This window comes from Fusarium mangiferae (assembly GCF_900044065.1).
Source record: "Fusarium mangiferae strain MRC7560 genome assembly, contig: FMAN_scaffold003, whole genome shotgun sequence".
NCBI classification, from domain to species: Eukaryota; Fungi; Ascomycota; class Sordariomycetes; order Hypocreales; family Nectriaceae; genus Fusarium; species Fusarium mangiferae.
This window is the reverse complement of record NW_024573923.1, coordinates 884,406-945,353: the sequence shown is the minus strand read 5'-3', so window position 1 is coordinate 945,353 and position 60,948 is coordinate 884,406. Positions and strand designations below refer to the sequence as shown.

The following is a 60,948-nucleotide window of genomic DNA, read 5'->3' as shown; positions in this document are numbered from 1 at the left end:
GATTTGAGGTGGTAGAGTGGCAGCTCGGTCGATGACCGTGCTAAAACGATCGATATTTCTTCCTTCGCCCATCATATTCTCTCACCGCTGCTCTACCCCCACGACTTCTATGGTCAAATGTCCATGCCCCCGGAGTCCAAAGATGACATACATGACGCCAGAAGAACGACATTTCAAATATTGCCGGTTCAATGAGTGTGTTCTGCAGAGGCCTCACTTTAGTTTGGCGGCAAAGATGAGGTGCATCTTCCATGTTCCTTTCATATTCTATGAGCTGCATTGGGCTGCAATTCCACCGACATCGCTTGAATAGATGAAGCCTCCGGCATATGTCATCACATCCAGCTACGCACGGAGTCCCCTCTGTATGTAAGAACGTCTGCACAATACCCCTCGATCTGGTGGGGAATTGTCCAATCTCCATTGACGACATGCCACCTTTGCATCTCAATGGAAGGGGCCCGGTTTCAATGACGAAAGGACTGCCGTCCACCGAATGATAGAACATTTCTTGTTGGAGATCTTAACATTTCCAGGAGCAAGTAGTGGGTAAGTTGAAGATTATACACACGATTATCCCAGGTTCTGTCTACTTAGACTACTTATCTTTTGCTCTGAGCCGCCGTGCCAGCGTGGTAGTCTGTACACATATCATGACTTTGGTCCATCTTTTTTCGATCCCGTCAGAGGTTCAGTAAGGGGGGATGATTGCGTGTGGCCATGTTTCACCAGCGCCTGGAACAAACATCTAAATGGATAGTATAGCGACCCGTAACTGAAAGACAAAGAAGACAGGCGGCGAGTATGTTACATCTAGTGCGGGTCACTGTCGTCCAAGACTACGGTACGGCGACTTTCTGGTATCGAACCAAGGCATGCATACACATAGTTTGTGCAACGAGAGGTAACCATCACCTTTTTTTTTATTTTCAATCAAGGTTAGTTAATCCAAGTCGGTTGTCCGCGATTTATCCCGAGTCACAAAACCGAGCGAGTATCGGATATGGAGTTGCGGCATCGAGATGTTCAGTGTACATACCATACCGCTTACACCAAGCTTTTGACTCGAGAAGATGGATGGCACGGCCCTTCTGTGGCTCCCTTAGTTCACGGAATCCCATAATTAGTCAAAACTGTCAGACGTTTGGTGGCGGGCACCAATGGACCCTTCATGAAGAGGATAAAGCCTCCAAGTTGGAGTCCAGATTTGGGGTTGATCTTCATCTCGACAGGAAAAAAGCTTCCAAGGTTGTCGCCCGCATCATTTACATAACGCGCTAATAAGGAACAAGGGTCCCCCCTCGTCTCGTTCTGCATCTGGTGCCAGCAGCGGGACGCTTCAACCTCACCGTACGTAGCCCACAACCAAGCTGAGCCAACCAGCGAGCCCTTGGCTTTATGACGTCAAGCAGATGATGTTGACAAGCATGGATGAATGCTGATATTGGGCTGATGCATCGGCAGTTAGACGTCGGCTGTATTCTTCAGGGTCCAGAGCGAGGATTAACAGTGTCAGTACAACTCGAACTCTAACTCGCACTCCCTGATAGATCGGACCCTGATATACAGGGGATCGGCTGCTGATCTCGCGGTCTAGCAGTGTCATGAAACATCGTCTTAGCCAAAGACAAGATGCGCGACGGAAATTGGTATGGCATGATCTACGGTCAAAATCGAGTGATATTCATCGCCTGTTGAACTTTGAAAATACTCTAGACAAAGCAAATACCTTATGTAAAGGAATGACCCCGCCAGAACCCCCGCCTGCGCACGTCGGTGGATCTCGAATATGGTGCATCTGGCGCCTGTGGCCTTGTCAAGGATAGCCTCGTTTCTATCAAGCTGAGGCTGGCTGACCGCTTACAACGAGATTGGACGACATTGATTTGGAGGGGTAAGTTTCTCGTCTTGTTCCAGGTTTCTAGAGACCCATGGGGAACGTTCTAACTCCACGATATTCTCGAAACTGGGTTGTATTCGATCCGCTCAGACCCAGAGTCCCTCTTCCAAGTTGCTTGTCTATGCTGTGCATACGCGCCTAGCTTACACGCAACGGCCGATTGTAGGGCGATTCCATCTAGAAATACACTCGAAGGATGGTGAATGGTCCATGGGTTAGGTGCTGACTATCTTCTTGTTGGGGGGATTTGACAGGCAGACGTCAGTGCTGGCATCAAGTTTGAGGTGATATTTGGTACAGTTAAATTCCTTGTATTTAGAATTATTTGTATATCAACTTCAACTAGCACACCCCTTCTGGCGGTGTCTGATCGAGGTTCATTGCATGTCGGTTTCCAAGTCTCGCATATCACGAGGGAAGACAGATATTGGGATGTCACTCACTTACAAGGAGTGATTCAAGGACCTTGAAGAACGGCATGTGGATATCTTCAGATCTCATGTTCTGCACGTCGTCCCAGAGGACAGTGTCTTGTATTATCTACTTGATTTTACCCGCACCTATAACTGTGGATATGTGATAATGCAATCAGCCTCGAATATACGTGTTGTGTTCTTGTCCGCCTCGGTCTCAGCCGGTGTAGTGTCAAATTGAGCGATTTGTATATGGCAAAACCTTGTAGCAACTAGGAACGTTGCTTTCTTGCAACAGTCCCGCTTGGTTGAGCAGCTCGGATCTTGTGTGCCTGACAGATCGGTCGATTTTATCACGAGGTGCGAATATTTCTCTTTCACGAGTGCTCTGGTTGTCCAAACTTGCTCGCTTCAATCGTGCCCAATGATCTCTCAGATTGAGATGCTGAACTGTCATACAGGACTTATGATATGCTCGGCCCATAAATCATATGTTCTTCATAAATGTTGTATACAATAAAATTACAGGCTAATGAGACACGCCCAACCCTTGAATAAAACTTGATGGGTTTTGGTTGAGGCCTTCGTCATGATCCTCCAGGGTAAGCGACTCATGACTTGATATCCACGAGCTTCTCCAACGTCCTGAAGCCGTCATGAGCAAAGCCCTTGGTCACGTCCACCTTGTAGTTCTTGCCGTCAACTATGATGAAACCAAAGCCCATATCAGTCCACGCAGATTTGACACCGTTAAACATGGCTGCCAGGGTTCGACCCATCCTTCGGAAAGGCATTGTGAAGATGTGCTGCATGTCGAACTCATGTAAGGCCTTTTGCTGCTCCTTCGCCTTCGCCTCCAACTCTACGCGCCTCAGTTGAGGTACATACTCGTCTGGAAGCGAGAAGCGCGTCTTGAGAGCGATATCGCTAACTGGAGCGACAATGACCTTGGGCTTGAGAAATGGGACCATTCTCTTAACAGTGATTTCCAACTGTAATGGTGTGGTGGGAGCGATCTTGGATGCCTGGTAAGGAAGAACGCGGATCTGTCCAACAATGTTTGGAGTTTTTGCGATCATGAATGTTCCCATGGAAGCGAGTAGGAGATATGCTGTTCCAAACACAATGCCGATCCATTGCGGCACACCTTCAGGCTGCTTTACTACCAAACTCGTAGTAGATCCTGTCCAAGCAAGTAAGAATAGCCCACTCGACCAGCAGCCAAAGTAAAACCAAAAATGTGAGGGACCTTCGTAGAGGACGGTTGGGGTTGGTTTTGAAGCGAGACTCTTGATGAAGGCGTATTTACTAGGTGCCATTTGGGCGGCGGAGGCAGCAGCAGCAGCCCTTGAGGCCGTGGGAGTTCGAGCTGCTTTCACAACAGGTCCAGCAAAGCGGAGAACGGAGGTGCTGAAGAAACGGGATCGGAGGAGGACGGACTCGGCACGGGGTGCAAGGAGGGGCCGGAGGCCAGGGAGGCAGAAGCCCCTTGCGAGGCCGGCCATTGCGAGAATTGAGCTCCTTGGAGGTGGAATTGAGAGACGCGACAACTGGAAATCTCACGGATGGTAGGAATACTTTGGGTTGTTCGGTGGTGCCATCCAGTTGATATTGCTAAATGATTGCTAAATGATAGTGGGCTGAACTTTCAGAAATGAAGCTATTTGGAAATTCTTATCGGTAATAGACCGGCAATAGTTAGTTCCTGGTCGGACAACTTTTCGCCGCAACCCGAGGAGATAGTCAAATTCAACGGTTGAGATGGGCTTGATCATGGCATGGGCTTTGAGAAGAACCAACATGTGAAGAAAGTATTGGCTCGAAGTAAATAATGAGCTTCTTGAATCTGAACCATTATAATTAGTCTGTATTCGTCTCCCGCGACCGTGGTAAAGAATAAACGTTAAAGCTCATGTATAAGTCGCGCCAAAAATTTCCAAACTGTCGGACCCACTAATAAGGATATCTCAACAGCTCAATCCCTCAACACCCCGAGGTCGCTCCTACGTGCACCGAAAATCTCCCTCAACCGTCTCATCTCGACTTCTTCACCCTCAATTGAGCTGTGCAATGGCCTCTCTTACAGCAGCATGTAGGGCATCTGCCCGAGCTGTTACTGCTCGGTCCGCTATTGCTCGTGGTACGTTCTGTCCATTTCCTGATGTTGAAAAAGCCCCTCGGACCCTTTTGTCGCGCACCGACTAACACATCATCACCTGCTGTAGGCTTCACCACCTCGACGCGATGCCTCGCCGCTCAGAACTTCACCATGCCCGCCCTCTCGCCGACTATGACCGAGGGTAACATTGCTTCATGGAAGGTCAAGGAAGGAGAGGCTTTCAGTGCCGGTGATGTGCTGCTCGAGATCGAGACCGACAAGGCTAGCATGGATGTCGAGGCCCAGGATGATGGTATCATGGTCAAGATCATGGCTGGTGATGGAAGCAAGGCTGTCCAGGTCGGATCACGCATTGGTGTCATTGCTGAGGCCGGCGATGATATCAACTCCCTCGAGATCCCCGCCGACGAACAGGCCAAGGAGCAACCGAAGGAACAGTCCAGCGCCCAGGCCCCCAAGGAGAGCACCGCCCCCTCCGAGTCGAACCCCGTTGAGAAGAAGAGCGCAAAGCCTACTGGCAACGATACCTACGAACACAAGTACCCCCTGCTGCCCTCAGTTGGACATCTGATCAAGGAGAAGGGCATCAGTGAGGCCGACCTCAAGAAGATCAAGGGCACTGGTCCTCATGGCCGATTGCTCAAGGGTGATATCCTTGCCTACCTTGGAAGTATCAACCCCGAGACTCCCGCTGCCAACGAGGTCAACTTCAACAACCTGTTCCACCTCGACCTGAGCAACATCAAGGTGGCTACCAAGCCTGCTCCTCCTTCCAAGCCTGTTGAGGAGGCTAAGGCTGAGGCTCCTAAGGCCCCCGTTGTCGAGAACCTCGAAGTTTCCATCCCCATTACTTTGTCCAAGGTCGTTGAGGTCCAGAACCGGATTCACGAGACCCTCGGCGTCTTCCTGCCCATCTCGACCTTTGTCGGCCGAGCTGCTGAGGTTGCCAACGACGACCTCCCTCCTACTAAGCGTGCCCCTACCGCCAACGAGCTTTTTGACCAGGTTCTCGGCCTCGATAAGATCAAGGCTGTTAAGGGGTCTCGCGGTGTCTACCTACCCCAGATCTCTGCTGTCCCTCCCACCTCTCTACTCACTCCTCTCTCCCCCACCCGAAAGCAGACTGACATCATTGACATCCTCGCCGCGCCGAAGAAGTCAGCTCCCAAGCCCGCTACCATCCAGACCGTCCCTGGTCTGTCCAGCGGCGCCAATGTCTTTACTCTTGTGGTCCCAAAGGCAGAGGAGGAGAGAGCACAAATCTTCCTTGAGCGTTGCAAGGTGATTCTGGAGGAGGAGCCAGGACGACTGGTACTGTGAGCTTACGAAGATTCCCTGTAATATATCGATATTTTTTGCTATAGACAATGGCTAGTAATTGCGCTTGGAACGCACTCTTGGTATTATGTCTACGCCTTTAGTGGTGTTTTGCCAGATAGTCAGAACCACAAATCCAATGATGAAACATGTTTGATGCCGGAACATATCTCTAATAAACTAGTTGTTTGTGCCATTAGGTTTGGTATATCGTGTTTTGCATGCTGTGTTGAAGAAGTCCTTGAGTCTTTGCAGATGCGAAGTCCTCTGCCTAGAAGGATACTTTAGTAAGTCGGCTTCCCATTACAAGTTCCATAGATAAAGAAGGGCTCCGAAAATGAAACTCTCAAGTACCGTCTGCGTAAACCGAGAACCTCGTATGTCCTAACGTTACGGTTCTTGCTGTCTGTCGCCCGATGATGTGTATCCCAGAAAGACAGCATGACAATCATGTGTCCATGGGATTGTTCAATCATTGTGCTTACAAGTCCATCTATACTAGGTACTCCAACAGTCTGAGGTACCTTATTTCATATCGCTGCCATATAGTTGTCTTCTTATTCACTATACATTCAAGGAAATCATCGTCTTTCAGCAAAGAAGTAACTAGGTACCTTCGGGATACGAGATCAGAGGTGCGTAGTGTTGTATACAATCGGTCCCACACTCTCTATTCATCTTGGCCTCCTTTTCAGTGAACGTATCCAAAGAACATCCCTTCGATCTGGTCCACACCATCGGAGCATTGGATCGAACGGATTAGTAGTTCCCGTCTGCAAGGTCAAGCAAACCCACATAAGTTCCCAAGCATCCTCCAATCTTTAGTAATTGATCGGCATTCGGCTGAAGGCGAGACCATGAAATTAATTCAGCTTTATTGCGGAGTTGAACGGGAAATGCCGAGATGCCAAGGCCCAACTTGGGTTGACTAGATTGTGAACGCATCTCCATATGCCTGCATGTATTGGGTGTATCAGTCACGTACCAACGCCAGCTAAGCTATTGTTGTTTTGAGATGTGTCATGGCCCATAGTAGTGTCTTTAATGGAAGTGATCGTGAGGGATCGTGATCAACAATTCATGCAGGAGGATGAAACAGTCGAAAGCCTCCCTGAGAGGGCTGACCTTTCTTGTCGACTTGCATTAGTGATGCCTCAACTGAAGGAAGCGGGCAAGACTTGAACTGCAATCTATGAATTGGTTGACTAAAGTGGCTGTGGGTGTGTCTCGGGGAATAGGACAGAATCCGCGAACCCGGTCGGCGGACAAGGTAATATGATACATAGAAAACAGCTGGAGAGTGCCGTGGCCTCAGACGTATCACAGCAAAAGTTAGGTACCAGTCAAGGTCTCGATTGGCGAGGAAAAAACAAGCAAGCGGCTATCTGCACAAGCGTGTTAATACTGGCTGGAGTTGCCCATTCGACCGATGTTAGCGGCGATGAATCAAGTACCCCTGTTTGTTGAAACGCTTAAGCTAAGACATGGTGAGGTAAGAGAAGGAGAAGGCGGGATCGGAATGCTCATAGATGCCCGAAGATGATGTTGAGATCCTTGCCAGGCTGAGCTTTGAGTTCCAATACCTGAAGGTAAGGTACCTACCTAAGCAAGTGGATGGATGGATGGATGACTAAGGCGTCCCGAGCCGCATGTAAGTGAAGGAAGGCCGGTTACACAAAGCGACTTCGCCGGCAGCTGATGGTCGTCACGTGGAAGAAGCAAAGTGAATAGACTTCTCTCTTTCCTCCGACTGGACCAGCAAGTTAATCTTCTTCACGATGGACAACCTGGCCAGAGAGAGAAAAGACCACTAGTCTGATACTCGACATAATACGAGAAACAAACAACCAACAGGAATACCAAGACTTTCTGAGTTCCGATTGAAAAAACCACACCCCCAGGATCGATCCATCATCTAGAGCGACATGTCCCCCACCCAGGACTTCAAACTACCTCGCGTCGCGAGCTTAGAGGAGCCATTATGTTGGACTGTCGCACTAGGATCATAGGGACAGGGTTCTTTCCATTCCACAAGGCCCTTCCAATAGCATATACTTGCTTCTTCTGGTCTCAGATCTGCCCCTCCCCTTTACTGCAGGACCTTGCGACCCCAGCCTAAAGCCAATGATATGACTTCGCAGCCAGAAATTCCAGGATGATCACTCAGACAAGGAGGGCCTTTCAATCAATCACTCCACGTCTACTGTGTACGTCTCAGGACCCCTCTCAGCTCCTGCGGCCATGCGCCATGGAACGCCCATGGGACGCCACAATTGTCTGCTCTACCTCTCCCACCAGCGTCGCTGCTTTCATCTGGTCACATAACATCATACAGCCTGGTTCCGAGCTGTTGGTACGGCTTCTAGTTGGATGACTTGAGTCCCCAGCGTTGGCAAGATGGGTAGAAAGTGTCTGCCGTCCCGCTTTGCTCTCTCGTTAATGTTAAGTGTCATTGCTCTACTGCATGGTCGTTGCATCTCATTTGTAAAATCCAAGGCTGTTTCTCTAGAAGCCTCCTGCCAAGGTAGAGCCCTCTATATATGAAGCTCTGGCCTCCAACATCTTCGGATCCAATATTGACCAAGACGCCCACCAACCGAGCAAGACCTCCCCGGAGTGAATCTGCAGTTGCGGGAGTCCTCTTTGTCTTTTAGTTTCGTATCTTGAACAGTCTTGGCAGGGCCTGCTGCAGACCTCTCTGGCTGAATCTCACAATTCAGGTACAAGGGCCCTCATAATTGATACGATTGAGCCACCAGCTATCCAGTCGCTTTTGCAACACGCATCAGCTCACATCAATAATACGGAACTCTTCTGCGGAAACAAGCTCCTCTGTCTAAAGCGACACAAAGATTATCTCGAAGCGTACCACCCCGACTGTTGTATCTGGCATGACACGACTGAGAGTCCCAGCAGATAAGCGCAGACGAGTTGCGCAGGCCTGTAACGCATGCAGGCAGCGTAAGCAACGTGTAAGAACAAGAGTCTATTCCCCTTTTAATTCCGAGTCACTGTCTTTACCACTGTACTTTCTTTTCATTCTATCAGCGGACCTCATGGCATCATTTATTCCTAGCCACAAGCGACTCCTATGTCCTGACCATACGAAGCATGGCCTCGCTAATGTGCAGCTACTCCTGAATGGTTTCCCCTACAGACTCTTACCCCGAAACATCAAGTGTTAGATAGGCGACCTGGTCCGCAAATAGCTGGATTGGAAAGCGTTTACTAACTCCTGCTCTATCATACAGTGTGATGGCCTTCGTCCTTGTAAATATTGTCGAAAACGAAGGGTGGACTGCGAATACAGGAGTCGTACAGACTCAGTATCATCGAGCGAATCTCCTCGTCCGTCATCGAGACAAAGCCCTTATAGAGAGCGTTCTAACCCGCCTGAGCTTTCCGGCACGCTGGATATAGCCCATGATGCACCTATCCAAGAGAACCTCGTAAGGTCAGCCACTCCCGAATTTGATTTCAGGTTTCGACTTGTTTCGGTTTCCGGATCCGAAGAGATCCAGATACCTGCGCACACTTGCATGCTGCTAGATTGTCAGAATCGTCTCTGTAAGTCCGTTTGCCATTCCGGAGTGATTTGATTGCTGTTACTAATAGCCCTAGCCTTTGTTGGGCGTTCTACTGCTCACTCTTTCATGCACCACATCAGGAACACGATCGAGAAACGTGATGGACCTTCGGAGTTCACAGCAGATAGCAATTGGAGCGGTCTACCGGAAAGACTCCCCGTGGCCCCTAGGATGCAGTCCTTTCTCCCCCCAAGTACAACTGCGAGTTTGATCGAGTTCTATTTCAACCACGTAAGTCGCTGGGTCGCTCGAGAGAGAAGAAAGAAACTGATTTCGCAATAGGTACGGAGCTTCATCGATATAGTCAACCCAGAAGCGGTGAGCTTGACCTTGTATCGATTCCAGAATAACCCGAATGAGGTTCAGGGACCCGATCGGTGCATTTTCTATTTGGTTCTAGCAGTTGCGCTCGCCTTGGATTCTGGTGATTCTGCACACTCGCCGAGCCCAGAATTTAAACACCAGCTGTTTGCTATAGCTGAGGGGCTGGCTCACCCAACTCGTACCTTCGAAAAGTCCCAGTACCACGATGACGTCCTCTGGCCCCTCCAAGCTCTCGCTTTGATGTCATTTTTTATGCTGTCTGTTTCCATGAGGAATACTGCGTATGAATATTGCGGCAAGTTTCATCGTATCTGTATGCGAATCAACGAAGCTAACAATGGTTCAGGTCGAGCCGTCCGAGTTGCCTACGCCCTTGGGATTCATCGAGGCCATGAGTCTGAGATCAGTCAGTTCCCCGCCAACGAAGAACTCAGAGTTCTACGAAGAAACGTTTGGAGAAGTCTGTTTATCCTAGACAGATTTCTGGCTGCAACGTTAGGAAGACCGTTCGCCATCTCTGATAACGAATACTCCGAATCCTCCCTTCAGCCACCCAACCGACCAAGCAGTCCCAACAAGGTTCCGAAAAGGGACATGCTCGACCCGCCTATTGATGCATGTAAAATGATTGGTCATATCGTAAACAACGTTTATTCATGTGACAAAGTCGCGATCGAGATTCCCAATCAAATGCTGGGTTACCTAGAAGCTCACCCAAGTTTCCAAGAAGATGGATTCTTTACGACAAGCAGCTTACTGCCGACGGTATCTCAAATTCATGTGCGTTTACTTGGCTTCTACGCCAATATCCTCCTTTGTCGCCCCTTTTTCCTTTTATCCTTCCTGGGGACGAACGCCTCAGACGGCATCCAGACACAGATCAACAGGCTGTCTGAAAGATGCGTATCTCAATCACTTCAAGCGGTTGAAATGGTGAAAGGGGGGTTTCAGGCCAACCTCTTGCGCCATTCTGACCCCCTTGCTCTGTAAGTCTGCCGCATATCGGCAGCCTTGAGTATTTGCTCACAAAAGCACAGCTATGTTTTATTTGAAGCGGCACTTGTCTTGCTTAGCAGTACTTATGCAGATATCTACGCTCAAAAGGAACACTTGTCGTTGGTAAAAGACGCAATTTTCATCTTGAAAACAAGGTACGCCTCGAGCCCTTATGCAGAGCAGTTCGCTTCCAAGTTGGACTTGTTTCGGCATGAGGTCGAACGCCAAGAACAAGTGAAAGCTATAAGACAGGCTTCGAGGAGACAGACTCACAAAGTCAAACGCGAGCCGATGACAACTTACGAGCCTAGTCAGTATCGCTCTCCATTCCAGCAAATGCCTCGTGGTAATTTGGTATCCCCGTGCGATAGCCGTCGTGGGTCAGGGACTGCAAACCATACCATGATCAAACAAGAAGCTGGTGGTTACCCGGGCTTTTTGACATCAACGCCCCTATTCTCGCCTACCGACTTCAACATGGATCAATCTCAGTCTTTTGCAGACTATTCACAAAGTTCAAATTTCAGTAATCATAGCATCGACATGGACTAGTCTGCTTTGACGTTTTTCAAGGTTCAAATTGGGCCGTCCTCGATGACCTGACAGCCCAGACATAAAATTGGCCATTCCAAACGGTTCAATTGCAGGATGACCAATAGCTCTACACAACCAAGCAAGTGAGAGGAAAGGAGAACTTGTTGGATGAGATATTCGGCAGGCAAATGAAAACAGTGCGGTAAAAGCGGATGATCCTAGCACTTGGCGTAGGAGGAAGGACTGTTAGTGTGGTAGATTGGGAGGCAGTTGTCAAATACGGCATGTCATTTTAGTCCTAGAAGAGCGTTTTGAGACGCATTTCAGGAACATATGCCATAGATGTCAATGGCAATCATGTTTGGGTAGCTGATGTGTCACTCGACACTACAGAATCTCCAAGTTAACAAGCAGTGACTGACTGTTGGCCTGCATTGACTGAATCCCGCTCTTGACCCATACAATGACGACATACGGTGTAGAAGTGATCTACCCCAAGTTTGAGACTTCTGTTGTCATGGTTTTGGTATTAGCAGATACTATTTTGCTTCTTTATTGTACTGTAGTAGCATCAACTGCCTTGTGCTTGATATATGATTATGTTGAAAGTCAGTCTACTGCATAATTAGGACTACAAATCAAATGTCTGAGAAAAGATAAGAGACAACAACAACAGGGGCATATGATCTTCAGCACCACTCACCAATACCGATCAGAAAGGTGAAACCCGGTGAGTTGAAAAATGACTGGTCGCTGCTCAACTCTAAATGTACCGTAGGTATGCAATGCAGCTAAAACAGTACCAAGACGCTATTTCATTTCAGCTAACTAAGCAGCTAAGCTACCTGTAGGTAATCCTCTGCATTGCATGGCGCATGGATACATCTTGTTGCATAATGTTTGCTTGATACATCATATTCCTTCGACGATTCTAGACTGCAATTTGTTATGCCCGTCCCAGGCTAAAATGACATGCCTGCGCAGTATTGCATGCAGGTTTGCTCGCTAGTATGTACAGTATTCGCAACGAATCATGCGATGCAACAAAAGAGGCAATGTTTGGATTAGTTTCGGTCCCCGGTGCATGGATATATCCCTTCTTCAAGCCACATAACACACGCACGCACGCACGCAATGCAATACTGCGGCACTTTTTCCCGGCAGGCAATGCAATGCCATGTAATGCCGTACAGTCTTGCATATGTCTCAGTTTCTCGACTTTGCGGGCGGCGGGCTTATTGTCCATCTGCGTGACAGGCGCCACGTCGTATCTAACTGGTTGTTGAGTGAATACTTTTGAGATAACTCTAATAAGCATCATGAGTCAAAGATGTCTCTGACTGATAAATTGCATCGAATGGTTCGGTTCTGCAGATGCATCAGCCACCAACACAAATTTGCCTAGATATGCACTTCTAGATACAATAGTTCCTCTCATATGCACCTCTCACATCACCAGTTCTCAGGCCCGAATCGCTCTCCATCTGGTACATGAGCTTGTATCGCGGTCCCCTGGACGTCCATCGTCGAAGTGACAATATTGTTCCCCCACCAGCTTGGCGGATCTACACCATGCAGCGTAAAAGCAAAGAAGATGAACAAAGTCGCTAGGGCGAGACCTAGATCGAGAGCTGACGACGTTAGGAAGTTGAGTCTGGTCCACCACCTGAAGTGGCGCTTCTTGATCCAGAACTGGAAGACGAAGCCAACAATGCCCCATGAGAGATAATTCAGCGGTGTTGCAGGCGGGATTGCTCCTGCACCTCCAAATATTAGGGGTGCCATGAGATATCGCACCGGAGACCTCGGCCATCGCTTGGCTAAGACATAGATAACTATTGGTGTAATGGCACCCAAGATGAAGAAGACGAAGAGGCCAGAGTATACCTGACCAGGGGAAAACATGCGTGCAGGTCCTAGAAGGCCCCAGATGACTGAGGCTACCAAAATAGTAAGCTTTTGATGCCTAGAGACATTGTTCTTGGTATGACTTACCAGCAAAGAAGACTCGGCCACCAGGACACGTGAAATGATCGACTTGATCGGGTTCGCACACGCCCGCGATTTCTTTCAGTGACAGGTTTAGAACGACGATCTGTATGAAGCACGAGAATGTAGTGGCAACGACTTGAGACATGAACATGGTTCGAGGGGGGATCTTCATGTAATGTCCGAACTTCAAGTCCGAGACAAAACGAAGTGATTGCGCCCTGCGGTGAGTGTTAGCTAGTGTCTCCCTTTCGACTTTAGAGGAACTTAAATTGTTATGAATCCGTAAGTTTTAAAGATCATGAGCGCTAGAGGTCGACCTGGCTGAAGATATCCATAGATGAACTCTGTCAAGACATTCAAGCCAATCTGAGTGTTTGTAACAGCTTGGATAATGCCTATAGGCAGAGCAAAACCAAAAGAGATGGCTATAGCAAGCAGGAAAGCCCACCAGGAAAGATTGGTTGGGTAGACTAGTACTGTGTAGAACCCTATCAGGAGCATCTACATTGTTGTCAGTCGACTACACAAGAACAGGCGCCCAGCATTATGACTTGCAATCGCAAATAGGGACAAATACCACCACGTGGGAGCCTCTTTATACTTTCTCATGAGTTTCATGTGAATGTCAGGTTTCTCGTTTGTGCTGTTTCTCCATTGCTGCCAGATCTGCTTTCCGTTGTGCAGATAAGTGTAGACAATGAGTGACGAGATAGCAGCAAACGACAAGCCGTAAGAGATGGCAAAGGTGGTGCTTCCCATGTTAGTCTTGATCATCGTTACATGAACAGGTTATCATACCTAATAAAAAGGGGGGAGTAGTTCTTGTACTCTTCTTCATCTAATTTAAAGTCCTTCGTTAGAATCCTGGTGGTATTATAAGCCATGCCCGTATTATCGTAAGTTCCAGAGTCACTCATAGGCAAATACTCAGCATACCACGCCCCTCCGTAGTGAAGAAAGGATGATCCTATAACGAAGAATAGAACAACTCCAATGACGGTATTGGCGATGGCGTGCCTTTTCTTGATTAGCTACACCTATCAAGAGTTTCCGTGAGACATACCACGGCGGAATGAGCGGCGAGCCAACGTATCCTGCTATTTGAGTCCAGTCAAAGGTGATGGGAAGAATCGAAACACCAGTCTGCCCTCCGAATAGCTGATTCACAATAGGATTCTGGGGTGCCATCCATGTGGCCACAGCAAAGATACTCAGAAATTGCGCCAGAAAGCCTGGAATGAAGTAGTATACGAATGAGCATGCAGTTACAATGGCGAACCACTTGTACCTGTGCATTCTGCCTCCCAAAATGGTAGGATCCGGTGCATCATTTGTCTCGTACATGGCATTCATGAGAGTTACGCCAACAAGATTCTCGGGCCAGATCATGGATGCAGGATAGACTTCTAGGGTTAGTTGAAGGACCGTCATGGGATAGTGACAACTTGCCTAAGAACTTGCGTAGCATTCCCGCGATGCCGTATCCCACAGATTGCGTTGAGATAGTCAGGAGAAGCTGGAACACGAGACCAAAGTCCTGCTTGTAGAAGACAACTTGTGCAAGGATGATATCGGTAGCATACGCAACAGAGAATGACACACTGGCCATGACAACGATAATTGCGTGCTCCTTGACATTAAAGGGACCAGGATTCAGAGTCCACGTGATACCAAAAGTGTTGAACTCCCTGTTACTCACGAACTTCGACCAGCCATGGCCCATAGGCCACGCAACGATTTGAGCGATGAGAGGCCCAATACTGATGGACGGTTGGCGGAGAGATAGTAGTGTATTCGTGGAAGCCCCGAGAGTAACTAACATCAAGCCTATAGTCCAAGCTCTCACAGTATTGCATGGAAGATCTTCGTCGAAGTTTCTTACCGCAGCTCGAACTTCAGGATAAGGGGAGTTTTCTTCCTCTTCGTCGTCTGCATCATCACTGAGCAGCGCTGCTTCATCACCAGACTCTCCTGAGCTCTTTCGTCGCGTCTCATACTCCTGGGGTAGATTTGGGTCCATGAGCATCTCGTATTCCGAACCGGCGTCGTCATCATTTCGCGCACCGGATGAGGATGCCCACTCATGGAGTCGATGCTTGAGGTTCTCATTTGATGAGTCCTCAATCTCAAGAGACGTGGATAAGCGTCCACTAGGACCTCCTATACTTTGACCAACCGCTTCGGCTGGTAATACCGGCCCTAGCTTCTTGTTCTTTGGCATTGTGAGATTTGGCTCTTCTCACCCAGGGTTATCGGAAAGTGGGCTATAGTAATTTACAGCTCATCTGGTTCTCTAGTCAATTCAGAGATTCTAAATACCACGTTAGCATCTCAAAGGCATTGCACTTTGTGGTATGAACTCACTCTTAGTCTCAAGTCCTAGATCCTAGGGAGAGAACGGGTGTGGTTGAGATCGAGCTAGAACATGTATCCTTCCTTATCTACACAGAGAATGGGCGTATCTGAGCTGAGTATAAGAGTTTTTGAAGGCTCGAGACTCGAGGTGTCGTTGAAGTCGTGTCGTTATATGAAGGAACTGTCCTTTTGTTTGTACTACTTTGTGGCGTCTATTGAGGCTCGGGTCTTCTCATATGCCTGTGAGCAAACAAAAATTGACAACAATACAAGCTGTTGGTTCAGCACCAAACAATCAAACGAACGAATCCTCCAAATAATCCGAAGAAGGTAAGAGATCTAGTCAGGAGGATGTTGTTCAAGATAAGGTTCGGGAGGATTCCCATTCAACTTATGAGAGGTACCTCAGACATGCCCCTGTATCAAGATGGCACTAAGCCTGACACGGAAATTCCACTTCGGTTTGGATCAAATAATCCATCGATTTTATACAACATCAGCTCCGCCATCCGTCCCGTAATCACTTGGACCTGTATAAACACTTGATTTGTATCAGGGTTTCTATACGATTCAACTGAGCCTTTGAGACTCTCATTCAAGACCTGTTACTCGGAATGAGTTTATGATGCGTCGTGTCGTAGTGACAGGCCTTGGAGCCATCACGCCCTTGGGAGTCGGCGTAAGGCGAACATGGACTCGTCTTATTAACAACGAATGCGGAATCGTCAGCGTCGCAGATCTCGAGCCTCAGGCGCGATGGAAAGAGTTGACGAGCACAGTCTCTGGGTTAGTGCCCAGTGGTGATGGAGAAGGACGATGGAGGGCATCAGATTGGGTCAATGCAAATGAGCAACGACGAATGTCAAAATTTACACAATATGCCATCGCAGCTAGCGACATGGCTCTTAGGGACTCTGGGTGGGAACCGAAGAACGCAGAGCAGCAGGAGGCAACAGGTGTCGGCCTTGGAAGTGGTATTGGAAATCTAGACGAGATTTACGAGACCAGTTTAGTGCACCATCAAGACGTGAGAAGTCATTCGGTTATTGTCGAACCTATGCTAAATATGTGACAGGGCTACAAGAAGGTGTCCCCGTTATTTGTCCCCAAGATTCTTATTAATATGGCCGCCGGCCATGTGGCCATGAAATACGGCTTCCAGGGCCCCAACCACACGGCCACCACGGCTTGCACGACTGGCGCACACTCAATCGGAGATGCAGCACGGTTTATCACCATGGGAGACGCCGATGTAATGGTCGCCGGTGGTTCGGAATCATGTATCCATCCCTTAACTTTCGCTGGCTTCGGCAGAGCGAGATCCCTGTCCACAGCGTACAACGACAATCCTACAGCAAGCTGCCGTCCGTTTGATGCTGACCGCAATGGCTTCGTTGTTTCTGAGGGTGCTGCAGTAGTGGTTCTCGAAGAATTAGAGCACGCCAAAGCACGGGGAGCCCACATATATGCTGAAATCAAGGGCTACGGTTGCAGCGGTGATGCTCACCATATGACAGCACCACGAGAAGATGGCCATGGTGCATATCTTGCTATGAAGAAAGCACTCAAAAGTGCAGGCATCAAACCTTCACAGGTCGACTACATCAACGCACACGCAACAGCAACTCACGTTGGCGATGTAGCGGAAACGTCGGCCATCAAACAGATCATGCTGGGCGAAGAGGGACACCAGAAAGAGTCGGATGTCACAGTCAGCAGCACCAAGGGCGCAGTCGGGCATTTGCTGGGTGCCGCTGGAGCTATTGAGGCTTTGTTTTGCATCCTAGCCATTCATGAGGTATGTGACCTCCGCAGCAGTGAGGACGCATTCACTAACTATTCCTAGGGGGTTGTACCAGCAACATTAAACCTGCAGAAGCCAGATGTTGGAGCTGCCTTTAATTTTGTGCCAAATGAAGCACAAGAGAAGACAGTTCGTGTAGCTGTGTCCAACAGCTTTGGCTTTGGCGGTACAAATAGCTCATTGTTATTTTCCAAATATCAATGATGCTAACGTAAAATGTAAAATAGCTGTATACTATTGTATTTCTGCTGATCAAATTCCTCTTTATTCTGGTTGATACAGAGCACAGTGGATACAGTGCATTTCGCACCATATTACCGACAGCCGAACCAGTCACAAAATTTCAGATTCAACTTACTAGCTTAGAATCCAAGGGTCCATGACGATAACACTCCAAGTGCCTCTCATCCCGCCTTGCCCAGGCCCTTCACGCCGAATTTCCCTACTGGACATACTCTCACAATGAGCATGACCTGCGAGACATGTAGAACCCAGGCCCGGGCCGTCCTCCGGGCTGCAATGCGAGCTGGCGCATCACGAGCCGCTGCACCGACGACGAGGAGTTTCCTTCCACCCGCTGCGGTTGTTACTCGACGACATTTCAGCAACACGAGTTCGAGAAGCCTCCTCAAGGGTATTGGAAAGTCTATGGCGGAGCCGTATCGTGTGTTGGGTGCGACAGAGCAGCTTTTCAAGGCTTCAGCGAAGGCGGCGGATTATCACATCACTGAGAAGGAGAGAAAAGATGATCAGGTGCAGCTTGCGGAGGATGGTGAAGAGATTGGGCATTCTCTGAACCCTGATAGTCCCTGGCATCACAGTGCGTCTCTCAAAAATCTTAAAGAATTCGTCCCATGCTAACTTTCACAGCCTTCAAACTTCCTCCAACCTTCAGCACCTGGTCCCATGTAACCATGCTTCACCTCTACCTAATCAACACCCGAATACGTTGCTTCGACCGCGAGGGCTTCCAAAACTGGCAGCACCAGCTCACAGATCACTTCTTCTTCGAGTGCGAGAAGAAGATGCACATCGACCACCACATCACGTCGAGCGCCCTCCGCCAGCGATACCTCAAGGACATCTTCGTTCAGTGGCGTGGTCTCCTGCTAGCATATGACGAGGGCCTCATCAAGGGCGATGCGATGCTAGCAAGCGCCATCTGGCGAAACCTGTTCAAGGGCTCTGCTGATGCGGATCCTAGAGCTCTTCTTGCTATTGTGGGCTGGATGAGATCGACACTGTTGCAGTTTGAGGCTGTTTCGGACAATAACCTTCCTGCGCAATTACCGGTGATTATGGCCAAGCCAGTGGACGTGTTCTGGACGAGATTGGAGAAGCAACTTGGCGGCCAGCAGGAGGATAGTCTTCCTGTCAAGGAGGTGAAGGAGGAGCATGTATCAACAGAGGAGACAGCCAAGGTTTCAGCGAACTAGAGCGCGGAAGGAAGATTTGTACTATCAGATGGATGAATGTATGGGTTACATGACAAAAAAAATAGAACGGGAGGGCTGTATGAATAGGGCATTGGGTGACGGTCGTATATGAATAATTCACTGATGATATTCCACCTCATATATATGTTTTTTTGTTGTGATTATCTCTGTATGGTCGACTAATCACGCTTCTCCCACATTTGAAACTCATATTTTGTGCCAGCCTCTTCTTGACCACCCTCTTCAATTTCTTCACCTGTCCAGTCCTGCAATTCCTCTCTAGACTTTCTCTCCCATGATCCATCCTTCAAGTCGGTAGGGAAGAAAGTATCGCAGTCATAATCACGTTCAATACTCGTGAGGAGGATCCGTCGCGATTCTGGCAGTCTGAGAGCGGCGTCATAGATCTGTGCACCACCGATGACGAAAATTCGGCCGACGTCGCTATGAGTACGGGCGTATTGAAGAGCAAGTTCAAGAGACTGAACTCTCACGGGTTCAGAGGGTTCCACTGTCTCGGGGAGCTTTGAAGGTGCGGAGCGGGATATGACAATGTTGAGACGGTCTTTGAGAGGGCGGAATTTGGTGGGGATTGAGTCCCAGGTTTTGCGACCCATGATGACTGCGTTGATAGAGGATGAGGGAGCCTTGGTCGAGTCAGCACGTGGCTCTCGTGGTCTCTTCAATACAGCGATAACACAGCGATGTATAGTTAGCAAGGTAAGGAAGGGCAATGTATACTATACCTGTGGTGGCACGCGAGTTGTGACGCGCGCAAAGTACTTCATCTCTTTACGTAGACCTTGCCAGGGCATTGTGCCATGGAGGCCAATGCCCATGTTGCGAGTGGCCGCGACTATGAGATTCAGTTCGAGAGACTGCATTGCTCAAGATGTTGGTGATGGATCTGTGAGGTTAGAGGTGGAGGTTTGATGATGCTTAAGTTGAGTGGATTTGTTTGTGTGACTAATGACGCCTGAGACATGACATGACGATGTATCACGGATTTATTCTACATCTTTCACTCTTCTTACGTTTGGAAGTAATACGTCGCGTTTCGTTTCATCTGCAATAAATTCCGTCTTCATTGTTGGTACAAATCCAGTTCCAGGCTTATGATTTCTTTCTGTAACCACCAAGCTTATCTACCTAGGTAGGCCTACCCTCACAACTTTGACGGAGGCAAAATCTCAACATCCTTGAAAGGTACCCCCAGAAACCGGTAAATATGATTAAATCTGCCAAGTCAGTCTCTGTTTTCTTTCCTTTACGACAACGACGACTTACCTGTCACTTCCAAAGAAAGCCTCCGACTTGCCATCATCGCGGGTCACAATCAACCAAGGAGCTCCAAAAGCACCCTTCTGAACCGCTTCACCAGTAAGATCTTTGACCCTCTCCTTCATGCTCTCTCTCCCATTCATGATCTTCTCAACATCTTCATCGGAGAACAGCTTCTTGCCAGACCCTCCATCAAGCTCATCGGTAGCTTCTTTCAGAGCTGCAATGAGCTTCTCGTCCTCGGCAAGATTGACATGAGGAGGCAGCCAGATCCTGTGGAAGAGGAATCGAATTGCAGCGAGATAAGTTGCCTCTGGGTAGTTCTCCTTGATAAAGTGTAGGGCGCGGAGAGGTGACACGGTCTTTGCGATGGCAACGATATCGGGTGGCGAGCCTTGATAGGGAACTCCAAGACGCTCAGCAGCGCGGAACGAGTCTCTAGCAAGATATTTCCCCTTGGCCTTGAGAACCCATGGAGGACGGTTGCCTAAATCGATGTAAGAAGAAGTTGTATTCGGTTCAATATAGCTAGTTTACCTGATGTCTGCATAATACCGCCCAAAAAGACAGGGATGAAGCTATAAAAGTCAGCGATTTGCTCAAAGATGTGGATAGTCATGAACATACTTCACTTGTACTCCATGAGCAGCAAGTTTGCTCATGTTCTGCCTCAAGTCCACATATCCTACATAACTGTAGAATGACACTGTTACATATCAGAGCTGTCCGGGAATAGAGACGTTGGGCTTCTCACCAATGTCGAGGTAGCAGTCGATACGTCCACCCATTTTAGCACAATGCTTCTTTCTGACGTTATTCGATGAGTAGATGACGAGATTTGTATCCGTGCTTGCAGGTACATACATAAATACATACATTTCCAAGGTGGAGGGTGCTTTATTAAACGGATCTCGGCCCCCCGGTCCATGTGGGGTCTTCCCCCGTGCCGAGGCTCGGGGAAGGTGGAGGCTGGGGTGCATCGGACTTGGACGTTTCGGAACATTTGATTTGATCTGATCTATAAGCAGATCGTCAGTATTTATACAAACTCTCAAACAACAAGTCTCTGAGTAAAACAATTATCCACAATGGTATCCAAGAAACCTGTTGCCCTTGTTGTAGGCGCATCCAGAGGCATCGGCCGTCAAGTCGCCGTTGACCTCGCCCGCAATGGCTACGCTGGTATGTCAAGCTTCGCTGTATCTATTGTACCTACCAGGTATGAAGCTAACACTCTGAAGTTGTTGTTGCTGCAAAGACTATCAGTGATCCCTCTGGTCTACCTGAGCCCTTTCCTCCAAATCCCAACTCTTCCGCTTCTACCATCACAACAGTTGCTCGCGAGATTACTTCTGAGGGAGGCGACGCTACTGCTATTCAGGTCGACGTCCGCTATCCTGAGAGTATAGATGCTCTTGTATCAAATACTATCTCCGTGAGTTTCCCGGATTGCTCTCCCTTTTAACTCTCCCTACTGACAACTCCAGACTTATGGCCGTCTAGATGTTCTAATCTACAACTCAGGCGCCATCTTCTGGGCTCCTGTCTCGTCAACTCCCGTAAAGCGCTTCCAGCTCATGCAGCGCGTCAATCCAGAAGGACTCTACGCAACGGTTCAAGCTGTTCTTCCTCATATATCTTCTTCAGGCCGAATAGTTGTTGTTAGTCCACCTATCTACAGCCGTTTCTTCCGTGGCAAGACTGCATATGCTATGGGCAAAGTCGGTATGAGTGTTCTTACAAAGGGTCTTGCCATGGACTTTGAGCGCGAGGGGAAGAGGGATATGGCCATCACATCTATTTGGCCAGCCGTGGTATGTTAGATCTGATGTTTGAGTTTGCTTTATCAACTGACATATTAGGCTATCGAGTCGGCGGCTACAGAGAAATTCACAGCCAAAAACGCAGAGGAAGCTAACGATTTACGAAAGGCGACCATCTTCTCCGATGCTATCCTCGAGATTCTCCAAGCTTCTCCAAGCGTCGTGAACGGCGAGCTCCTCCTAGACGAAGACTTCCTCCGCAAACATGCAGGAATAACCGACTTTTCCAAATACAATGTGATTCCAGGTGCCTCACCACGGAGGATCATGCCTCAGAGTCTCCCAGACTTGACTGTAGCAGAGCAAGCAGACGAGGGCAAACGCTACGACAGCACAAAAGATAAACCCAAGCTATAGAATTATTGAAGATCGCTATTGTTTCAACATATGTAGGAAAAAAGAGACCGCTATACAGGTAGCTAATAGCACGGGGAAATGAACCTGCGCAGCCATGATATCCTCTAGAACACACATCTAATACCTCCTTGGCCATGGAAGCTGCGTTCACCAAACTCCTAGACATGATTACAAACGTACACCCGACTCTTTGAAACCCCTCCTTTCCATTCCTTTCCTTTCCCTGTCATTTTACAAAAACACATCTCTCCTGAGATTTTATGGTGCGCCAGCCATCAATAGGGGACTTGGCTACCTGGTCCCACTCCTTGCATGCCATCAATGTCGTCCATTACACCGTTGAACACGTGCATGATTTGGTCAACGACTCTGCTGCGGTTCCACTCATTTCTTGTGCGCCATATGGCGTCCATGAGCTCACGGTTGATTTGTTCAAGTTGCTCAATAGTACAGCCGCTTGTCGCGTCCGTTAGGTGCTGAAGGACTGTATCTATCTCGCCTCCAGCAAAAGGCTGAGAAGCGGAAGTGGATGAGCCCGAGTTTCGAACCGACTGGTATTCATCAGAAGTCTGATCATTGAGGATGTTGGCCATTCCGCCCACACTCTGAGCCTTGAAACCGGATGATCGCTGCGAAGGTGGACTGCCAGAGATGCCAGATGCTTGCATGAGGTTACCCCCTGCTGCAGCAGCCTGAGCTTGAGAGTGCAACCAAGAGTCATCTCCAGAAGTATTGTGCCCGGCTACGAGTAGCGTGTCTGGGATGTCGACTTGGCTATCGTCCTCAACACCTCGGTTCTCAGCATGGCCACCGTTTGTCATTTGACTAAAGTTTGACGATTGGTGAGTTGACGGATCCGAGGTTTTGGTCGTTGAAGCTTCGTTGATAACAGCTGATGGTGAAACTCCTGGGGGAAGAGTAGTCACTACTGACTTCTGTGAGATCTGAGTCATGCCAGTATGGGCCACGCTGGGGTCATGAGACTTTGGTGGAGGCCCCATGTCAGACATAGCCTGCGTATCGTCTTGGACACCACTCATCTGGACATCCTCTCCCAATGGGTGAGTGAGGCCATTGCTTAAGGGGTGTGACGAATCCTGACCAGAGGTGCCATGACCATTTGAAAGTGGGCTTCTAACTTGGAACCTGGCAGTTGTCCTCGAACCTGGCACGGCTTCTCCCAGAGTGACAGGGCCTTGAGAGTCGCTGTCATTCCCACCCAGATCAGATTGCACACGGTCTATGACAGACTGCATGGCTTTTCGCTTTCTCTCCTTCTCGGTAGCATCCTTGGCGCGCTGAACTTGGCGTCTATATAGCGCCTCCCAGTCAACTTGAGAGGTTTGGTTTTCGATACTAGCGACATCAACCTCGACGTTGCTGAGGAGTTCATTAGCCTTGAGAGTCCGCTCCTTATCTCCAATATTTTTGGCGTCTTTTGCAAGAGCCTTAATGTCGAAGAGGAAGTCCTTTGGGCGGGCATAGAAGCCGTTCGACAAGCGCTCCTCGATGGTGGTTGTCTCAAGGTTATAATAACACTTTCCAGATGCGGTATCTCTGAGAACATCGTTGTCATACTTGTCCTTGACGATCTCATATGGTCGAAGTTGTCCAGCTTCAAGGTCTGGACGCACATAATTGGGGTCCGACTCGGCGAAAAGATAATCGATCTGAGTTTGAGGGATGACAGGCTGCCTGAACTTCTTGTACTTTCGATTGATCTGATCCATAATTGGTTGAAGCTGGATTTTAAGAGCATTGAGAAGCTGGTGATCTTTCTTCTGTGCAGCCTTCATATCAGCCTTGGTAGGGGGCGGCGGTTCGATTGGAGGAGCCACAGGAAGCTCTTCAAGGACCCTCTTCTTCCGGTTTTCAGGGTCGGGGAACTCGCGGGGTTTCTTCTTAACATATTGCAACGTTGTGCTGAAATATTCCATTCGAGAATGCTACAAAAGTTAGCACAGGAGCCCATTCCACAAGTGTATTACTTACCAGATCAGGTTTCTCGATTTTCATCTGGTTCTTCTTCGCAAATCCAAAAAAGTCGCGGAAGAGTTCACTGGAAAGCTCTTCTCTATCGCCCTCTGCTGTCGCGAGAAGAAGAACCGGATCAGTAGGAGGAATAGATCGTAACATAGTCTTGAAAGTTGTAAGAGCCATAGTGTTGTGTAGCGCCATATACCAAGCTTCGATGTTAGGGATATAAATAACGCTAGGTTTGTGTCGCCTGACTTCCGTAAAGAGACCGACAATGACCTGCTCCATAGCCTGCCGGCGTTAGTCTGTAGTTTCCCATGTGAGTGCACAAACTTACTCTTCCATCACCCAAGATGCTGGGAAGATCAAAATTCTGAACATGAACGCCCTCGAAATGGTGAAGAATGGCGGAGGCAATGTAACTCTGTCCCATACCGCTAACACCATATATGATGAAGCGAGGGCGGAACACTCTGGATCGTTCAAACTCTTGGTGCATGGTTTCTCTACTAAAGCCATGATCATCGTCATCGAATTGCTCGTACATGGCTTCTTGAAGAGCTGTCATCTTCTTCCGCCGAGGCAACAAATCATCAAGGGCCTTCTTGGCTTCGTTGAACTGCTTGCGTAGTAGCGGCTCAATCGATTTCGGAAGAGGTTTAGCACCAGATGTCGCTGATCGTTCAGAGGAGGGAATAAGCTTCTTGATTGACAGCATAAAGTCGGTGGCATGAACGCCAATCTTCTCAGGGTCGACCACGAGCTTTTCCTTGGAGGCGTAAATTTGGGGATAAGTTCGCTGAATGGCATTAAGAGCTGCTTCAGTACAGAGAGCTCGTAAATCAGCACCACCATAGCCCTTTGTGTTCTCGGCTAGGGAATCTTTGAACTTCTCTGATAGTCCCCAGTCTGCCGTATGAATGTTGAGGATTGACTTTCGCCCTTCGATATCAGGCAACGGGAAGTAAAACTCTCGGTCGAATCGACCAGGTCGACGAAGAGCGGGGTCGATATTGTCAGGTCGATTGGTTGCTCCAATAACAATGACTTGACCACGACCGTCCATGCCATCCATCAATGCCAACAGGGTCGAGACAATGGAAGCATGGATCTGTTCCTGCTTGCTGGAACGAACCGGCGCAAGACCATCAATCTCATCGAAGAAAATGATACTGGGCTGAGTTCTGCGGGCTTCCTCGAAGAGCAATCGAAGCTGTTTCTCGGCTTCACCCACCCACTTGCTCAGGGCATCGGCGCCCTTACGCATGTAGAATGAGATTTTACGGCCACCAGAGCCAACTGAGTTGGCCAGAGCGCGAGCAAGCAGCGTTTTACCTGTTCCAGGAGGACCGTGGAACAAAACACCACGAGGTGGAGTGACGTGGAATCGTGTGAAAAGCTCGGGATAGAGCAAAGGAAGCTGCACCATTTCCTTCAACTGATCGATATGTCCCTGGAGACCACCAACTTTGCTGAAGTCGACGTTCAGATCAACACCCAGAGGGTCAGCGTCCGCAAGAGCTTTGCGGTCCTTGATCTTGCCAACGTTGGGAGCGCCAGCATCGGGGTTTAGACCAGGAACACCGGGAAGAAGCCCACCATGAGTCGCAGCTGTCGGCGTCATACCGACATTACCAGCTACACTAGAGCGATGCACCATCTCATCGTCGCTGCTGTCAGAATCAACCCCGCCAGCTGCGCCAGTACCCCAAGGCCCATTAAGAAGGGATCCAGCTCCGCCGCCGCCTCCGAAAGGTCCAAACGTGGTGTTAAGGCTGCGTTCCCAGCCTTGACTGGCACCGCCACGTCCTCGGCGCGAGCGAGATTGTGCAGCAGGAGCCTCAACTTCTTCCTCCTCAATATTAGCCGAGGTGAGAGGAGGCATGTAATAATTCACGCGTGTTCTCGCTCGCCGAGTGCTTTCCTGGTACACGATGGGCGATTCTTTCCTTGGGCGACGGCGACGAGAGCGCGAGTCCTGCCTAAGTTCTCGTGCCTCTTCATTCAACTCGTCCAAGTCAAATTCGGGTTCCTCGTCTCCAGAGTCCCCACCACGGCGAGATCTGGCGGGTTGGGAACGTCGGCCGCGGGGAACTGGGCTATCAACGTCGTCGTCATCTTGAGGTGGGGGCTTTTCTGCACCGGAGCCCTCTGCATCGTCAGATTCGTCGCCAGGTTCGAAGTCACTACTAACTTCTTGGGACTTTTTGCTCGATTTGCGGGTAAGTCGCCGTGTCTTTCTAGGTCCAGCATCCGATTCAGCTTCTTCCGGTGCTGCGGAGGCGTTGGCGCGGGATCCACGGGTTCGGCGAGTAACAGGCACATCATCCTCATCATCCTCCTCCTCTACCGTCTGCACGGGCGCATCTTCTCCAGGTGCATCCTGATCAGCAGCATCTAGCATTTCTTGATCAGCCACCTCTTTCTTTTCAATCTCTTCAGGATCTTGAGATAATTCATCGGGCTGGTCGGCTTCTCTGACTTCCTTAAAGCTGCTTTCCTGTGTAGCCTCTTGAATCGTCTCGGGGGCTTTCTTGAGACCTTTAAACCCACGGGTAGCTCTCGTACTCCGAGCGAATGTCTCGGGACTTCTACTTCGCGAATCGCGTGACGGGACGGCGTGTTTCCCAGAATTAGAAAGTTCGAGGAACTCTTCAGCTTCCTCTGTATGAGCTCGAGTAGTCCTACGAGGTGCAGGCAACTTGGAGTTGGTGAGTTTCAGCTTGACAACCCTGGATCTAGTTGACCTGGCGGGCTCCTCTACTGGCTCGCCTTCGGCGTCGTCTTCTTTGACATCTTCGTCAACTTTGACGTCCTCATCGCCAGGCCTATCAGATTCGTCACCAGTAGCTGATGCTTCTTCTCCTTCGCTGCTTTCTGCGTAGTTGCGGGGCTGCGTGGCAGCTTTTCTGGCGCGACGACCAGCGGCATTCACAGGAGCAGCATCATCCTCTTCTTCATCGTCGTCATCGAGGAAGTCGTCTTCGTTGCTGTCAGAGACTTCGTCCTCGTCATCATCGATGTCCGAACCCAGGTAACCGTTCCTGCGTCGGCGACTGGGTTTTCCGCTGCGTGAACGGGAGTGCTTCTTTGTGCTTTTTCGGGGTGGTCCAGCTTCCGAAGGGTCGAAATTCTCGTCTTCGGGATCGGACTTGTTGGGATCAAAGTCCTCGAGGACTCTTTTTCGTTTGCTAACCATGGTTGTTATGGTGTTTGCGCGTAAATATGATGGAAGGTTATCGGCGACGGGTATAATTTGAACTTTGGGGGTTCTGTACGCAAAGGGAGGTCAGCCAAGGGATGCCGACAGAGTCACAACAGTCACAGCTATAAGCGCGGACCTTGCATTGGATTCATCGAATGGTCGCGTTCCTTTTGATGGATTTTTTGGGGGTAAACTCACCTATATGCGCGTCTAGATATGATTTCACGTCAAAGCATGCATAGGCGCGGCCTGGGTCGCGGTTGAGCCTGTGGCGCTCAAGATCGGCGCAAAGGCATCAAGCGGAAAACAAACCAAACAACCAACCCGCGCAATGTCGATGATTGAACTGGCTGATGCTGATGGTATATTCGAAGCAAACGCGGTCAAAATAGGAGATGGAATTTGGGGGTTTGCCGCGTGAAGTGAAGGTTTAGTTACGGATACCAAACGACAGGTTAGCAATGTAGACCCACTTTCATTCAGGCAGTTGTGGTTCCAGTCTCTGATTGGTGGGTCACCACCAATTTCAATGTGATCGCAGTTTAATTGTAGCTTGATCTACGAAGCTCTCATGACAAGAACAAAACGACGAATTCTCAACATGGCTTGTTTCATGGCTCTGGGGACCTTTTTATTGTCGATAAGGTCAGTTTCGGCTTCAAATTCGTTTTCCTCGCATTTTTGACCTAACCCGAGCCCATCTGCTCTTTCAATTCTTGATCATATTTTCCAACATGCTCACGTATAAATTCGATCTATCCCAGCTCGTCCCCGGTAGTCAGCTTGATTTAAAGCTCGGTATCGTTGTAGGGCTGAAGACGTTGACAGCATGGTGCATGCGCATTACCCCAGAAAATGTATGCCTTAAAATTTAGGCAGCTCTACACAATAGACACAACAATAGATCACACATGATCATCAATAAGCTATTGAGAGGGATTTATGACTACGTACGTGTCACCAGGTAATAATCATTAGAAATTGGAGTTCGTGAATTCTGCGCTTGGTATATTGTACTGAGACTATTGTACCTTGTTGATTGACACATTATTTTAATTGTAAACAAGCGATGCACAGCATTTCCCTAGACGCTATTATCTGAATATGATGAACCATAACCCAAACATACATAGTATGACAGAGAATAAATAGAAATTATCCGTAGCACAGGAGGTCAGGGGATCGTAAGAAACGTCAACGCTTATCTATTGGACACCGCGTATACTCCGTAATCAGCTTGGTCTAGATCTCTGCTCGGCTGGTGAACCGACCTACCCTAGTGTTTCCAGGACTACAACGGGAATAGTCACATTTTCATCGTAATATTCCCGGACCCTGAATACCTTCACAGTCGGATGCTCGGCCAAACATTACGCGGCCTAGGTCTTGGCTCATAATCGCCAAGACTAGCCACGCAATGCGAAGATCGTTCCGAATGCGAGAATCTTCACGATTCGTGAAACGGAAAACACGGCCTGATCAGACTTTTTTTTCCTTGTTGTACATCACACCAAATCTAGAAACAGGTTTGAACAGATTCTGTAAAAATTTTGTATCGAATTCATGGACTCATTGTAGTTAATAGGTATTGTTACACAAAAATGGTATCATGTCTCTTGTGGTACAGTCATTCCCACCCCGACTCCTAAAAAAGTTTCCCTAATTGCGCCTGGTTGGATGGACAATTAATTGTCTGTAACCATACCAAAGACGCCACGCTTCCCAATGAATGAGAGTGTCCGTCCCGTACCAGCCAGTGACGATGAGTGAGTGTGAGACTACCAGCGCAGTGTTATGTTGCTTTGGCGTAGTTAGGCGGTCATGCTATAGTGCTGGTGATGCTGCAGAGCAGGGTTTCTTTGTTCTTGTTCGTATGTGCTCGTACAGCTGACACTTCAATCCTTGCCCAACATCGCCCGGGCGAGATCAGCCAGAGAAGGGCCGCCAAAGAGGAACTGGCTTGAATGGCGGCCACAGTAGGTAACATTGTTTACTGGTTGGGGAGCAGCCTTGAACCAAGAGCGGGAAGCTTTGGTTGTGGAAGATGCCGTAGATTGGGTCGAGAACTCGCTGGAGTATGAGTTTGTTCGTTGCTGAAATAGCGTTGTTAGTGGGGTCCAGGCTAAGTCTGAGTTCAGTGTCACATACCTTGGACTCCATGAGGGGAATTGGCTCAGTGCTTCGTCCACGCTGCTCCTCAGAAGAGGTTCTGGTGCGAGAGGATCCGAAAGCCATTGTGATGTTTGTAAAGTTGAAGAGTAGTATTTGAAGTAATTGCTCGACTGTCTTAGTCTGCTGGGTATGGGTATCGTAGATGTATCGTCTATGAACCTTCAAGGTACTGTAGTTATATTCAAGGCACTCCTGGTGCAATCTAAAAGATGTTCAAGGAGAGTTTGTTTGTTTATGAAGGAATTGATTGATGATGATGAGGATAAGACAGAATCATCAAGGGGGGTAAAGACTCCCTTAAATAAAACTTCTTGTCAACAATGCTTCTGCGGTTGATCTACCCCAAGCTGTACCAAGACCACGCCAACCCTAGTTGCTACGTAGCAGATGCCGCCCTATGGAGCGACGCTAAAAATGCCTGTAGTCAGACGAAGGCTTGGCTAGCTTGGCTGTTCTTGGGTATGACGTGCCGGTTTGGATAGCTTATGGATTCCGCGGGGTCCAATTGAAGACACGATGCGACCTTGTGGCTCACCTTTGACATTGATCGCCGTGCAGGTGGCCATTCAGGTGTTAACAAGGAGTCAGTGCTGAGTACGAGTGATACGGTAAATATTACGATAGGGTCAATCGGAAAGTAGTATGATAAGGGAGTCAGACACTGCCGTGATACAGTTATTCGGCATTTATTGTGATGAGCAGTAAATAACTCAGTCGTAGCCAAGTCCCTTACTTTTGCCCATCCCTTGGTTCCCCTTATCTCTTCTCCCCTCACTTCCCATCTAGCGGAATTCCAATGACAACATGTGGAGCCTGCGGACGGCACTGGTCGGCCGAGATGCTGACATAACCCCGGACCGTCATCCGCCGGGTGGAGACCGGTTTCCCCATAGTCGGAAGCACCGAAGCATCGGCACCGTTTATCCTGCCCGCCAAGAGAGAGAACAAGAACCTCGTGACCATGTCTCCACCAAAACTCCATTTCCAGAAGCTCGCTAGAAGGAATTCTATGCATGTAAGATTGACGGTCTTGGTAATGATTCGCCCCTCCGTATCAGATAATGTCGAGATAAGATCAAGGTCTGTCACACCGAACCCGGGCGTTCTCTCAGCCTTGGGCCAAGAGAACAAACTATTGCTTGGCGGGGCGCTTCTCATATCTCCGATGCAACCTCATTCTGGCTTGGTGAAGTCATGGGGAATTATCATGAGATACGCGGCCTGAGATCTCGTTGGTCAATTGAACATTGGCATTTTTTAGCGTATGCATTATTTTGCTGCCTGATGGCTTTTGGGGTAGTTTGTCATGGCAAGCATTTCAGGGTTCCACGTCAGATGCTTAATCGTATAAGCAACTGGATCAGATCTGCACATTGGCTGATTTGGTTGCACACGTACGCAGCTGTTAGCAACTTCACCTGAAGTCAGCCTTACTATAGGTAGTCAAAAGTGGCTTACACCAAGCTCGATTTTGCCAAATAAACTCAATTATCCTACGAACCTTTGTGTCGGGTACGCACCAAGCAATCAAGAGTCTAGCTGCTCAAAATAGCTATGCGAGAACTCTCTCTAACCGAGAGATATTGTAGGAACGTTGCATCGCGGCGTCTTCCACTACTAAGAACCTTAAACAAAAGACATGGTCTAGAGCGTAGGGCAGACTGACGAGCTGCAGCCACATAAGCCCAAGCTCTTATTTTTAGTGAAACTATGGCAAGGGATGACGATGTGGCCATGAGCTGAAAGCCACAGTTGCAAGTGTCAAACGGCACTTTCCAGCGAGGAGGTTATGATCCGATTGACCTTGCTTTATCAGGTTGGTGCCTTTTAGCTGACGGGTTCTAGACCCTACGATGACTCTTCTCCAGGGACCAAGCAGTGATGAGCTCTTAGACCGTTGTATCGTTTGCTCTAACGGCCACGCCGTCAATTACGTCGATAGGTTGCATCTCACAATGGTAGCTTCTGCTTCAAATGCGAGGTAGCTAAAGAAACTTTCATCACTCTTTACCAAAAAGCGTTCGTCATCTTGGCAACATCTTCTTTGGAACTAAGGTGCCGCTCGATCCTTGCTCTCATCTCTTATTAACAACTCTTTGCCTTTTGGGGTATTCACGGCAATTTTGAGATCAAGGTTTCGGCCCATGATCCATCCCGACTTCATACCTGCCTATATCAGCCCTATCTTGCGTACCGGGAGTCTCAGATCTTCGGGGCGTGCTGAGAGGTGGATATTGTTACGGCCCAGTTAGTTTAATCTTGGTACTTTTGTCGTACGATTTTCTTTTCTCTTTGTCATTCAGTGGAGTAGCTAGTTCTCTATTCATTGAAGAGATGAGCAGACCTCATCTGAGTAGCACCGAAGGGAACTTCCGTGGCAAGCACCCCATTTGTTGCTATGAGGCTTTGTGGTTGGATCAGTATGGTATTATATTTGCTAATGCGAGTGTATTGTGGTTTCTTTGCTCAAACTAGATGAGTGAGGGTATTTTGCTAGATCTACAATGAAGCTTATGAGTGATGCGAGCAATGAACAAGGAGTCACTGCCAGGAATGAGCCTTTTGACTGAATTTTATCACATACTGTACCTTGGTGTATGACTGGCACTGGAACTGCACCAAAGTTTTGAATGGTCGTGGGTAAATGCTTGTTGGTAAATCGAACAGCCATGGACAAGTCGCCCCTTGTGTTGTACTCTGGCGACTTTTCCCGGCTGAACCACTCAGTGTCTTGACTGCCATTGGAGATCAGATCTATGCAACGTGAGACTCCTCATGATAGAAGTACCTAGTCTATCTCTCCCCCTGTATTTCCTCGTAACTCTGTGAGGAAGCCAGACATCTAACCAGTGAGCGGTCCAGTTGACATACGTTTCAAGTGAATGGGCCAACAGAGTTTGAACTGAGATATGACAGAGCTGATGAGCTTTATTATTGGGTACACCATCTGCTTACCTTTTGAGCCCGTCGTTACACAACGCTCCGGAAGTGGACCTAAACCTGTTCATTGAGAAAGGAGACCGTATTTACAGACCGCCTGAGGAGACTAGGGGAGGAAAGAAAACTTGGGGCCTTGATCCTAAATGACAAAAAAACTCAGGTGACTTTGCATAAACTTAGGATATCTTTTGCTGGGTTTATTTTGATACCTGGTATTAAGGTCAGATATTTTCTTACTTCCTGAGGGGAGGTTTTTGTTGGGGGTGGATAAGAATACCCTTTGGCAGACGAGTATAGTTGTCTATCTACAAGTGTTCGTATCAATTTACATGTGATTGGACTATGTAATCGGTGTGACGTCGTGGTATAGTTCGCACGTATTGACCAGAAGCAGCGTGACATGTGAATACACCATGTGAGAATTCGTGCACATCATTCATTTGACACAGATATGCTACCATAGTGTTTTCAATAGCATGAGCAGTGAAAATGTATCGCAATCACAGATTCTGGCAATTCTTATACTGCTGAAGTGATACGAACTGTTGACATTGGCGGCTTAGTATAAAAGGAAGTCCTTCGTTTACTAGAATGACAGGTTCAAAGCCTACTCATGTTTTCTTTAACAAATGATCGGTTTCTGTCTGCGTCCAACTGATAGCGGTTTTGTTGAGGTGGCAAGACTTTTGATGAGTGACAGGAGTGCACTCATAAATGACACAAGTGATATTGGAATTGACTTCAACTACCCATGGTTATCCATTCCATGAAAGACTCGCTATGAGATTGACACTGGTATGATATTGTATCTGTCACTTGCTATGGCTAGTAGAGTTCGTATGAAATGCAGTAGCTCCTGATGGTTATTGGGCGGCAGGGCTGTATTACTTAGTACGCTGTTTCTTCCACAACTCGTACAAACTTGATCAAGCTTTCAAGGTACAAGTATACCCGCGCTATGGGCCTGGATTCATCCCCTAGCATGATATAATCCACTGCTGTACATGCTGATGGGAACAATGTACTGGTCTCCCTGAGTCATCGTTCGCAACTTCTTTTCTATTCAGAACCTCAAACTAAACCCCACTGTGTTTACGCTTAGGTAACATCACTCATGAGCTTCTAAGATATGAGTGTGTCTTTTCAGGAGACCCAGCCCTCATGTAGAGCGATGCAGCTTACTACATGATTATGAGCCATCTCGAGGGGCTATATATTCCTAAGTTGGCATTCGAGTCATACTTGTGAAACACAATCAATAGATTCAGCACTGATGTAAATATTTGTGAAGGTTTGAATATCAATGGACTTGCGGGAAAGTCCTGAGGTACCAACAAACAGCATCTACCTACAGTATTAAATATCATCTTGGGGGATCTTTCAAGTCATCACACATACTCCAACTCCCACCAGCACCTCAAAGGATACCATCTACCCTAAGCTGTAGACTGAACAAACCGCGTTGGCTGAGCATCATCGTCCTTAGGCTTAGGGTATGTCTTCTTGTCAATTGCAGCATACCCTTGTGAGAACTTATCCAACATGCTGGCAATCCACCTCTGTTCTTGCCCGGTAGCGAACTCATACACGATCCGTATGGCGAACCCAATTCGATATGGCCCCATGGTGCCTCGTCCCACAGATTCTACCGACCGCAATATCTGTTCCACCAAGTACCGGATGGATATCTCCGAGTTAGCTCGCGGTGTCCCGCACTCCACCAGTGTCTCTTCTAGAATGAGCATACTTGCCCAGTACCCCATGAGTAAGGACCCGGCTGCTGCCGACTTGTGTTCCAGCACTGTCCCGAACAACGAATTCGCCGGGTTGGTTGGCAGAACCTCGACCGGTCTTGGAAACTCAAGCGCGTCGAAATCGTCGAACCATCGCGCCAATCTGGCATGTTCCATGGTGGCTAGGTGGGCCAAGGCGGAGATTTTGTCAGGCTCAACAAACATGCCAGCCTTGTTAGCTTCTCTCAGAAGATAAGCCCCATGCAAAATAGGCGTGAGTTGGGCCAGGTTTGCAAGGAAGCCATCACCGACGCGGATGTGCTCAATCGGGGCGTCAGGAGCATATATGAGACGTCTACCGCCATCAGACGTGACATGCCTCCATGCTGGCCTCGATAGGAACAATTGGTCCTTTCCGGGATAGAACATATCGCTAATAGTCTGGCATGGGACCGTGTTAGTGGTGACCCCGCTAGGGTAACATTGTCAAAGTCGTTGCAAAAGGACGGAAGATCCACTCAAGGTGAATGGCTAGGATGACAAGCCCACTTGGATTGGATGGGTGATATGTGAGATGCTATATCGCGCCATCTCAATGCAGCAATGCAGAGTAACCCTGCCGGTGACGAAACAGAGACAGGATCGAACGCATTGTACTCCCAAAACAGCGATTGGTTCTTACTGGAAGACATTCGCAAGGCTTTGTCACTTGACCTGGAGATAATGCGAGTTCCTTATCCTTTGCCTTGTTCCAGTAGTCAAGGAGAAACGTGGGACATACAAGAATACCACGGCATGAGAGGAGCATAGCTGCGTCCCAGCCTTCAGCGTGAGCTGCTGGTCCTCGCTGCTCCATTAGAGTTCCAATGCCTTTGGCATGCTGGATCCAAGTATCTGGGACTGCTGTCCCAGCAAATAGCTATGAGGCGTAAGCTTTGAATAAAGAACAGTGGTGGTAGGAATACCTCAAAGTAACATAAGAGTATAGCAGCGCATAGGGTCTCAGATGCCTTCCACTCTGTGGAGTGTTGCAGAGCAGCCTGCAACTCATTGAGTGCCAAGCCATATATGGTTCTGCTTTTGGCGACCAGGTCGGCATTGGAGTTTGCTTTGCCAGTCAGATGTAGAGCAAAAGAACAAATAGCCCCATCGAGCAGAGCTCGCTTTCCTAGACGATCAATGTTCAACCATGATAAGAGTATAAAGACATCGGTGGACCGAGTGTAGTTAGTGGACGACTCTATCATGTTGAGTAGCAGTGGCCCTCTTGGCAACTCCAGCCTCAGCAGGGTTGGCGAGGGCCTAACGAGAGACCATGTTTCTGAGTCTGATGTAGCGATATCAGAGCCCGTTGTACTGGACGAGGAACTGGTCGACACTTGTTCGCTTTTGCCCTGCCGCCTGCCGCGTTGACGAATCTGATGCTTCTCATCGACAAACTTCAGGCCACGAGAATAACCTGGACACTCTGCTCCATATTTGATGCAGTTGCCGCAGGACGGCTTGAGGGTATCACATCTGACCTTCCTGGTTCTGCAAAGTCGGCATCCAGTGCTCCTCGGAACACCTACCATGACAAGGTTAATCAAGGGCTCACCGCCGGTTCCTAACTAATCATCTGTGCCGCTATCGGGGTCGGATCAGATCGACATGAACCCCCAGCGGTTTAACTTCCCGAAGCGGCCGGTGACGTTGAGGGGATTGTGATGAATATGCTTGTGCTGGCGGGGAAGAGAGATGATTTGCGCTGTCGGATCGGCCCTTTAGAGAGCATCCGTCTTCGCGGGGTTTCTATGTCGTGTTGTTAAGAGGATGGATGTATGTACGGAGTGCAGCAAGTATGCTATCGTAGAGTTTTACGTTAATAAACAAGGGATTCAGCGCTACCTCTTCCTCCATATGGAAATCAGCCCCAGAACAGCTACTACGCCTCTCGCAAATCTGACAACGCGGATCACGCACAGTACTACTACCTTGAGAGGATTATGTAGTATCCACGTCTAGTCTATTCAGCCTGTCACGAATAGATTTGTTCAAAAATCTGGAGAAACTGCGATCGAATTTCACCAGGACCACTTTACAAGCTGGCCCGAGGCTTGGTGGTGTTGCATTCAATCAATCTTTCGTGTCAATGTCGATCATTTGATGTATCTGTAACATCTCGCCGGTCTCTCTCTCAGAAAGCTCAGTTAGGACAACTTCACCGAAATTGAAGAATAGACAATGGCGGCCAACCAGCCCACGGGGACAGTGGGCTATGTACAGCATTCTCCGGCAATTAGCTGCGGGAATTACTCTGTTGGAACGACGCTAGGAGGTTTTCAGAGACCCCTGGAAGATGTCCAAGTCGTCCTAAGAACTGAAATGAATTCATATCCCTGTGTAATCTATCTGAACATAGGGGAACGGCCCCAATCTCAACGCAGTTGGCCGGGCCCATGAGCTGAGACGCTGTTGAATGCGCCCAGTAATTAAATCGTGGATGATGAGAGATTGATCTGCATTACCCAAGCAGTTTCGCTTTTCTTTGGAGTACCGAAGAACGGTTCGCATATTAGCCTGTGCGTGTGTATTGGATTGCGTATATCGAGCTAGAGACGCCGAATGAGGAGACGAGCACTTTAATGAGTTTTATATTAATGCGAAAGCCAAGCTAGCTGTCTAAATTGTTGGTCGAACCTGGAATCTAGTCGGTCCAGACGGGCCATAGGGTTGTTGAACGGCAAATGCGGGAGTCTGCTTGGATGGTTAATTGAGTTGAGGCTGATTTGAAAAGTAGACAGCCGCGACAGCCAGGGCAAGGACCTTACAAGTCACGGTGGGAAACTGAGCAATATATTTAGTATGAACCCTGCTTTGGGGACCATGGTCAGTTTCTCTGGCAAGCAAATGCTCGTGAGGTTTAAAGCAGAACTGTAATGGGATGTATACACGAACCTCGGCAGCCAAGACCTCAACAATACACATTTGGCCTGTTGCAGAGCCGAGATTTGAGTTCATCTCAGTTCTTTCTATCTCTGTCAATGGAGATCTAGATAGCATGACTTGCTTCTGCTCCATGAGGCGCAGTTTCTATAGCATGGTTCAATATATACAGCAATAAGCATGATGAAGCAATCTAAAATAACGCCAGAATTTAATATGCCTGTCTCAGGATGTAGATTGAGACCCAGCCTGCGAGCTTGTTTCAACCCTGGAAATGTCCAGGATGTCTCCTTCATTGTCATTCTCTACCTACCCCAGACCCGTAAATTGAGTCAGACAGTCACTGGTATGTAAGTGACGGTGTTTTGTCGGTGAGGACAATCCATCCATGATCAGGTTTCTCGTCAGTAATAGTTCCTCTGTTAAAGTTTTGTGCTTTCGGTATTCATTCCCTTTCCGCAACAAGATGAACATGCTAGAAACCTGATCTTCCCAAGTTCTGACGGGACTTTCTTGGCCTAGTAGCAATTCTGTACACATCCATTAAGCAAAAATACACGCACAATCAAGTTCCTCAGTGGGTACGCGATTGACGACCTGCGGACCCATTCTAAAAATACGCGGATAACTACTATTATTGTGTACTTGGAAGAGGCGAGGAGACTGGAGCACCATATCATGCTGTCATGGAAAATTCCAGTACCATGCATGAGCTGTGTTATGATACAGGAACAGGAGAAGCAAGGCCAAGGAGAATGCCTTTGATATGTAAGGGTCAGCAATTGTGGTGAGTTGAAAGAGACTCCATGGCAGCAAGAGTCAAGCATAGGAATGTTTCTCAGGGTCAAAGTGATGGAAGATGGTGTCGTCTTGTAAAACATGTCTTGTCAAATCTCCTCCTATCAGAAGTCGAGGGCTCGTCTACGATTTCATCGTGCATGAGATTGGCCTCTTTTTTTTTGCTTCGAGATCCACTGGACTCGCGTCTTCGGCCCATGGGGGCTCTTTTTGAGTGTCCCGCTGTGGCCGTTGAAAGTACTGGACCAGTTGGACTTATCGGATGTTTGGTGTCAGATCCCACGCATCCTGCAGAAGCTACTGCAGACTGCAAGCCATGAGACGCTTCTCTCTGCCGACATCGAGCCAACGGCCTCGATCATATGCCTGAGGAATCCCAGAACTGCGGGTACTTGAAGAGAATGGTTGCGGCTGAAGGAACAATTGGTGTTTTCGTATCTTGCAGGGCGAACAATAAGAGTTGGGTTGCAGAAAGTTGACCGAGTTAAAAGAAGTTCATTCTGCAGCTGAGTGGGTTCACACACATCTCGACTGGGCAGTCTTGTTGACTGGAAGACTGAGATAATATTTGTTTCCTTATTTGAAAACGGCGAGTCATTGCCAGACTGATTACATATCTGTTAATATGGCCAGAATAGCTTCAAGAGCTGTTGGTTATGTTAAACACAACGCCAAGCGATACCAGACTGTTTGGCTCGATCTAACGTTAGCCGCTATCAATTGTCCGGCTCAAAAGTCACAACCTGAAAGAAACAGCCAAGAAAAGCCATGACCTTTTCCAGACGAGACACACACAAGCGCGAACCCCTAAAGGAGCTAAAGCGTGAAAATCAATCGTATCTCAATGTTGATCCTCTCAACGTCTATGATGCTCATTGGTGATTGGCACGTCTGACGTGGATCAGTTACTAAGCCAGGCTTATCCCCTGAATGTCCCTTGCTTTGATCCAATTCATGGATGTGTATGTATGTATGTCTTGTACTGTACTGTACACGCAGGTATTTTGTGCAGCGGCCGGAAAACGGTCATACCCCTGAGTATGTATCCCGTAGTCGCTGTCCGTTGTGAGGTGGTTTTTCCCCCTTCTCAAGACCCCGAAATCCGCTTCGGTCTCCTAGTTTGAGACGTAGGACCGCCGACAAGCGACGACGGGACGGAAAGTAAGAAATTCAGGGACTTCATCTCAAGCACCAATATAGCCTCGCACAGAGACAGCACCAATGTTTGAGCCCTTCCCGGTCCCGTCAGCTGGTCACTGGGCAATGCAGCAGAGGAAGCACAGGCAAAAGCCATCAAACTAGCACGGACAGGAGTTTGTTATGTACTGGATCAATGCTCTCTGCCTATCTCGCGACAGCCTAGAAAGCACAACAGGAACAGAGCGAGAGATGAGAGACTCTCGACGTGGTCACTCTACCGAACCAGGCTCCCTGCTAGCTCAGTGCAGCGGTGACCAATGGTGAACGTACTGGCTCTTCTGGCATTGACAAGACCCGCTCAAGTCTCCTGGGAGTTGTGGGATTTTCACTTGGGGAATCCCTGGGATGGCTCCACGAGCACCTCGTGTTTAGGACGAGTGCGGGTGCATGAAAGGCATGTGTGAATATCGACCATCTTGAGATGCCAACAGCAACCAGACCAGACCAGACAAGACGGACGGAGAGAACTGGCTTACGACGTCTTGCCCCTTGTCCCCTGCATGCTGACAATACCTTATGTATCTCCAGGACTACGGAACGGTTACCAGCCTGATACGTTGTCTTTGAACGCGTGAGGTTGTGTTATTATTATCGTGATCAAGCTGAAGACCCAAGAGCCGATGGATGTTTGAGTGAGATAGATGAATCGCGGCTGTCACTTGCCTCTTCCTTCTTAGCGATCAATCCTCATTCGAGGCTATTTTCTGAATAGGCGTTAGATTGCAACCACACTGCTGTCACGTTCATGTCGAAAGGGTTGCATGTCCGAGATCACTTCTACGATGGGCCGCGTTGGGGTGGTCGTGTACCCGGAATTTGGGTCTTGGACCGCTAAATTATAGGGACTCTACCGCTGTCTGTGCCCTGTAGAAAACAAACTTTGGCAGTCCACTGTAGGGAGCCTCTGCACGGGGGTCCCTTTTCTGCAAGTCCGACTAGGACCATCCCATGCATTATTAGCGTGTGGATAACACGAGTTACGTACCCACCTAGGTAGGCTCTTGAGGTTTCTCAATCACCTCACCTCACTTTCTGAACAACAGATTGACTTCTTCACCATCTCATCTCATCGTCTCGTCGTTTCTCCTTGTTCAGGTGTCTTTTTCTTCCTTTTCCTTTCTATTCTCCTCCTCATTATCGCCATCACCGTAACCCATCGCCATCTTGGCCTTCTCTGCCCCTCGTCTCCCCGGCTCGACTTCTCCAGATTGCCGTACCCCCTTTCTCTCGGCCGTCGCTTGCCCCGAATCTCCCAGAACCCTTCGAACGCTTTCGATCTTTCGATCTTGCACATTCTACATCCATCGTCACCTGTGATCGTTTGGCCTCAGACCTCGACACTTGTAGCGTTCCATCCGCAGTTGCATTTGCTTAGCCATTCGCTTCTGCTCTCTCCAGACCCCTGTGACGATTCTCGACCACTGGAAATCTTGTCTGCCCTGTCGATCATAACCCTCATCTCGCGAGCGAACTCCGTAATACTTTGTTTCCTCGCCTCACTCGTCTACTTCACCGTTCCATTGCCCCGAGCTCTCGACGACCCTCTCATGTTCCGTTGCAACTAGGTCGAGATTCAAGTTGTCTGTCACGACTCTTGATCTTGTCCCCAATCTCCATTAGCATATCTCGTCTCGTAGCGGAGTCAAAGTCTGCTCACGGTAATAGTGAGCTGCTTTCTCAGCACGATCAATTCCCTTTGTTTCTGGTCGCTGGCGTCCTTAATCACAGCCTCCTCATCTTTTTTCGTTTGTCATAAAGATATAACAGAAAAAAAAAAGGTAGGTGGTTACGCAAATCTCCCCCGGATCTCTGCGGGAAGGCAACCTAAGAAGGGATATCCGGATTGTTCAACCATTCTTTGGCCTTTGCAGGCTGTGTCTAGTGGAAACCGTGCTAACATGAATCTTGGCCACAGTTGCTCTTTTGTTAGTGCAAACATACTGCATCTCGAACCGACCTCGTCCGATCCCTTCGAATTAAGACCGAAGGTATTCAACAGGCACTCTCTTTGTCACGCTTGTTGATGACGGCTGCTTTCCTGCTCGTTATACGTCAACGCAAACTATGGCTGCTCTGGTTCAGACCTTTCCCCAGCAAACTGCAACGGTTACAATGCTCCAGACCCGACCGTCTTCTTCAACAAGCATGATACCCAATAACCAAGGCCAGGCTGGCCATCAGTATGCGGCGGCGGCTCAAGCCCCAAGATATGCTGTTCCCTCTCCCACTGGCTACCGGGGTAGTTCGACTCCTGTCCAGCAATACGCTTTCACTAGCACACCGACCCTGAACCATACACAATCTTGGCAACCGCAAGGTCAACCGACGCGGAACTATAACCACAACGCCAACTACGGCGGACGCCAGTTTAGCTCCTCAGCTACCAACGTGCAATACAATGCCATGGGCGTTGGTCAAACGGGTGCTCGTGATGATTCTGCCATTCCTCAGCGACGAAACATTGTGCCTGCTCCTCGACCTCATTCTGCCTTCCTTGCTGGCCCTACACAACCAACTTCTCCAACTTCTTCCAGCAAAGCTGCACCTGACAGGTATAGACGGTCACTTACTCCTCAACAAAATCAGCACGGGCGTTCTCAGAGCACAGCTGTCCCAGTGAATGGAATGCCTACTGCAACTCAACTCTATAATGGCCCCAATCCAGCCCGCTCGGCGATTCCAAACAGACCGAATAGCTTCTATAATGCTATGCCTGGTACATCTATGGATGATATGCAACTTCTTCAATCTCCCATGGATGATTCAAACCGATCCCGCCGTCGAAGTCTTCGTGCCGATTCTGACCTGTCGAAGCCTGCTACGCATGACAAGAGCAAAGCAGACGGAAATTCTCAAACACTGCGTGTTGTTACTAACGTTGCCGCACACTCGCGCAACGGAAGTTCTGAGAGTGTAAATTCCAGCCGCAGCAGTCACTCTCGACCATCCTCGGTAAGTTGACGATCCTTGAAACACTATCCAATCAGCAATGGGTGGTAAAACTTGAATGCTAACAGGGATGTTCTGCAGTCTGCCAACCGTAATGTGTCTGCCCCCACTGGAAACCCCTCTTCCCAGGCAAACAGCGAAATTACTTCTAAGCAAGATCACGCCAAGGTCAACATCCCACCTCGAGGATCGTCTTCCGATGCGATTAAACGCACTACAAACCCTTCACCTCTCTCTAGACCAGCTACCATGGCTAGCGAGGTCGCTGAAGACGGATCTTCTAATGCGTCAGGTGCGGGTAAAGTAGACTCACCCGCGGCTAAACAGCTTGCTGCTATCAAGGATAAAGGACGCAAATCCAAGAGCAAGACATCCAGACTGCGACGCGCTTTCTCATTTGGAAGCGCAGCCGAATTCCGCAATGCTGATGAGGGGGAGGGAGCTGATAAGACAGAACCCTCCAAGCTGCACAAGGATCCAACGGCCGACGAAGCCTACGATGCCGAACAAGCACGTATTGCGGAAGCGCAGGAGGCTGCAGGCCTTGGACACAGTATCTATGGTGGCCGATTCTTTGGTGGCTCAACCGATAACCTCTCCATATCCTCGACAGCGTCATCGGCTTCCATCATGATTCGAAAGATGGGCCGAGGTATGAAGAAGGGTGGTCGATCTTTTGTTGGAATTTTCCGACCCAAGTCAGTGATTGGAGTTGCTCCTGCTGATGGACCTGTAAAGCCCGAGGCCAGCCAGGCTGCTGTGTCGATGGTCACTGTCGAGGCTGAGACTCAACGAGTTAACGTGTCGGCCGATCCCAGACAGACAGATACCTTCCCCCATCTTGAGCGTAATTCGATCGATACCAATTTGGGTGCTGAGATTGCTGAGCGTCTTGGGAGCTCTGGAACTGACAACTCGAATTCGCGTAAGAGTATTGTCGGAGGCGACAGGGAACGTGCGGAGGTGCTTGCTGCCGTGCGCAAGGGAATCCTGAAGCGTAAGTCAAAAGGGTTTATCACAAATTCTCCTGCTAACAGTCTGTAGGCCCTGGCTCAGCCAGCCCTTCTATCCGTCCTGCTGATTCCTCTCCTGGCCTTGATCTCCCCAGCGTCCCGGCTGTCACCGATTCCCCGAACTCCAGTGCCCCTAGCACTCCTAATGACGAGTCTCAGGGCCATCGCCGAACTGGGTCGATTGCTATTGGCAGCGAAGACTACTTCATGTCCGCTTTGAGGCTACGACAGGACAGCAAGAGCGCACCAAACACTCCTCATGGATCTACCAAGCGTAACGCTACTTTCTCGCCCCGTATTGTGTTTCACGATACTTGGCCTAGTCAGGAGTACGATCGTCGCGGTGAGATTGCTACCTGCAACCGATTGACTCCCATGCTTGCGCAGCAGATCAAGGAGGAGCTGAACACCTTCAAGATGGTACGTTCTGACGTCGAGAATGACAACGGCACACCAGTTGCTAACAGGTTATAGGAAATGGAGGTTCACGAAAACTCAAAGATTTACACGCACTTTTTCTGATGATGGCAATGCCCACCACGAGGAGCGAAGCTTGTTAGCGCAGTGTTTTGTTTCCTTGACTGATACCGGAGATCAAGCCGGAATCTTGTATTGCAAGCAACCATATTAACCGCTTGGGCGTTTGGGACAGCATTGTACGGTGTTTATGGTGTTGATCACTCTAACCAGTCTCTACATGTCATGTGGAATTTAGACCAAAGAGTCATACATTTCTTTAATTTTGTTTTTCTTCATCTCTCTTTTCTTTTCATCTGGGACCGACGAGGAATGGAGCGTAATGGAAATTACATACATACATATTTCTGGGCTTGCAGCCGTGTAACCATTGAATCGGGGACACTGCGTTAATTCACAGAACATCATTTGCTAGTCTTGTCGACATGAAACAATAAAAAATCAATGGAATGGATACATCATTAAGTTTTAATTGTCTGGTCGGAACATTTTGCGTCGCCCCGTGAATGTTTGAGACAATACTTTACCTTGTTTTCAGCACATCAGTACAAGTGCTCAGGTTTATTCCGAGTTGGCATTCGGATGTAGGCATCAGGGGCTTTAACATGATCATTAATCTCGATTGCGTGTAGGTAACACTTTAGATTTTGTTTGATCTTCATTTGATTCAGGGGATCGAATCAATTTACAGATAAGGGAAGAGAACTTTAGTACTGTACATGATTTGTGGTGGAGGGGGTTGCTTGGCACCTTTAAACAGGCTGGACCCACTACTGGAGGTACATGAGGAGAGGAGAATGAAACGGTACGGAGTACATGTACATGTACCTGTGCCTTGTACCCGCGCATTGGATCTCTCGGAAATAAAGCTTAAGCCTCAAGGTCCCCGCGATCTCTTCAGCCACAATCGTCCCCCACCCCCACATCCGGGCCGTAACATTACTCAGAGGTAAAACTGGGAAAAAATCATTTTGGTGGTCATACAAAGCTTGTGAGCACTCTCTCTAAACCACTTTGCGCCACGTCTCGTTAAGCACTCTGGATCGATTAACACGACGAGCCTGGCTCTTGAAGAGTCCGGGACATCTACATCTCTCTGTTTCAACCCCCCGATTTGTCTATTTCACACAGCGCATGTCTACAATGACGACCACAGAGGAGAACCCCACTAGCGCGGGGGAGCGACCTACCAAGCTGCAAGGACGAGCATTCTACGAGTCTATTGGAAGCCCCAAGTTCATCGTTGCGCCTATGGTAGACCAGTCTGAATTTGTAAGTTATTGCTCGATCTGACAATGTGCGAATTGACTGACAACTCAGGCCTGGCGCATGTTGACTCGAAGTTTCATTTCCCCCACCGAACAGAAGAGTCTTCTTGCCTACACACCCATGCTCCACGCTCGACTCTTTTCGCAGGACGACAAGTATCGCAAGGCACACTTCCAATCGGTCAAACCCGACGGCGCAACTCCCTGGCTTGACGGAAACCCTTCTATCGACCGACCGCTATTCGTCCAGTTCTGCGCCAACGACCCAGAAGCGCTCCTTTCTGCCGCTAAGCAAGTCGCCCCTTTCTGCGATGCTGTTGACTTGAATCTCGGATGTCCTCAAGGTATCGCGCGAAAGGGAAAGTATGGTGCTTTCCTCCAGGAAGACCAGGATCTCATCTTCCGCCTGATCAACATTTTGCATAAGGAGTTGCCTGTGCCTGTGACCGCCAAGATTCGAATCCTGGACACGAAGGAGGAGACCCTGGCATACGCGCAGAATGTCCTCAAGGCTGGCGCATCCATCCTCACTGTCCACGGCCGACGAAGGGAGCAGAAGGGACATTTGACGGGCCTGGCTGAGTGGAAGATGATTCGATTCTTGAGAGACAGCCTACCCAAGGAGACAGTCATCTTCGCGAATGGAAATATCCCTCAGGAGGGAGATATCGAGAAGTGCCTCGAGGCTACAGGAGCTGATGGCGTGATGAGCGCCGAGGGCAACCTCAGCGACCCAGCCATCTTCTCGAAGCCACCACCCGTCGGAGAGGAGGGACGAGAGTACTGGAGAGGAAAAGATGGAAAAGGGGGTTACAGAGTTGATGCTGTGTTCAGACGATACATGGACATCCTACACGAACACGTTTTTGGAGAGAAGCACATCGAGCGCCGACCACTCTTCATGCCTGGTGATGATACTGAATGGATGAACGAGAGCGAGACAGTTGAGGATGAGCCACCGTCTAAGAAGCGAAGAAAGGATTTAGGCAAGAAGGGAGAACAGGGCCCCAACATGTCAGCCATGCAGCCTCACCTTTTCCATCTATTGCGGCACTTTGTCTCCAAGCACACCGACGTGCGAGACATGCTAGCCAAGAGCCGAGCTGGCGACATGGAAGCTTACGAGCGTGTACTATCTGCTGTGGAGCGCAAGGTTGCAGAAGGTCTCATTGAGTACGAACGCACCAATGGTGAGAGCGTGGCGGAGACACCATTGGCTGAGGGCGAGGAGGATCCCCCTGAAACTGAGAGCTCAGTAGGCACACAAAGGCGATGCCGAAGACCTTGGTGGGTGGTTCAACCGATCATTCGACCTCTACCAAACGAGGCGTTCAAGAAGGGAGCTTTGACTATGAGTAAGAAGGATAAGGTCAAGGCACAGGAACAGAAACAGGAGGAGAAGGGTAAACAGGAAGATATCAAGGCACGAGATGAGGCTTTGGCGGGATAGAGTTATGATTACAATGAGTTTAATAGATGGCGTATCGAGGTGAAATGGTTAGAATAGATTAAAAGACATGGCTTCTCGCAATGATGATTTGGATTCTATATATCTAGTATAAAATACAGGGCAGATGAGGAAGTGGAACTAGACAAAGATGAAAGGATCGTCTCCGTCACTCAAGATAAACTGCCATAAAGAGTGCTGCAAATTCGCCTGTAGCCTCTCCAAATGGTTATGCACAAGCCCAGGATAAAATATAGATACTGCTTATCATTGTGTTTGTTCTTTGTTACTATATTTGTTGCCTGGATATGTCCTGTATCGAGAGGCACAGATGAGAAGAAAGAAGTGCATTGCATGGGTAACTGCACGTTGAAATTTGTTTGCAACAAACAAAAGGCATTACAACGGGGTGCACTCCTAAGGCTAGGTAGGCAGCACAGCATTAGAGCAGGCGTCCATTCGAGCGTTGCCTTGATCTGCCCCTTGTTCAACTTTGCACCATCTCAGGTCTGTCTTCTCTTCTTCATCCTCTATCATCCACACAGGAACACTATCTACCCAACAGAAACGAGCCTTAGTCCAAGACATTGTCTCTATCACAGCACCGTCCCATATCCCAACTTTCGTCAACCCCTGAATCTGCACTATGGACAACATGCCAGCGCTCCCCACGCAAATTTGGGCTCTGCTGAAAGTCATTTGCTCCAGCGGCGGCTTGATTACCACTGATTTATGCAAAAGTTAGTAGGGATTTGAGCCCTGTATTACGGAATCTACTAATCACATATCACTTAGGTTTCCTTTCGCCCTGGGCCCAGAGTCTGACGAATAATGCTTTATTTAGAAGCGAGTTTTCTGAATTCCTTAGAGCTGCCTTGGTGTGTTACGGAGGGACTTTCTGCGATCAGCATGGAACTTGCCATTCCCTAGAGAAACCGGCCTTTTTCATTTTTCGCAATGTCAAGTATACATGCTCTGTTTGAGATGGCAAGGATAGTTAGTATGAGACCGACATATCAGATTTGGGCTTCCTTATGTTAGCTAATATCCTTGACCCTTGGAAAGGCATTGATATTTTGTCTTTAGCTGGGATTGTGCCAAAACGAGTCCCTGAAAATAAAATACTTGACTCTATCTTCTGCTCTCCCTAAACCTTTGATATAATATCTGTTGAGTGGCATTCTTTGTTGATAGCATGTGTTGCATCCTGTTTTATGCATATCTTTGTTAACTTTGAATATTTCAACTCTTGAGTGATTACTTTTGAGCGGATTGCTATCGATTGAAGGTGTTTAGAAACTTGCCGTTTGTTTCTCTCCCTTATTTTGTTTCTTAGTGTATTGAGGTAGAACTGCAGTCTTGATGTATCTTGAATTTGTGCAGACTCAACATGATCGTTACAGAACGCTTGCCTATGCATACAAAGAAACAAAGACCAAAACTCCAACAACTGAGATAAGCCACCTCAAACCAAACAGTCTAATTAACAGTGCAAATGTCAACTTCGCTGCCTGACTTGAGATATGAGCTCCTTCTTAATGCCACCAGCAGCTTAAATCCCTTCTCTTACTTACAACTCTATCGTCTCAAACACATACAAAAAGAAACTAGCAACAGCCTCCAAGATACCAACCCTAAGAGTGCCTCATCGTCCCTCACGTCAGATTGCTTCACTCCTTCTTGAGCACTGACTTAGCATTTTCACCATGGCATGGTTCACAGTCATCCTTCAGGCTTTTGGCTTTACACCCAGTGGTCCGCTACTAGGTTAGAAACTACTCTCAAATAAAGGAGTTACTATGCTAACTTGGGCGTCACTAAGAATCATTCGCGTCTTGGGCTCAGGGCTTGATAGGCAATGTTGCACCTAGAAGCCTCTTTGCAATCTTTCAGAGTGCTGCCATGGGTGGTTACGGAGTCGATATCTTGGGAAGTGTAACCAATATGTTTTCTGCCCTCGCAGGTGGCGGCGCATTTGCACGTTTCGTGTACTCGGCTTTTGGCCAAGCAAGAGAAGCTGGGAACAGCACTTATACCGGTTGAGAAAGGACAACAGATTCCTCCATCTCTTTGCGTTCTTTTTATTACAGTGTGACGGTGTACAATCAGCTTATGTCTCTGAAAGCCTCTGGATTAGTTGAACAGTTTCGTAGAGCTCTGCTTATCATATACAACCTCACTAATACGAACGTGACCTTTCCTACGGTGTTTGCATATTGCATGTACTACCCTTTCTGTGAATAGGTTGACGTGCTGCTACTCTTGTTTCGCAGGTTTCTATCATTCAGTGTCGACAACGATCTATATCAACTTCAAACACTCATTTTGACTTTCATCTCAAACACTCTCTCATCCATTACTAGGAAACCACCTACCAAACTTCGGTTAATCTCAAACAACCCACTTCATTTGATTCAGAATTGGAGACAACTATCATGCTCCCATCAGTCAAGTCGATTCTGTTGGCGGTGAGTGTCGCTGAGCACACTAGCATTAACAGCCATGTGCTGACAGGAGGACGAGGCAACCAACTACACCCTTCAGTATGTAAAAGAGAACCCGGGATCCATAATGGCCATGGGTTTAGGAGCTGGAATGGTCATTGCACCTGGTCTCGTGGTTGCACCCGCTATTCAGCAGCCGGGTTTACTACAGAGGGTGTCTCTGCGGGTTAGTTTTATTAAACATTTCATGCCTACGGTAGCTTTACTGACCTGTTACAAGGATCACTTGCTGCTGGTATCTAGAGCATAAGTGAGGACGTCGTGAGTAATAGCGCCTTTGCGATTTGTTAGTCACATGCAACTGGCGGCTTAGGCACTGCCGCCATTCATGGTTTTATACGGGGGACTGGGATTGGGGTCGGTCTTGGTTCCATATTTTCCAAGTGGAAACATGATGTTAAGCATTGTAAATCTGATTCTTGAGATAGCACAGATAGTTCAAAGGCGGATGATAGTGACCAGGAGGATAACACTGGGCCGAAGGTATAGCCTTGCCGGTAAACGGCACTTGTCACATTCTCTTGCATGCCCCGGATGAAGAATGAAATCCTCTGAGATGCCCTCACTTAAGAATATCATCTTCCAAAATGCCCTAAATTGAGGATATGATCTTCTAAAACAGCTTGATAATTGTCTGTGAATGCTAACTGAGAGATACAGAGCTCGCAAACCAAGGCGGTGTTTTATTCTTCAAGACTTCGGAACCAATAGAGACCCGGTCCATGATTAGGGATGATCAGGTAGGTAATATGTTTCAGTTAATTTTCTAAGTTGCGTCAAGTATTGAAAGGCTAAGTCGGTGGTTACTTATTCCAGTTGATGGGCCAGCCATGCTCCTTGTTCGAGTTGGACATACCGCCAATAAGAGAACATCATGAATTAATTGCTTGACGTTGGTTGCAGAGAAACTGACTTACATGAGGCCGCATTCCCTGGGCCTTTGTTACTTTGTTATTTGCACAGCCCCAGGTAGGTCGTGAATTGGGCTACCCAAACTCGATGGTAGTGAATGAACCAACAGTGCAGTTGCCTGCCAGCTGGTTATTGTCTACAGTAATATTCCTCCACTGCCTTCATTTCTGATTCTTTTTCTTTTCTCATCCCAAAATGCCCACTGACACATTTTGGACTATTGACTACTTATCTTCTTTCCATCTTGTGAGTGAGTGAAACCACAGTCGACTCGAGACACCGGCTAACCATGAAATGTAGTCTCCCACTCGGAAAATGCAACTTCTGCAGAATATGACCTCGACAGCAATGATAGCCACCGGAGCAGTACTGGCCATAGCCCCCGCTGTTGCTGTAACCCCCGTGTTGGCTGGCTTAGGCTTTGGTGCCGGTGGCATTGTCGCTGGTAAGTTTCTTCTTGCTTTCCTTTACATATGCTAACTCTATATGAGGTTCAACTGCCGCTGGTATCCAGAGTGGTATTGGCAGTGTCGTAGCTGGTAGCACCTTCGCCACTCTCCAGAGTGCCGGTGCCGGAGGCGCCGGCCTTGCTGTTGTCAACGGTGTTGCTCAAGGTGCGGGAGCAGTCATTGCTGCTACTGGTCTTACTACCAAGCTCAAGGGCCAGAGTAATGGAGACAACGACAACGGAGATCAGGAGAAAACTGATGGCACCCACGATGGAAACGATGCTGAGGAAATGGTTTCTAAGTCGAAGAAAACCTGAGGCGACGGGTTAGGGGACAAGTACACGTCTGGCTAGTGAATGATGGATCTTGGTTATACACATCCTATCTCGATTGACTGGCTGCACAAAATTTGGCAATGCTCTGGATATCATTTGATCCTAGATGGCTGTTAGTTTGATAGATGACAATGGATAAAAGATTACTGGGGCCTTTACCTCAACTGGCATTGTAAATGCTCGTATAGTGCTTGGTCTCTATTAGTACCTAGTTAGGATGCTTGATGTTGCAGGCAGACTGTAAGATGACAGTATTGCAGAACACTCGAGCACCAAGGGCAATAGGGTGCACAATCACCAGTTTTAAAATTGTAGTAAGAGCCCAGTCGGATTTCCTTATACCCTTGAATGATTTCGGGTTTGTTGCTAGATGTAGTTGGTGGCTATCAGTTTGACACTCCCGGTTTTCCCAACACCTTCTCGATTTTATGTATTCATATACAAGTAGGTATTCTGTGTATTTAAATAACTCTGTCTTTATGTAATAGAGTCTCTGTTCTTCACGCTTTGTGCTGATTGCGCAGATCTGAAAGCTGTGCATAATTAAACAACCCCTATCCTTCTTTGATCCCAGCCATATGCACTTCAAAAGTGAACATATCGTAGACAGCTGGAGTGCTTCTGCACTCGTTGAGGCGTGTTGTGTCATACAGTGCCACTGCGAAGAATAGGTACCTATGTAGGTAGGTAGGTGATGCTGAATCACTGTCACACACTGCCTGCCACTGTTACACCTTGTGCCCTGCCTTAGGCATCTTTCTCTACCTTGTGCCCTGAATCTCCGCACTGGCTCTTATTTATGATCTCGTTTTCTGCTCTCCTTCTCTCCTCTTCTTTCTTCAACAGGTAGCCACATCTCAAAACACAACATAACACACAACACACAAACATACCTGCCTGAAATATCCAACATGTCAACGTCATAGAATGACCAACAAAAGGGTGTCGCTTCCTTGTCGCCCGAGGACGACATTAAGCCCAATGGTGGGGGTGAGGGTGAGGTCCCGCAGAGTCACGTTGAGCGTGAGCTGATGCGATTTCGCCGGGTAAGATATCACAAGTCAGCCTCTTGCCAAATCTCGATTATTGACAACATCTTCAGCTTAAAGACAACTTCTTTCGGTCTGCGCCTGCAGTCAAGGAAGAGCCCAAGGCTCCCAGATGGCGACGTGAGTTCACGCACGAGTGCCATCAATTTCGCTTTGATGGACATTGCCCCCGAGGCGCGTCTTGTGATCTCTTCCATTTCGTGCCATGGGAACTGCCAGGAAAAGAGTACACGGATCATCCTGTGGACCTCTTCTTCGCCAACTTCAAAGGGTTTGATCATCAGCGATCCAAGCCCTTTTATGACGAGTTCGATCGCATGTGCGATCACTTCGGCTGGTCTGATGCCGAGGCCACTGAGCCCTGGTATAACTTCCGCATCGCTCTTATACAAGAGTTCACCTACGTCTTTGGAGAGAACGACCGCAATCTGTTGAATTGGCAGAAGATGTTCAAAACCATCGGCTTGCCTGAGCCAACTTCTCTCAGCGAAGCATACACAGTAAGTAAAATCCTTGACCGCAGCTATTTCCAACAGATGACTTACAACAAAATCAGGTTATGCGTCCAATCCGTGTCAACCTCATAGACATGCTTGAGTCAAGTCGCACCGGCGAGCCAGTCCAACGCTTCAAAGCTCTAAAGGATCTTAGCCACTATTCATATGAACAAAACAAAAATTTCCCCAGACCTCCTAGGTCTCCCAGACGCAAACGCAAGGATCCCAAGCCTAAGACGTACTCAAGCGGTCTCTTGAAGATGATGCTTCGCGAGATCTCGTTCCAAAACCAATATCTGGGGACCAGGCTCGGGGGCACCGAGCTGGGCCTGGATGATGGAGATTCTGTATCTGAATCGCGTTAAGCTGTCTTGGACCGCGCCCATCATTATCATCATTCTTTCTTTGGTGAAAGCTTTCTCCTCCTTCTGGTCGACGCCTAAAACCATCAAGCAGCTTCTTTAGCGCCAGCCAACAATTCTTCTTCTGCTGAAAGCAACCTTATTCTTCTTCTCCTTCCTTTGAGAGGGCTCTTCTTCTTTTCTTTGGCGCGAGCCACACTTCTTCTTCCCAGGATCCTGGGACCTTGAGAACGCCTGAGAAGCTTGTGGTTTCACAGCCCAAGTGGAGGCACCAGATCGACGGCTGGCACCTTCACGTGGTGATCTGGGTCAGTAGCAGAGAATTTTGTCTCCTCTGCGAAGCTAAGACCAGCCATACATATTTCATCTAAGTATAGCATCTACAGACAGGTTCAGTTATGCAGTCATCTAAAGAAAGCATATCAGGCTTATTACGGGGCCGAGCTCGTCAGCCAGCAGAGTGATTGCCTTCTGTAAACATGTCGTCAATAATTTCGTCCAGTTTTAACCAATCTCTATTTCTGTGTAATGTACCAGTCCGTATTCCTTTCGATGACATTGCGCTGCTGTAGCACACTCCAACTGTCTTCATTCCCCCACCGAATCACGCCAACAATGTCAGGCCCATCATCGTAACAACCAAAACTGAACCCTCTGCTGACTGAAAGTCCGATGAAGGTCATACGCCATCTTGTAGCAGACATCCCTGGCTATCAATCATTGACCACTGAAGGAGAAAGTGGAGCCTTTATTGGAACCTCATCGCTCAAGATCACCGCATCAAGACCTCGATATGGCAGTTCTAACACACTCGGAATTTCTATAGCTATTCAAAGTTCTTATTTATGATAGAGACTCGGCTTTGAACCATAACTACATCCATACGAATATGGGTCTAGCCGACGGGGGAAGACTGCAGGTTCACTGGCAGTACAATAAAAGCCAGCCAACCATCAACTGTTTACTTCACGACTTGATATTGTCACAAGTTTTTCACAAAAGACTTGAACAGTCTTATACAATAACCTGCTCTTACGGTAATTGAATTTTCTGGAAGTCGCGCAGGTATATGCCATTCCTTCTCAATAATAAGAAGCTGGCAGCTAGCAGCTCTTTATTTATGTGATGAGTTTATGCCACGGCCGACACGAGATCGAGTTTAGCTGTCAAGACATATCCAAACAGCGAAGCAGTCACCTACAATGAACTGTTGTTTAGTATCAAAGCTAGTGATATCACAATATCAAGCAGTCAACACCACAGAGCGATGATTCCAAGTACGGACGTGGAGGCCACCGTTGGATTTTCGAGTGGAAGAGTACAATTCACGTACCGTACCGCTGCTCAAGAGCAACTCAACCGATTATCCTAAAGCCTGCTCGGGATCAGTTACCATTTCTTCTCTGGCAATTGACAGTTGCAACCTCGAAATGAATGTCGGATGACTATCGTAGTTGTTTGTTTGTTTGCTTGCTTTCTTTGGAGTGTATTTCGAGTGCAAAACAATACCATCAGCAGTCAAAGCGATATGGTAAGACTCTTGTGGCCAACCGATATACAAAATTAGCACAGCCTTGAACACGGGCTCTACTTTACTTGAAGCCATAAACAATAAGATCATCGGACTCACGAAGGCACGGTTTCTTCTCCGAGGCATGACCTGCAATGCATTTATTGAGCTGACCTTGACTGCCATCACCCTTGAGACTGTCGCATGAGGTTCAGACGAGACAAAAGCCGAGGCAACCCGGTTCATGATCCATTTCGTGCGCTGGAGTTTGAGTTACCCTTTGCGTTCAACGATCCTTATTCCAGCCTCGGGGCTGTTTGGTGTTGGAGGCGAAAGAGCCACAATCAACACATCCATCAGCTTGGGCGTACCGATAGGATGCGGAGTCAAAATATTCATCAGACTTTCTACTTGACAATGAAATAAATTTATATTGACATGTACCACTCGAATATGTGGCTCAATTCCTCTGTGTACCGTGAAGATGAAACTGAGTCTTGGGATAGTGATGACACAAGATGATTCATATGGTTGCCATTCATGTAAACTGATCTGTTGGTACCATAACATTTTGAGACACAAGGAAATGATATAGGGGCCAATGAGGGTTACTTATGATATGTGGCACAGGGACATTGAGTTCCATCGGAGCGATGTGTGTGAATATGTCGTGTTCCGGTACTGTCTCACACGGAAGCATGCCGTTAGCCATATGTCAAGCTTGCTTCTGGAATCTGTCCGGGTATCAAACTCACAAATAGTGCAACCGCATTGACACTGCACAATTGGCTGGTCTTAGCTTCCAGAGGAAATACCATCTGTACTGACCCATAACACCACGTGAAGGTGCCAGCCGTCGTCATGGTACCTCCACTTGGGTCGCGAAACCACAAGCTTCTCAGGCATCTCTAAGATTCTGTAACCCGGAGGAGCAGAAGAAAAGGAAAGTGTGGCTCGCGCCAAAGAACAACAGGAAGAAGGTGTGGCTCGCGCCAAAAAGAAGAAGGAGGAGGAGGTGTGGCTCACGCCAAACAAGAGGAGGAAGTTGTAGATTAGTTGGGGCTGCTTTGTAACCGAGCACGCGCAGCATCCAGTGACTCCTTAACGTAAGGCTGTCGGATGGTTCGAGCCTCGTCGCGCTTGACCGAGAGCATGTCGTCCTGAAAGAAGGGAAGATCCTGTACAACTGTGAGCATTTGCCATGGCGAGTAGTGGTACAACTTACAACAAGCCACTCTGGGTCGACAGCTGTGACATTTTCAATATAAATTCTGCTGCCGTATGCAATAAGTTTGTCAAACACGACCCATTGGTAACCCTGTCTGAGGAGAGCACTGGTCAATGGGACGACGGCAGGGACAGCATCGTGAATTGTCATATAGACATCTTCGCCCTTTTCGATAGCGGAGTTGGTAAACAAGCTCCGTGCTAGAGCCTTCCGAATCTTGTCTTCGAACCCATCGTCGAAAGGCGCCGATGTAAGCGGTATGACCAACATGCTTTGGACCTTTGCTTTGAGCTGCTCACGAATTTGAAGAACCTCCTCCATGACCCTTTGGTCGACGAAGGCATCGAAGCACCACTGTGCCATATCCATATTGCCCTGTAATTTTGTGCGAACGTACGCATGCAAGGCGTTTAGATTGGTGATATGATCCGAGTCCGGGCAGGTGAAACGGTTATGGGCAATTCTGGCAACGCCGATACCCGGGGGATAGAACAACACCGGGTCCTGTGTAGATCCAAGGGCAGCTAAAGCTACCATCTCCAAGCCACAGCCAAGCTTTTGTCCCTCGATAATGACATTATACCACAAGGGGTGGACCGGGATTTGAACAGCCAACTTACCCACGCTAGTGATTTTCGCATGGCCATCGATGTATCCCCTATCGACAAATTAGAATACAGTACGGAGAGTATATCAAGTCCTCTCACATGGAATTGAGCTCGTAAAGCGCCCGAAGATATACTTCTGTGTCAGGGGGGTCGATGAAGTCGAAGCTAGCGACGTTGCGAATGCCCATGGACATGAGCTGAAGAACCTCTTGGGTTATGGAAGAAGAATGGATCTCGGGTGTTTTGTCTGGGGCAAAATCTTCATCGTGTGCCTCCTTTGTGTACAGGCGGAAGCATACGCCTGGTCGTGTTCGACCAGCTCGACCAGCACGCTGCTTGGCGGCGGCTTGCGAAATCTCGGCGTTGACGAGAGTCTCCATGTCACCTCTTGGGTCGTACGAAGATTCCATCTCAAGGCCAGTATCTATTAATTAATGTCAGGTCTCTTGACTACAAGGGCGTGTTGCTGAACACTATGGATAGCTACTAGGGAGAGATTGATGGTACGGATCACTTACCAATGACATAGACAATGTCATCAACGGTCAAACTGGTTTCAGCAACATTGGTAGCCACGATACATCTGCGAGTCTCTGTAGTGCCCTGAGACACGGCTTTGGCTTGTTCACTGCGATTAAGTGCAGCATATAGGGGCAAGGCGTGCAACCTATTGGCGAGCCCTTCGTTCAGCTTTTTGCAGCACTCCACAACGCCAGCAACGGTGGGAACGAAGAGAAGAATATCCCCAGGGGGCATATCATCAGTAATATGCTTTGCGGTATACAAAGCATGCACCATCCAGTCCGGGGTTGCCTCTTCAAGATAGTAGATCTCGACTGGGTGAGACTGTCCAGGCACGTTGAAAGGCTGTCTCACGCCGAAATACTGAACGAACTTGCCCGCATCCATGGCATTAGACATGATGACAACTTTCAGGTCGTCTCGCTTCTGAACGGCGGCCTTAAGAAGTGCCATGAGGATATCTGTCGCCTTGGTTCGCTCATTGGCCTCGTCGATGATGATGCAGGACTGATAGGTATCAGCAACGTCTTCTCAAATGAATTTTCCAGAAACATTACTCACATATTCCGAGAAGTTGGCATCTTTGAGGGCCCCTTGGAGTAGCAGGCCATCCGTCATGAACTTGAGACGGGTGTCGGGGCGAGATTTGTCGTTGAAGCGCACAGAATATCCGACTTCCTGACCAAGGGTAACGCCCATCTCATCGGCGACTCGGCTTGCCGCGCTGTTTGCTGCAAGACGCCGCGTCTGTGTGCAAGCGACGACCTTGCCACTGGCGTACTCGTCGTACCAGACGAACTGAGGAGCCTGTGTCGTCGTGCCGGACCCAGTCTCGCTCATGAGAACGACCACCTTCAAAGAGCGCTTTTAGTATTTTCCTTTCCTTTAGAAGCAGTAAATATTAACGGAAGACCAACCTTGTTTTTGTGATAAACGTCAAGAAATTCCTGACGCATGGCCGACACGGGCAGCTCGCGACGGCTTTGAAGAATTCTGAAGTACTCTGCCGGGCGTTGTACTCCAGGTCGAAGAGGATGATCTCGTGCATCCTCAAGCATTTTAGCTTGCTCAGCTGTAGTATTGTTGCGCTCAAGGGAATCCATCTTGATGCGAAAGTCGTTGTAGTGATTGTGTTGGTGTTGGTGCTGGTGTTGGTGTTGGTTGTTATTTTTGAACTGTGGGATTGAGATGGAGGCTTTTGTGAATCAGATACATTGTGCTACATGTGACCAAATCAGAAATACCCTGATATTTGAGGCTTTGTTGGGACGTATGGTAGGCATCTGAACAAGTGCTTGACAGGTGCCAGCAGTGACAGGACTAACTGCGGAGGGGGAGGTCTTCAGGTCTCTTAATCAACGCCAAAGCGCGTCGTAAATACATTTCAGTAACTCCTATAACAATGTAATCATATGCCACAAGTCGAACGAGATCTTGAAAGTAAGGTATTCTGTGAGACAGTTCTCAGGGGTAAACACTGTGTAAACATTGCATTGTACATTCAAAAATCGGCAGCTATAGTGGCAACAGAAATTTCGATTAATATATTTATGTCGGTGTGGTGATGACCACCCTCCATTGTTATAGCAGTTTTATTGCAATGATATGTAATGCATGCTCAACTTCAGCTCTCCTCGTTAGCCACCAGAGTTATTGCTTTATATAAGTACACAGTTAATAATTTTTATCTAGTTTTAATTAACCTCTATTTCTATATAGTTTACTGATCTATGTTTCTTCTAATTATCTTTATGTTCAGTAGATAGTATACTCTAACTGTCTTGTCTACTATATGTCCTAATAATTGACTCCTCGCTCCTCTTTTTTCGCAGAAGCTTCTTTCATTCTCATGTCAAGCCTATGGTGCCTCGCTCTCAGAAAGGCTTGAATATGCTCATTTTCCTCATTCTGAAGATCAATACAAGGTATACAATGCCCCTCTTGGTTACAACAGATGCCGAACCTGAACTTGCCTCGGCCGTAATAAAAGACCCTTGATAGATGTTCAAAGTAGTCTCCGGGGGTGTCATGTGTTTTCTGAAGCTCTGGAAAGGCCGTATGGATGATCTGACCAAAGAATGACGCGCCTACCTATAGTCAGTACGAGACTTCGTGTGGTATGATGGCCGATCTACCTCCGATAACGGCAAAGAATACCGTAGCAAGAGTATAGCCCCAGGCTTCTGGTGGCATTTGGATTGGCGAGTTTCCAATCAGAAGGAAACCTATGATAAGAGCGGTAAGGCAGATGGTGGTGAGCTCCATAGTGTAGGCTTGAAAGTGTGCTGTTGAACAGATAGTTCTCCTGCAAAGAAGAATAAATAGATGGTAAAAAATCAATAGCTCATGTCATTACCTCACATCACTCATTCCATGACAAACAAAGAACTGTTTTTCGTGTTGTCACTGCAGATCTCCCTTTGTTATGCTGTAGCCACCAACGTGCAAGGTCTTCAACGAACAAAGCCCAGACACGTACCTATCGGGTGGTTGCAGATTTTAGGTAATAAAACGTCGACATCAGAGCATCATCAGATCTACCAATGACCTCTTCCTCAGGTCAGAATACTTGTAAAGTGTGTGGTTTTAAGATGTGTTGACTTCTGCATCTCTCCGATGCAAAGGTAACTTGAGGACAATACCGTCTATTCTCCTTATTTTTTGGGCCTATACGTTCAGATATTCAAATTTATTCCCTCCGAAAACCATCTACTTCTTCAATACACTAATGGCACAAAAAGACAAACTCGTTTGGTTGAGCATAGAGCACATTCATCATATCCCAGTCTCTAACTCAACCCTCAAATGGATTCGTAGTCTCAACGCTTGAATGCTCCATGTTCAAGACTGTTGAGAGTCTAGTCGCGAGCATAGTCACGTCAATGTCCAGCTTTTCCAAGCCAGCGCTTCCTAAATACAAGTCAGTCACTCTGTTGCCGCAAAACATGCGTGATAGACATACCAACGCCAACCGCGACGCTACCGAGAACCATAGTTCCGATACGAGCTTTAGTGTTTTTCGTCTTTGAGCCCATCATGATGATCCCAATGCCAAATGCAGTGAAGTTGTTGCTGGCCTTGGGCGGTTCCTTGGATCCTGGGGGAGTTTCCATACTGATGAACGTGACGCTTTTACCAGATAGAAAGAATAGGGGAAGCGGGATAGCTGAGGATCTGAGATACATTTTCAGAGGTCAACAGTATTTATATTCATAGGAAAGTCACTATTTCTTCACCCAGGGGCCTCCCCTTTATGAACCATGAAACTATTCACTTTGCCATGATGCATCCAACAAAGAGCATAAAATTCACCGTTGAAGAAATCCCAAGAACAATGACGCTAGGCCTCAAAAGCTTACAATTTCAGTAGTACTGCTGATAATATAACTCCTTCACCTGGTCTTCTTAATTATGAGTAACCCCCTTCAACTTCCCCGTCGTCCTCGCTTCATCGGTGGCGGTGACCGAGAAACACTATCGCTATAACGTCTCCTCTTTGGCGGCACAGGGCTCAAAGACTTCTTTACTCCACGGCGCGGGGGGCTAGGTGACCGCGAGTATGAGGCTTGGCGACCATTTCGCGCAGGCGGGGGCGACACGCTGTCTGGCCTGGCTCTTCTTGGAGGCGGGGATCGCGAATCGTATGAAGGTGAACGACTGTATTGCTTGCCAGCATCTCGTGGTCCGTCACTGACGGAAGAGCTATTGCGCCGAAGTGAGGCTGGACCGGGATTTCCGCGCGGTCGGCCTCGTCGAGGTGGGCTGCCAGAGTATGACCTCTCCCGTTTTCTCACAGGAGAAGGAGATCGGCTCTGGGAATCATATGAGCGGCTTCGCCCATCTCGAGCTGGAGGGAGCGGTGATCGTCCTTCCGAAGCGAAGGAGTCCTTGCGTCCACGTGCTTGCCGTGGAGGCGTACGGGAACGGCTTCGAGATGAGTATGAGGCGCTGCGAGCCCGACCCTTACCGTTTCGTGGGGCAGGGGATCGTGAGCGGCTCTCACTATCGTAACGACGTCCTCGCCGGGGAGGACTTGCAGAGCGAGACTCGCTGCGTCCCCTTCCTCGTGCAGATACAGATCTTGAGTATGACCTTGATCGCGACGAACTGTATGAACGTCCCCGGCTTCTTCGATCAGGAGACCGAGAAAGAGATCTTCCTCGGTCAGCGACCTTACGTGGTGTCCGCGATCTAGATCTAGATCGCGAGTAAGAAGAGCCCGTGTACGACGAGTAGCTTGAAACCGAATCAGAGTCTGAATCAGCCGCAGGGGGTGCAGGTAAAGCAGGCTTGGGCATGTTCTGTAGGTAGGTTCGCATCTCTTCTGTGAGAGCACCCATGCCAATACTTGTAAAGTAGTTGATGGAGAATCTGATGTTGCGGGGGTTGTCCTTCGGGAAGAGGCCTTCCAGGTTGGGGCGCAGGGTTTCGTCTGTCATTCGTGCCCTCAGTTTGGGCATACCGGTCTCCTCTGCGATGAACTGAAACAGGATCTTGATAAAGATACGGCTACTAGATGTGGTCTCGTCCTCGTTCAAGTGAATGACAGATAGACAGTGCCAGCCCAGGGCGTCTGAAGCGAACATGTGACCAAACAGCATCGCAATATTGCGCAATTTGTTGTTCTCGT

General features: G+C 48.3%; 22 protein-coding genes across 22 annotated transcripts in view; 11 read left to right on the top strand and 11 right to left on the bottom strand.

Moving 5' to 3' along the window:
- Window positions 1-2,924: 2,924 nt before the first annotated feature.
- On the bottom strand, window positions 2,925-3,818 carry FMAN_04784 (uncharacterized protein; the record flags this gene model as incomplete). Its single annotated transcript, XM_041828468.1, has 1 exon — window positions 2,925-3,818. The coding sequence occupies one exon, from the start codon at window positions 3,816-3,818 to the stop codon at window positions 2,925-2,927; it is 894 nt and encodes a 297-aa protein (XP_041679328.1).
- Window positions 3,819-4,383: 565 nt separating this feature from the next.
- Window positions 4,384-5,752, top strand: FMAN_04785 (uncharacterized protein; the record flags this gene model as incomplete). The annotated part of the gene is made up of 2 exons (XM_041828467.1): window positions 4,384-4,453; window positions 4,539-5,752. 2 exons carry the CDS (start codon window positions 4,384-4,386, stop codon window positions 5,750-5,752), a joined length of 1,284 nt encoding a protein of 427 aa, XP_041679327.1.
- A 3,252-nt stretch (window positions 5,753-9,004) lies between these two features.
- On the top strand, window positions 9,005-11,273 carry FMAN_04786 (uncharacterized protein; the record flags this gene model as incomplete). The annotated part of the gene is made up of 6 exons (XM_041828466.1): window positions 9,005-9,097; window positions 9,148-9,316; window positions 9,371-9,567; window positions 9,619-10,646; window positions 10,698-11,182; window positions 11,230-11,273. 6 exons carry the CDS (start codon window positions 9,005-9,007, stop codon window positions 11,271-11,273), a joined length of 2,016 nt encoding a protein of 671 aa, XP_041679326.1.
- A 1,379-nt stretch (window positions 11,274-12,652) lies between these two features.
- On the bottom strand, window positions 12,653-15,403 carry FMAN_04787 (putative isp4 protein; the record flags this gene model as incomplete). The annotated part of the gene is made up of 7 exons (XM_041828465.1): window positions 12,653-13,130; window positions 13,186-13,400; window positions 13,489-13,683; window positions 13,738-13,933; window positions 13,981-14,199; window positions 14,246-14,585; window positions 14,632-15,403. 7 exons carry the CDS (start codon window positions 15,401-15,403, stop codon window positions 12,653-12,655), a joined length of 2,415 nt encoding a protein of 804 aa, XP_041679325.1.
- A 759-nt stretch (window positions 15,404-16,162) lies between these two features.
- On the top strand, window positions 16,163-17,545 carry FMAN_04788 (putative CEM1-beta-keto-acyl-ACP synthase, mitochondrial; the record flags this gene model as incomplete). Its single annotated transcript, XM_041828463.1, has 3 exons — window positions 16,163-16,564; window positions 16,613-17,335; window positions 17,384-17,545. The coding sequence occupies 3 exons, from the start codon at window positions 16,163-16,165 to the stop codon at window positions 17,543-17,545; spliced, it is 1,287 nt and encodes a 428-aa protein (XP_041679324.1).
- A 258-nt stretch (window positions 17,546-17,803) lies between these two features.
- On the top strand, window positions 17,804-18,777 carry FMAN_04789 (uncharacterized protein; the record flags this gene model as incomplete). Its single annotated transcript, XM_041828462.1, has 2 exons — window positions 17,804-18,161; window positions 18,212-18,777. The coding sequence occupies 2 exons, from the start codon at window positions 17,804-17,806 to the stop codon at window positions 18,775-18,777; spliced, it is 924 nt and encodes a 307-aa protein (XP_041679323.1).
- A 179-nt stretch (window positions 18,778-18,956) lies between these two features.
- On the bottom strand, window positions 18,957-19,661 carry FMAN_04790 (uncharacterized protein; the record flags this gene model as incomplete). Its single annotated transcript, XM_041828461.1, has 2 exons — window positions 18,957-19,424; window positions 19,524-19,661. 2 exons carry the CDS (start codon window positions 19,659-19,661, stop codon window positions 18,957-18,959), a joined length of 606 nt encoding a protein of 201 aa, XP_041679322.1.
- Window positions 19,662-20,060: 399 nt separating this feature from the next.
- Window positions 20,061-21,038, bottom strand: FMAN_04791 (uncharacterized protein; the record flags this gene model as incomplete). The annotated part of the gene is made up of 4 exons (XM_041828460.1): window positions 20,061-20,545; window positions 20,596-20,636; window positions 20,686-20,743; window positions 20,813-21,038. 4 exons carry the CDS (start codon window positions 21,036-21,038, stop codon window positions 20,061-20,063), a joined length of 810 nt encoding a protein of 269 aa, XP_041679321.1.
- Window positions 21,039-21,146: 108 nt separating this feature from the next.
- On the top strand, window positions 21,147-22,238 carry FMAN_04792 (putative reductases with broad range of substrate specificities; the record flags this gene model as incomplete). Its single annotated transcript, XM_041828459.1, has 4 exons — window positions 21,147-21,240; window positions 21,300-21,493; window positions 21,546-21,872; window positions 21,921-22,238. The coding sequence occupies 4 exons, from the start codon at window positions 21,147-21,149 to the stop codon at window positions 22,236-22,238; spliced, it is 933 nt and encodes a 310-aa protein (XP_041679320.1).
- A 275-nt stretch (window positions 22,239-22,513) lies between these two features.
- On the bottom strand, window positions 22,514-27,414 carry FMAN_04793 (uncharacterized protein; the record flags this gene model as incomplete). The annotated part of the gene is made up of 3 exons (XM_041828458.1): window positions 22,514-24,184; window positions 24,231-24,506; window positions 24,553-27,414. The coding sequence occupies 3 exons, from the start codon at window positions 27,412-27,414 to the stop codon at window positions 22,514-22,516; spliced, it is 4,809 nt and encodes a 1,602-aa protein (XP_041679319.1).
- A 1,901-nt stretch (window positions 27,415-29,315) lies between these two features.
- FMAN_04794 (uncharacterized protein) lies at window positions 29,316-29,655 on the bottom strand (the record flags this gene model as incomplete). The annotated part of the gene is made up of 2 exons (XM_041828457.1): window positions 29,316-29,513; window positions 29,569-29,655. The coding sequence occupies 2 exons, from the start codon at window positions 29,653-29,655 to the stop codon at window positions 29,316-29,318; spliced, it is 285 nt and encodes a 94-aa protein (XP_041679318.1).
- A 4,313-nt stretch (window positions 29,656-33,968) lies between these two features.
- FMAN_04795 (uncharacterized protein) lies at window positions 33,969-35,839 on the bottom strand (the record flags this gene model as incomplete). Its single annotated transcript, XM_041828456.1, has 3 exons — window positions 33,969-34,706; window positions 34,948-35,184; window positions 35,231-35,839. 3 exons carry the CDS (start codon window positions 35,837-35,839, stop codon window positions 33,969-33,971), a joined length of 1,584 nt encoding a protein of 527 aa, XP_041679317.1.
- A 5,413-nt stretch (window positions 35,840-41,252) lies between these two features.
- FMAN_04796 (uncharacterized protein) lies at window positions 41,253-43,672 on the top strand (the record flags this gene model as incomplete). The annotated part of the gene is made up of 4 exons (XM_041828455.1): window positions 41,253-42,140; window positions 42,219-43,134; window positions 43,182-43,570; window positions 43,625-43,672. The coding sequence occupies 4 exons, from the start codon at window positions 41,253-41,255 to the stop codon at window positions 43,670-43,672; spliced, it is 2,241 nt and encodes a 746-aa protein (XP_041679316.1).
- A 1,098-nt stretch (window positions 43,673-44,770) lies between these two features.
- On the top strand, window positions 44,771-46,345 carry FMAN_04797 (uncharacterized protein; the record flags this gene model as incomplete). Its single annotated transcript, XM_041828454.1, has 2 exons — window positions 44,771-44,899; window positions 44,948-46,345. 2 exons carry the CDS (start codon window positions 44,771-44,773, stop codon window positions 46,343-46,345), a joined length of 1,527 nt encoding a protein of 508 aa, XP_041679315.1.
- Window positions 46,346-48,048: 1,703 nt separating this feature from the next.
- FMAN_04798 (uncharacterized protein) lies at window positions 48,049-48,385 on the top strand (the record flags this gene model as incomplete). The annotated part of the gene is made up of 2 exons (XM_041828452.1): window positions 48,049-48,109; window positions 48,165-48,385. The coding sequence occupies 2 exons, from the start codon at window positions 48,049-48,051 to the stop codon at window positions 48,383-48,385; spliced, it is 282 nt and encodes a 93-aa protein (XP_041679314.1).
- A 528-nt stretch (window positions 48,386-48,913) lies between these two features.
- FMAN_04799 (uncharacterized protein) lies at window positions 48,914-49,096 on the top strand (the record flags this gene model as incomplete). The annotated part of the gene is made up of 2 exons (XM_041828451.1): window positions 48,914-49,012; window positions 49,067-49,096. The coding sequence occupies 2 exons, from the start codon at window positions 48,914-48,916 to the stop codon at window positions 49,094-49,096; spliced, it is 129 nt and encodes a 42-aa protein (XP_041679313.1).
- A 995-nt stretch (window positions 49,097-50,091) lies between these two features.
- FMAN_04800 (uncharacterized protein) lies at window positions 50,092-50,524 on the top strand (the record flags this gene model as incomplete). Its single annotated transcript, XM_041828450.1, has 2 exons — window positions 50,092-50,203; window positions 50,250-50,524. The coding sequence occupies 2 exons, from the start codon at window positions 50,092-50,094 to the stop codon at window positions 50,522-50,524; spliced, it is 387 nt and encodes a 128-aa protein (XP_041679312.1).
- Window positions 50,525-51,469: 945 nt separating this feature from the next.
- FMAN_04801 (uncharacterized protein) lies at window positions 51,470-52,453 on the top strand (the record flags this gene model as incomplete). The annotated part of the gene is made up of 3 exons (XM_041828449.1): window positions 51,470-51,565; window positions 51,645-52,091; window positions 52,148-52,453. The coding sequence occupies 3 exons, from the start codon at window positions 51,470-51,472 to the stop codon at window positions 52,451-52,453; spliced, it is 849 nt and encodes a 282-aa protein (XP_041679311.1).
- Window positions 52,454-55,012: 2,559 nt separating this feature from the next.
- On the bottom strand, window positions 55,013-57,421 carry FMAN_04802 (uncharacterized protein; the record flags this gene model as incomplete). Its single annotated transcript, XM_041828448.1, has 6 exons — window positions 55,013-55,138; window positions 55,186-55,846; window positions 55,896-56,220; window positions 56,315-56,825; window positions 56,880-57,170; window positions 57,236-57,421. 6 exons carry the CDS (start codon window positions 57,419-57,421, stop codon window positions 55,013-55,015), a joined length of 2,100 nt encoding a protein of 699 aa, XP_041679310.1.
- Window positions 57,422-58,115: 694 nt separating this feature from the next.
- On the bottom strand, window positions 58,116-58,583 carry FMAN_04803 (uncharacterized protein; the record flags this gene model as incomplete). Its single annotated transcript, XM_041828447.1, has 2 exons — window positions 58,116-58,405; window positions 58,454-58,583. 2 exons carry the CDS (start codon window positions 58,581-58,583, stop codon window positions 58,116-58,118), a joined length of 420 nt encoding a protein of 139 aa, XP_041679309.1.
- Window positions 58,584-59,112: 529 nt separating this feature from the next.
- On the bottom strand, window positions 59,113-59,431 carry FMAN_04804 (uncharacterized protein; the record flags this gene model as incomplete). The annotated part of the gene is made up of 2 exons (XM_041828446.1): window positions 59,113-59,228; window positions 59,281-59,431. 2 exons carry the CDS (start codon window positions 59,429-59,431, stop codon window positions 59,113-59,115), a joined length of 267 nt encoding a protein of 88 aa, XP_041679308.1.
- Window positions 59,432-59,743: 312 nt separating this feature from the next.
- Window positions 59,744-60,948, bottom strand: part of FMAN_04805 (uncharacterized protein) — a gene marked incomplete at both ends in the record, with an annotated part of 2,607 nt that continues 1,402 nt past the window's right edge. The window contains one exon of the mRNA XM_041828445.1: window positions 59,744-60,948. This exon is cut by the window's right edge and continues 1,402 nt beyond it. Within this exon, the coding sequence (XP_041679307.1) occupies window positions 59,744-60,948 (1,205 nt within the window).